Here is a 72,089-nt window from a genome sequence, read left to right as displayed (position 1 = left end):
TAGTAGCATGTTTGTTTAACCTCCATGTTATTTGTAGACTTTCCAAATTTTTACTTGTAGTTGACTTCAAGTTTCATAGCATTGTGGTCAGAAAAATACACATGGTATGAGCTCAATCTTTTTGTACCTGTTGAGGTCTGATTTGTGACCTAGCGTGTAATCTGTTCTGCAGAATGTTCCATGTGCACTTGAAAAGACTGTATATTCCATAAAAATATAAACAAAAAGAAAGCTAGGGTAGTAATACTTATATAATAAAAAATAGACTTTAAAACAAAGACTATAACAGAGACCAACAAGAGAATTACATAATAATGTAATTATGTAATTAAGGGATCAGTCCAGCAAGAAGATAAAACTTATAAATATTTATGTACCCAACACAGGAGCACCTAAATATATAAAGCAAATATTAAACAGATGCAAAGGGAGAAATTGACAATAATACAATAACAGGGGCCTCTAATACCCCATTTACATCAATGGATAAATTATCCAGGCAGGAAATGAATAAGAAAGCATTGGTCTTAATGTCACAATAGACTGATGGACTTAAAAGACATATGTAGGACATTCCATATGAAAACAGCAGAATATATATTCTTCTCCAGTTCCATGAAATATTCTCCAGGATAAATCACATGTTAAGGCACAAAATAAGTATTAATTAATTTAATTTAATAAGATTGAAATCATATCAAGCATCTTTTCTGACCATAACAGTATGAAAATAGAAATCAATTTATAAGATGAAAGCTGAAAAATAAAAAGATGAATATGCAGACTAAATGACATGTTACTAAACAACCAATGGGTCAATGAAGAAATCAAAGAAATGAAGAAAGTACCTTGAGACAAATGAAAATGAAAAGGACTTGACTGTGTAGTCCTCCAAAATCTATGGGATTCAGTAAAACTGGTTCTAAGAGGAAAGTTTATAGCTATAGAGGCCCACCTGAAAAGAGAAGAAATATCTCAAATAATCTAAACTTACACCTGAAGGAAATAGGAAAAGAAGAACAAAGCACAAAGTTAGTATAATAATAAAAATCAGAGTAGAAATAAATGAAATAGATATCAATGAAACTAAAAGCTCATTCTTTCAAAAGATAAAATTGATAAAACTTTAGCAAGACTCACCAAGGGAAAAAAAGTCTCCAAATAAACTCAGATATTGAAAAGGGGAAGTTACAAATGAAACCACAGAAATACAAAGGATCATAAAAGATTACCACAAACAATTATATGGCAATAAATTGAACAATCTTGAAGAAATGGACAAATTACCAGAAACATACAATCTTCCAAGAATGAATCTGTTGATTAATTCATTCTATCTAGAAATAGAAAAAGTAAACAGACCAACCACTAGTAATGAAATTGAATCAGTAACTAAAATACTCCCAGGAAACAAAAGTCCAGGACCAGATGGCTCCAGCACAAGATGACTTCACAGGCTAGTTCTACCAAACATTAAAAAAATAGTTAATATCTACCATTTCTAACTATTTTACAACATTGATGGAGAACGAATGCTTCTGAATTCATTCTATAAGTCCAGAATTACCCTAGACAAAATTATAATTACCTAAGTATAGAAGTATAATTACCTAAGCTAGACAAAAACACAACAGAAAAAGGAAATTAGAGTTCAGTATACTTAATTAACATAGATATAAAAATCCTCAACAATACATTTTAAAAAATCACAGACCATGATCAAGTGGAATTTATTCCAGGGATGAAAGGATGGTTTAACATGTGGAACTCAATTAATGTGATATACCACATTAACAAAACAAAGGATATAAATTATGTGATCATCTCAATAGACATAGAAAAAACATTTGACAAAGTACAACAGCCATTCGTGATAAATTCTCAACAAAGTAAGTATAGAATGTACCTCAACATAGTAAAGGACATGAGTGACAAACCTACAAATAACATACTCAACAGTGAAAAGCTGAAAGCTTTTCCTCTAAGATCAGGAATAAGACAAGGATGCCTATTCTTACCATTTTTATTGAACACAGTACTGGAAGTCCTAGATACATCGATTAGGCAAGAAATAAAAAGCATCCAAATTGGGAAAGAATGAAAGTGTCACCATTCACAGATAACATACTATATATAAGAAACCCTAAAGCCCTACCCAAAACTATTAGAATAAGGGAATTCATTGAAGTTGCAAGATATAAAATCAATATGCAGAAATATGTTGTATTTCTATACACTAATAACAAACTATCAAGAGAAATTCAGAAATTAATCTCATTTAAAATTGCATCAAAAAGAGCAAAATATCTAGAAATAAATTTAACCAAGAAAGAGAAAGACCTGTACTCTGGAAACTATGTAAGTTTGATGAGAAGACACAAACAAATAGAATACCTTGTCATATATTGGAAGAATTAATATTGTTACACTGTTTATACTACCCAAAACAATCTACAAATTCATTGCAACCCCTAACAAAATACCAATGGCATTTTTCACAATATTAGAACAAGTAATCCTAAAATGCATAAGGAACCACAAAAGACCCTGAAGAGCCAAAGCAATCTTGGTCCCAAATTGATACCCACAGGTATCATGCTCCCAAATTTCAAACTATACTACAAAGCTACTATAATAAAACTAGTATGGTACTGGCTCAAAAATAGACACATAAATCAATGGAACAAATTAGAGAACCCAGAAATAAACCCATACTTATATGGTCAATTAATCTACAACAAAAGAGGCAAGAATATACAATGGGTAAAAGACTAAGTCTTTAATACATAGTATTATATATATAGTGTATATATATATATATATAGTGTGTATATATATAGTGTGTTTGTATTTTTGTGTGTATATATATATAGTGTGTGTGTGTGTGTGTGTGTATATAGTGTGTGTGTGTGTGTGTGTGTATATATATATATACACAAAAATACACTCCAAATGGATGAAAGACTTGACTATCTGCCACCATAAAATTCCTGGAAGAAAACAGAGGCAGTAAGCTCTTTGACACTGGTCTTGGTGAATTTTTTTTTTTTTTAAGAATAAGCAAATAAAACCAAACCAAACTAAAAACTTTTTATCCAGTGAAGGAAACCATCAATAAAATCAAAGGGCAACCTGAGGCACGTGGGTGGCTCAGTCAGTTGGGTGGCCAACTCTTGATTTTGGCTCAGATCATGATCTCAGAGTCCTTGGATCAAACCCTGTATCAAGCTGCGTAATCAGCAGGGAGGCTGCTTGAGGATTCTCTCTCTCCCTCTCCTTCTGCCCCTCCCACCCAGCTCACATACACTCTCTCTCTCAAATAAATAAATAAATCTTTGAAAAAATCAAAGGGCAACCTACTCAATGAGAAAAGATATCTACAAATGATAATATCTGATGAAGGGTTAACATCCAAAATATATAAAGAACTAAAACTCAGCATTTTTTAAAAAATTAATTTTAAAAAATGGCAAAGGACCTCAACAGATATTTTTTCAAAGATGTACAGATGACTAATAGATGCATGAAAAAGTGTTCAACATCACTAATCACCAGGGAAATGCAAATCAAAACCACAACGAGTCATCATCTCATACCTGTCAGCATGGCTAGTATCAAAAAGATAATAACAAGTGTTGACAAAGACCTCGAGAATAGGAAATCCCAATGCCCTGTTGGTAGGAATGTCTACTGGTGCAGCCACTGTGAAAAACAGTGCGGAGTTTCCTCTAAAAGTGAAAAATAGAAATACCATATAATTCAGCAATTCTACTTCTAGGTATTTATCCAAAGAAAATGAAAACACTAATTCAAAATTGTATATGTAGCCCTATGTTTGTTATAATATTATTTACAATAGCAAAGATGTGGAAGCAACCTAAATGTTCACTGACAGATGAATGGATCAAGAAGATGTGATGCATACACACAATAGAATATTACTCATCCATCAAAGAGTGAGATTTGTCATTTTGACAACATGGTTGGACCTAGAGGGTATTATGCTAAGTGAATTAAGTCATACAAAGAAAGACAAATACCATACGATTTCACTTACATGTGGAGTATGAAAAACAAACAAAAACAAAACAGAAACAGACTCATAAATACAGAGAACAAAGTGATGGTTGTCAGAGTATAGTGGGGTGGGGGATGGACAAAATAAGTGAAGGGGATTAAGAGATGTAATCTTCCAGTTATGAAATAAATAAGACTTGGGGATATGATATACAGCAAGGGAATATAGTCAGCAATACAGTCAAGAATATAATAATTATTGTAACATGACAACAAATGGTAACTAGCTTTATTGTGGTGACCATTGTGTAATGCATATAAGTATCAAATCACTAGGTTGTACACCTAAAACTAATCCAATATTGTATATCAATTATTCTTAGATAAAAAATTTTTTAAAGAATTCTAGATCAAAATTCTCTAGAAAGAACTTTTTGATCTCCACAAAGTCACTTTGGCTTTATGTATTTTGGGGGTGGTCATGGCCCCAGACTTGATTCTTTTGAATGTGGTCCTGTGCAGACTGGGTGAACCTTTATTCAAACCGTATCCTTGCATTTCTTCAGCTTTTACAAAAAAGTCTTTCCCTCAACCAATTCAGTTGGCTGCAAAATTTCCATGCTTAACCAGCAGCATAGAAGAGCGCACTCCAGGTGCTGGTTAGGAAATAACCTCAAACTTGCTACCACTCAAAATTTTACAAAAGCTCAATTGAGAGAAATAATCATTATGGACAGTGGCCTGTGGAATCTACAGTCCATTCTTCCCCCTAAATAGCCTAAAATGTTTTCCTGAATTAAGCCAGACCAGCGGAGATCCACAAACCTGACCACATCTTCTGAAATCCACACCCCTACAGAATTGCTTTTTACTGAATTTGGCTTTGGTGTTAGTTATACGTTATGACACAGTGAAGGATGTTGTAAGAAACAGCCCTATGAAAATCTGACAGCCTTACTGGAGAATAGTGTCCACTTCATTACATAGTGAGTTCTTTGTGAGAATTTATAAGAGAATTTTCTTCCTGGTCTCCCAACCAGAAATAACTATGCTGTTCTTGAGCAACTAGCTTGTTTTTATCTCCTCAACACTGTGAATCATGTAACTGATCGTTTTTTCCTTCTCGATTTTGTCTGCCAAAAATCTTAGAGGTAAATCTGTGGTCAGTCTCTAGCAGGATTGCAGGATCTTACAATTTCTACTTTGTGCATTATTCTTATTTGCAGCTTCATTGTTAAATCAGTAAAGCGTTATGGAGCCAGAATGGCTGATTGAGCTGCAGAGGTATACCCCTTACAACTTATAGTCTCCATCATTTCTCAGTGTCTTGGTTACTTCGTCTATAAAATGGAGAATAATAGTTCCAATCCTGTGGGGTTGTTGTCAGGATTAAATGAGTTCACATATGCAAAGTGCTCAGAGAAGTGCCTCCCACTCAGCCCATGGTTGGTATTTAGGCATTATTGTTGTCTCACCTGTCCTATTCACTTTACCTTTATATCAATTTCCTTTCACCAATTTTTAATTTTTATTTTATGTAAGCTTTCTTAAACACTTCCTTGAACAAAGTTGGGTATAAACAAAAGCAAGGGGCACCTGGGTGGCTCAGTGGGTTAAGCCTCTGCCTTCAGCTCAGGTCATGATCTCAGGGTCTTGAGATCGAGTCCCGCATTGGGCTCTCTGCTCCGCAGGGAGCCTACTTCTTCCTCTCTCTCTGATTGCCTCTCTGCCTACTTGTGATCTCTCTCTGTCGAATAAATAAAATAAAATCTTAAAAAAAAATAAAATAAACAAAAGCAAATGGACACAAAAATTCCAAAATATAGGCAGCAATTAAGAATCAATTAGAAGTCATCAATATGAAAATATTAATTTTTATGAAAATAAACTTACACAGGAATGCCTGGGTGGCTCAGTTGATTAATCATCCAACTCTTTTTTTCCCTCAAAGATTGTATTTATTTATTTTTGGGAGAGACAAGGAGAGAAAGAGCACGAGCTGGGCGGGGAAGGGCAGAGGGAGAAGTAGACTCCCCACCGAGTGTATGCACACACACTCTAAAAATATAAATAAATAATAAACTTACACAACAACCATAATATGGATCATCATCTAAATAGACTTTAACCTGGCACTTGCACCTTTCAGAAGCTACTAGAAGTATGATCATATTCTGATTTGTTCCTAATTACAATTTGCCCTGATGAGTTTCTGTGAGAAAAGGCTCACCCTTTATGCCACCTAACTGTTCAAAGACTGGCACTAGGAAACTGCATGAAACTCTTCATCAATAGACATGCCAGTAGGAAAGGGATTTCTCTGCTTTATCCATGATTAGTGAGGGGAGAGTCTGGCCTCTAAAAGGAGCATCCTTCTGATTTCTCAGCACTACTGATATACATTATGCAAAGTCTATTTCTCATCTACTTTTTTCCTCTCACTCTGTCTCTGATGATAGCTCCTGGGAAGACTAGCCTTGGGCTTAGCTCAGAGATCATCAAAAGAATCCCTTGCTGTGCAAAAATACTTTCTTGAATCTATTAGTTGTTATGAATTAGAGCGTGTTCCTTTGGCTAACTCACAGCAAGGTTTCTCCTATTATAATGAAAGCAACCCCCAGAAGATGTCTTATATTAAGCTGTCTCAAGCACCTTGAGATAACTATTGGATTTTAACTAAAAGCAGGTTTTAATAAAAGAAGGGAGTTAATAAATATTTACTCAGCATCTCCTTTGGGCTCAGCAGGCATTGGAGATACACCAGTGTATACTCTCTCATGGAACATGCTAATAAAGGGAAACCAGGAATAAACAATGTGTCAGATGATAAGGGCAAAAAGAAATCATAAAGCTAGAGAAAGGGAGAGAGTGATGAAGCCATGAGGAGTGGAGGAATAGGGTGGTTTGGGAAGACCTCACTGAGAGAAGAGAGATCACAAGAGGCCTGTGGTGAGGGGTGAAATTACAACTAAGCAGAGGAATGAAGAACCACGAGTTAAAGGAGAGTAGGGGTCGTGGAGTTAACTTAGCTGGTTGCTGAACAGCAGCCAAGTTGAGAGTCCTAATCTTGGCTCTGTCAATTCCCTGCCCTGTTTAACCTCATCTTTCAGATGAAGGCAATAATGTTTGCCCTGTCCGTACCTTGGAGCTACTGATGTTTGAGTTAATGTTTAGAGAATATTTTGAGCCCCACAGACAAGAAACATTAGGAAAGCACAAGATACAATTATGGTTTTTTTCCTGTATTTCTCTCCTGTTTCTTTCAGTTCTGTTTTTTTTTTTTTTTTCTTTTAATTATTAAGACAAACAAACAAACAGAGCTGGTGGCCTATCCCTGCCTCTCTGTGAGTCAACCTCAAGGTCAGTTTATACATTCTTCTTATATCAAGGGCAGTCCCAAGGTTATCCTCTATACTTTAGGGTCAAGGTCAACATGAAACTAAGAAGAGAATGTTCTGTAGTTTAAGGGAAAAAAACTCTCTCAGTGAATCACTGCTGGACCCAGTGTGTAAGGGTTAGTGCTTACTAGGAGGATTCTCAGAGAATCTTTATTCTCAGAAAAGCAAAAGAGCACAGGATGTCATAGAGTCCTTGAAGTAGGCAAAAAAGCTGTATAAATAAAAGCCTTGGCAACACCTAACTTGTTTAATGTGTCAATTATTCTAGAGAGCCAGACAGAACCCCACAAGACATAATTTTTCTGAGTCTGTGCAATTTAATCAAACTATTTTCAAAGCCCTCAGACTGTGTCCTAACTTCCTTTCATTTTCTCTTATGACAATAGAATGGGGTAGAGCTGGAGGAAACAAGAGGTTAAAAGAATTATGAAAATTTGGGGACACCTGGGTGGCTCAATGGGCTAAAGCCTCTGCCTTAGGCTCAGGTCATGATCCTGGGGTCCTGGGATTGAGCCCCACATTGGGCTCTCTGCTCAGTGGGGAGCCTGCTTCTCCCTCTCTCTTTCTGCATGCCTCTCTGCCTGCTTGTGATCTCTGCCTGTCAAATAAATAAATAAATAAAATCTTAAAAAAAAAGAATTACGAAGATTTTGAGTCAATACTGAAATTGATCGGAAGCATCAAACATTCATGAAAATATTTGTAATTCAAGGCTTCAAATACTTATAATTGGATTTAAAAATAACTTTTTATGATTAAAAATGCCAAACATATACCAAAAGAGAGAGAATAGTCTAATGAGCCCTCAAATACCCATCACACAGCTTCACCAATTTTCAACTCATTGCCCATGTGTTTCATCTATGCCCTGACACAAGTTTGGGTACTTCCTGAATTATTTTAAGCAACCCCTAGTCACTTCATCACTTCATCAATAAATACAGTCACTTCTCACTTTTCTGTGTAATTTTGTTCTGTAAATTCATCACAAACTTTTCATTAGCAAATACTGAACCACTGTTCCTAGGGATTAGGTTCCTGTAAGCCTCTGGTCACATTTTTGACAACTAGTGAATATATGACCTTACTTTATGAGGGTTTTTGCTACAAGGTACATCACAGCTTCCTTGTATTTAGAAACACGAGACAGCACTTTAACACTACGTTTAGAGGCCATTTTAAAATAGCAAAATAACAAAGCACCCAATATGAAAAACATGGCATTAAATAGACCATAAGAACTCTTCTTTATGGTATGAGAACTGAAAGAAGGCAGAGAGCCACCTTGCTCAACCAAAACTGGAGAAAAGTGTGCATCAGGACACTCAAATTTTGCGCTGCTCTGCACATGTCTGGAAATGACAATGGTACCGTCATGAGTATTGATGTTGGGGTTACAAATACATTTTACTGAGTAGGCAAATTCATAAATATGAATTAAAAAATAATGAATCAACTATATTTTGCATGTATTTCATGTAAGGATCCCTTTTTTATTAACATAACCACAATACCAATTTTTTAGTTAGCAACAACAAAAAAAACCCCAGTATTTTTAAATGACATTTGTCATTCATTAGTAATATTCAGTAATGACACTAATTCAAAATGACATTCAAAAATGCCAATGACAGTTCAATATCATCACTCATTAACTCAAACATTTATTAAGCACCTACTATATGCTTTAATATCAAATAAGACTTAAATTTATTCAAGACAAAGTTTTAACAACAATTAAATATTCTATAGGTTATCTATAAGAAACTCACTGTATTATTTTTCTTCCCTCTTTGAGATAGTGATTTTTATTCCTTTGGATATATACCCATATATGGGACTGCTGGATCATAAGGTAGTTTAATTTTTAATTTTTATAGAAACGCCCATACAGTTTTTCCACAAATTATAATTGTAAATTGGCCATACCAATTTACATTCTATTTATTTATTTATTTATTTGAGAGTGAGAGTATGTTGGGGGTTGGGGAGGAGGAGCGGAGGGAGAGGGACAAGTAGATTTCACGCTGTGTGTGGAACCCAACTCAAGGCTTGATCTAATGACCCCAAGATCATGACCTGAGCCAAAATCAAGAGTCATCTGCTTAAACCAAAAAAAAAAGAGTCATCTGCTTAACCCACTGAGCCACCCAGGCACCTCAGAATTTATATTCTAATACTGTACAAGAGTTCCCTTTTCTCCATATCTTTAATGCTTGTTATCTTTGGGGGGTTTTTTTCTTTATTTTATCAGAATATAATTGATATATTGCACTGTAGAAATTTAATATGTACAGCATAATGACTTGACTATAAGTGGGTATAAGACACCCACTTCAAAGGTAATATTTTCAAGTCATCTCTATACCCAACATGGGGCTCAAACTTACAACCCTGAGATCAAGAGTCATATGCTCTACTGACAGCCAGCAAAGCACACAAGAAATGCACTGTAAAGTTCTATATAGATTAAAAGTAAAGGTATGAAGAAAAATATACCATGCTAACACCAAAAGAAAGCAGGAGTAGCTGTATTAATTTCAGACAGAGTAGACTTCAGAACAAGGAATTTACCAGAGATAAAGAGGGGCATTTTGTAATGATAAAGAGGTCAATTCTCTAAGAAAATGTAATAATTTTCACATATACATGCCTTACAACAAAGCATCAAAATACATGTGGCAAAAACTGATAGAACTGCAAGTTTATTATTATAGTTGGAGACTTTACCTCCCTATTGGAAATGGACAGATCCAGCAAGGAGAAAAATAAAAAATATTTGAACTGAACATCAATCAACTAAATATAATAAACACTTGTAGATTATTTCATCAAATAGCAGAATATGCATTCTTCAAGTTAACACTGAACATTCACCAAGACAGAACATATTGTAGGCCATAATACACACCTTAATGAATTTAAAACAATGGAAATCACACAATGTCTGCTCTCAGACAATGGAACTAAACTAGAAATCAGTAACAAAATAACTGAAAAATCCTGAAATATATGAAAATTACACAATACACTTCTAAACAACACATGGGTAGAAGAAGGAATCTCAAGAGAAATTTTAAAGTATTCTGAACTAAATGAAAATGGAAACCCAACTTAATAAAGTATGTGTGATGCAGCAAAAGCTATGCTCCTAAATTTATAGCATTGAATGTATACATTAGAAAATAAAAATCTAAAAACCAATCATCTAAGCTTCTGCCTTAGAAAACTACAAAGAAGAGAAAATTAATTCCAAAGCCAGCAGAAGAAATTATTCAAGCAAAAATAATTGGACACAGGAACTAAAGAAAATTAAAAAACCCAAAAGCCTTAAAAAAAAAAAAAAAACTACTTCTAGCCTAGCTAAGATAAAAAGAAAATACAAATTAATAATATCAGAAATTTTTTAAAAGGGACATCACTACAGATCCTATGGAGACTAAAAGGATAATAAAAGAATACTATCAGCAACTCTATGCCCACAAATTTGTTAGCCTAGAAGTGGACATTCCTTGAAAGACACAATCTACCAAGGGTGAACATTAAAAGTTGGAGAAGTAAATGTGATTCCTCACATCAACAGGCAGAAAAAAAAAAAAAGAAAGAAAGACCACACGATCTTACCTACAGATGCAGAAAAAACTTTTTTTTAAAAGATTTTTTATTTATTTGAGAGAAAAGGAGTGCACATGCATACACCAGGGCAGGGAATGGGATGCACAGGAAGAGGGAGAGAGAGACTCTCAAATAGATTCCATCCAGAGCAGAGCCAGACAGAGGGTTCAATCTCGGGACCCTGTGCTCACGACTTGAGCCAAAATCAAGAGTAGGAGGCTTAACTGACTGAACCACGCAGGCATCCCAGAAAAAACATTTGAACAATGCATCACTCATTCATGATAAAAACCCTTGGTAAGTTAGGAACAGAGGAAACCTCCTCAACTTCAGTTTTTAAAAATTAAACAAAAAACTTATGGCTAACATTATACTTAATGGTGAGGAACTCTAAGCTTTTCTACTAAGATCAGGAACAAGGCAAAGATTTCCCCTCTCACCACTGCTTTTCAGCATTGTAATGGAAGTCTTGGTGGTGCAATCAGAAAAGGAAATGAAGGCATACAAATTGGGAATGGAGAAATAAAACTGCCTTCATTTGCAGATGACATGATCATCTGCATAGAAAATCCTAAAGAATTAACAAATCAAACCTCCTTTTAGAAAATTCATAGAAGAAATTATGTCACTTTTCTATATACCAGCAATGAACAAGTGGAATTTGAAATAAAGCACAATATGATTTATATTAATATCCCTAAAGATGAAATACGTGGGTATAAATCTAACAAAATATGTAAGATCTATATGAGAAAAATGACAAAACGCTGAAAAACTACAAAACTATAAAACATTACTGTCTTTAATCTGTCCTGTCTACCTGCCCCAACTTCACTTTGACTCTTTGATCCTCTTCCACCTTCATTCTCCCCTACATACTATAAAACTCCAGCCATATTCAACTAATCCCAGCTTCTAAAAGGTCATACCATTTTCTGGCTATCTATGCTTTTGCACACACTATTCATAGTAATAAGCTTTCATTAATAGTGACTGTTATTCACTATTATAAAGGACTTAAACAGTGTTAATACAGGCATTTGTCAAACAAGTAAAGTGTATCAGGGCAATTTGAAGCCCTCACTTTCAAAGGCAGGACTATCTTTAATCCAAAACTGTTCTTGTCAAGGGCATTGACAAACTATCCTAGGATCCCTTTTCTGCCTATTTTCTTAACCTCTCAGTAGCACTGATGACTCTAGTAAAGCCAGCTCCTCTCTGGGCTTCAGTGACACTATATTCTCTTGGGCTCTGCTTGCTCACTGTAACTAGTCCACCTGCTTCTCTCCTATTTGACCTTTAAACATTAGTGTAACCCACAACTCCATCCTCAGCCCTCCGATCATCTGCTCTGCCTACATTCACTAAGATTGTTGGACAATCTTATTCATTCCCAAGATTTGTCAATGGTTCCCACACTCAGGTCTCATTTAGCCTCTGCCAGGCTCCAGATTCATTCATCCAACTGCCTACTTAACATTTCCTTTTGGAGATCTTAAAGGTATTTCAAACTTTACATAATCAAAACAAAACTTTCTCTCTGCCTCCTCCTTCCTTCTATGGAAATTCTACTTCCTCCTATCTCGGTAAAATGGCTCAACAGCTGCTCATACCAAAAACCTAGGAGTAATTCTTGATGCCTTTTTTCACTTAACCTTCTATTACCTAATTTGCCAGCAAGTCTTACTGATGCTACTTCCAAAATATATCTTGCCCTCTCCTCCTTCCAGCTCCCCTGGTACTATATCTCCAACTTTCAGCATCTCTTGTCTATGTTCCTGAACAGTGTCCTAGCTGAATACCACGTTTGTGAGTGGTATTTATTGAGTGGTAGAAGTAATTTTTATAAAGTATAATCAAATGTGATTCTACGGCTGAAGAAACCCTCAATGGCATCCCATTTTATGTAGAATAAAATTAAAACTTTTTGGTGACCTACAACAACATTGGTGTAACTTTCTGCCAATTTCCCAAGCTCATCTGGATACTAGCCTCCCTCTTTCACACTACCCTCCAGTCACACTGGTCTTTTTTCTGTCCTGTGAACCCCTCAGGGTCATTCTTTACTTCTGGGCCTTTGCCTCCTCTGCCTAGAATATGTGGTCTCCCAGGTAGTTATGTAATTGGCTCCTACTTGTCATTTAATCTCAGTCTGAATCTTACATATAAAAGTTAGTTCTTGAAAATCTTGCTGCTCTTCTTTACAACGACCTAGTTTAGGTGATTGTATGGGGATTCTCTAAAATAAGACAGGAAGCCCAGTTTTAAAAACAATGAGTTCAACTTAGAACCTGTTGAGTTTGAGATAGGATGCTACCAAGCAGTTAAATAGATGGAACTCATCCTTGGGAAAGAGATATGATTGAATATGTAGTTCCCAGTGCATTGTTTGTAACAGAATGCATGACAATAGGTTTGCCTCAGGAAATCAGAGAAGAAAATTTATAAAAGGAGTAATCATAGAGCACTATGAAATGCCACCAGTTTCACTGATGAGCATAGGAAAAGTTACCAAAAGGGTCTAGGGGACAAGAAAGAAGAAAGCCAGTGATGCAAAGCAAATGAGAAAGAAGTTTTCAGAAGAATAATGTGATAAACTCTGATAAGAAATTAAAAGTTTAAGTAGAACCAGAGGGGTTCATTGCTTTTGGAACTGAGAGGTCACTGATGGCCTGGGCTGGAGCATCAGGCCCAGCTGCAATAGATTTGAGATAAAAAGTGAAGGCAAGGCTACTCCATTAAACATTTGTCTTCTTTGCCAAATATTAGTCCCCATGAGGGCACATCCCAGTCTTTGCAGTACATTCCTGTTTCCCAGAACTCACCAAGTGTTAGACACATCGTAGGCACCTCCTACCCTCAATAGTACTTACCCAATGAATGAATGAAAGGAAGAGGTTGTAGGAGGAGAAGGGAGGAGGAGGACAGGGAAGGGGGGCGGTGCTATGGAGAAAAAGGAATGGAGACAGGAAGGGAAAAAAGAACAGAGAAAGCCAGATACAGCAGTGGATAGACAGGATCTAATTGTTTTCAGAATGGGAACATCTTGAGTACATTTATGTGTAGAGGCAAAAATAACCCATGGGGGGGCGGTCACCTGGAGGCTCAGTCACACATCAGACTCTTGATTTTGGCTCAGGTCATGATCTCATGGTCGTGAGATCGAAATCAAGCTTGGTGCTCAGTGTGGAGCCTGCTTGGGATTCTCTCTCTCTGTCTCTCCCTCTGCCACTGCCCCTCATGTTCTCACTCTCTCTCTCCCTAAAAAAATAATAACAATAATAATAATAAAATAACCCATAGGGAGATTTTTAAGAAACAGGAAGGAGAAAGCAAAACAGAATGAGAAAACTCTGCAAGAAGATGGGAGGTGGGACCAGGAACTAGTGGAAGGATAAATTTTATATTAATAATCCAAAAAAAAATTTAAGTTTCAGTAGGACTACAGAATGTCATCGATAAGTCACAAATGATCTGTAAAGGATGGTTTTTAATTATTTAATAATAATATTCTCATTTTCTTATTGGCTTAATAAAGCAATAACATGAAACAGCTAATATTACTATCAGATTTTAAATTCTTGATTAAATCCTTAATAACCCAGTTAGAGTTTGCTCTTGTTCCACTAGAATTTTAATTTTTTTAAAAAAGCTTTCTACTGTAGCTATAAGATGCATTACCTTTGAAGGTAAGGTAGAAATAGGACCAAGAATAAGGAACAGATATATTTAATTTTCATAGAAAATAAATGTCTGAATCTCAAGAAGTTTTTTGTTGTTTTGCTTTGCCAGTATCAGAACCTATAGAGGGCGACAGAAGAAACAAAGAGGGTTTGCTGTTTGTTACCAAAAAAAGATTCCAGTCTAAATCTCGTCTATTTTAGTCAATGTCCTTTGAGGAATGTAAACTCCCCTCCACCTCCAGAAAAGAAAAAGAAACTGAAGTAACTGAACTCGACTGTGGTGTTGTGCTAATGTAGCCAAATTTCTTGTTTACCCAAATTGAACTGTCATAACATTTGTCCTGTACATTCCTACCTAGAGGACAAGGCTCTACTGATTTCTTTGTGCTCTCTTAAACCTTATTTTGGCGTCACCCCCTAACCCAGGGAAACAAATCTGAGTTTTCACTAATTTGAATCTTAGTTGAAGACAGGCAAGGAGGACAAATTTAGCTCGTGCTTCAAAAACTAGGTGCCTAACTAGGACATAACATCAGAGTCTTCACTTCTGTTTCAGAGGCTACTTTCTCAGGGCTGCCCTTAGAGAACATCATTCTGTAAGAAGACTAGAAAAAAATCAACAAAATTTGGACTAGATCTCAGGTTTTCTGATTGCTAAAGCTATTGGTTTCCTACTAACCATGGAGTGCCAGAAGTTATTTGCTATTATTTGTGGATAAAAGATTAACTATGATACCAAGGTACAGTGAATTCCATCTGATTCTTCTATAATAAATTTTAAATTCCACTTCTTTCCCATCCCAATAGCACCTACTTTCACTAATTCAGAAATCAGTGAACCTATTCGTTGATAACCACAGCCCCTGGTCCCCCATTTTGCTTTTGGGCCATTTTATATTGCTTGTTCATGCTTCCTATAGTGAAAACGGGCACTCTAAACAAAGGTGAAGCTTACCTCTATTTAATTTGCAGAGTTAGTAGCTCTAGACAGAACTTTGAAACAAATGGTTAATCGGGATTGTGTGGCTGGTTGTTTCCCGTGTAGATTCCAGTCATGAGCAATTAAAAATTCTGTGGTGGATACCCTGGTCTACTCCACCAGAATCCATGCTCCATCTCCACTGAAAATCACATGCCTCTTTTGCACATCCCACCCCCCAGAATCTCTTGCCCTCATGTATCTCGTCCTAGCCCTATGTCAACTCTGACAACTCTCCAGAGACACTCACCTCCACCTGGGGTGCCCTGCCTCTGTGGAGCCCTCCTGGGCACCTCTTCATTCCACCCTACCCCCCCCACACACACACACAACTGAAGTGCAGGGGTCTGTCATACCCCAGGATTTCTTTTGACCAAAGGGTGATGGGAAACCCTAGATAAATTTTTTCACATTTCCCTCCACCCCCATCTCGGCCCGGAACACAGTTTCCCCTAGACTCGAGCAAATTTATTTTTGCTCAGGCTCCAAGAATTCAGTCTTTTGAGTCTTTGAAACCCCATTCCTTCTAAATTTTGTTTCTTAGGGAGTTGTTGATGTTAGCTTGTTGTTGTTTTCTAGAGGTGGGAATGAAGAAGGAAAAAGTGTGGGGAGTGCAATGCCTATAAACACGCCACCCAGGTGCCTCTCCTTTAAATCCTTTTACATCCCTTATAGCTTCCCCTCAGACTTCTCTGATAAAACTCCTCTGTCCAGGAAGTACTTTTCACATTTAAACCTTCCCTCGCTTCAATTTTTATAACATTCTCACCATTTTTCTTAAAGTCTTTTTCCTCCACCTTTGCTGTGTGGCACCAACTCTATCTCCTTCTCCAAAACTCCATCATGAACAACAACAGCACTTCTGGAGGTTGTCTAAGAGTGAAAATACCTTAGGATATGCAGAATGAGTCAGGATTCATATCAGAGCAGTGGTTCTCAAAGTGTGATCCCTGGAGCAGCGTCAATGAGCACTGGAACTTGATAGAAGGGAAACTCTCCCCACTCGCCCCAGACTTAGAAACTCCCGGAGGAGGGCTCATCGAGTTGGATTTCATGAGCTCTGCAGGTGTTTCTGATTGAGGTAAACTTTGAGGTTAAAATAGTAAGCAATGCCACATAATTCTCACTGAACCCTCCCCGTGTATCAGAATCACTTGGGAAACATTTACAATGTAGAGATTCACAGGACCTATTCCCAGAAAGCAGCTTCAGTTGGGCTCTGATGGGGCCCAGAGTTTCTAGCTGATCTTACTGTTTTGCCAGGACTGGTACAACATTGCAGTATCCTCAAATAAGAACTAAATGGGACAATAATTTTTCTGTTGTGGAGGGCTTGGGGGGTGGGATGGTGTGGGGAAGGAGGATATGGTTCTAGTCTCCTGGTCTAAGTACAGAATGTTTAATGTTTATAACCTTAACTCTAAAGTAGTTTTTAACATGAGCAGAGAGCAATACTGCTTGTCCAGCTTTTTAAAACTTGTTTCAATAAAATATATAAATGGTCTTTAGAATCCCTGAGCACATGTGGTAGAACTGCTTAAAGTGCAGAACTGTTCAAGCAGCATGGACACCTAGGTTGGCGACAAAGCCCTTGTGGTTCATGGAAGGCTGGCTGAGTGCCTTTCCCCTTAACAAATAGAGCAGCCCTTTAGGTCGGCACCCTGGGCAACTGGCCTTCTCACACCCTCCTCTCGGCCCCTAATACTTTGGAAAGCAGCTGCAATTCTGCTAATGTCTTCAGACAAAGGCATCATTTTATTCAGTTTTTATTAATAGTCCCAAGTGTTGGAGACTGAACCCTGTGGGGAGAAAAGTTAGACACCGGGTGTGGATTTAAGCCTTATGCCACCTCATCAGGCCATTTTCCACTTTCTTTTCATAAGGACCAAAATAGACAATGGAAAAAACACCAATTGCAGTGTTCCAAATGGAAACGAGACACTGCTTTGGGGTAAAGTTTTTGTTTAGATAAAATAACACAATCACACAAATCTCTGCATTTTCTGGTTTAATCGGCCTCTGTTACCACCAGCTGATTTGATTTAGGGGTTTTCTTTTAATTTAGGTAGTCATTTATCATGTAGTCATAAGTAGTAGATAAGTTTGATATAGGAAACTTAAAGGTTGACCAATGGATTCAAGTTTCAGTATTTTCATCTTGGTTGCATGAATGACCTTGATTAGAAAACCAAGTACAATTAGCCAAAAATCGAGCGTATTATCTGGTTGCCCCAGGAACATTTACCAACCTACAGTTGAGGAGAAACCACCAAGAGCCGTGTGGTATTTATAAGGAATTTGAGTGTCAGTTTGTCTCTGTGCCCAATGACAATAAAATATGTTAAATATTTATTCTGTGTTTACAGTAGGCCAAATGAGCATAAAGGATACATGAGAAGGGCACTGTGGTTATTTTCCAAGTGAAAACACATCTGTTCTTTTGTTCATGATATTCTAAACAGTGCTGGGAATGGATGTTCATTGTGAAAACTACCTGCTGAGAATTCCATAAAATCTTGAATCTCGTCTTTGAAGTTATCTGGAAAACAAAAGTGGAAGGAAACACCACACAGGTAATTTGAACATTTGTCCGTGTCAGATACATAATATTATGTGGCTTTAGGAGTGCACTAAGTTCTCAGTGTTTTTAGATATGTCCTAGAGTGCTTACCTTGAACCTACAGCCTCAAACTGTTGATGCGCAGAGCCTGAACGCAGTGGGGCAAGAAGTAGACAAATTTGCACACAGTGATTCCAAACCCTTCTGAGCTTGCAGGTGACTGACACTGGTCAGAGGACCTGGAAGGACTTGACCAAAGGCCCAGGGGTAGGAAATAAAACATACCCTGTGGTGGTAGAGAAACCAGATGAGGAGTATGGCCACTGCACCTAGTCCAGTCATCAAAGGCAGACCGAGCTTCTAGGCTACGGTTGTGGGTGGTTGCAGTCCTTGACCTGACCCAGAGATGTAACCTTTGTGAGGAGCCCTCTTGGCTGAGGTAGCACCAAGTTGGTGACCTCCCTTAAACAGGTAAAAGCCACCACAGCCAGCCAGTTTGTCCTAGCCACTCTTCAGAGGCATGACCAAAGGGCCTGTGAACTGTGAGGGAGATGTTCTGTTTGGTTTCTTTAAATGGACCAATGCACACAGGAAACTCAAAGACTTGGTGCTCCCTACTCCCCTTTTGAGTCTTTATTACTAATAAAATCATAACTCTAAGGAGCTACAAAATAGTCAAAATTGGAATTTAAAATATGGTGGGCTTCAGACTCATAGATACAAACAGCAGATTGGTGGTTCCCACAGGGGACAGGGGAGTTCAAGTGAAGGGATTAAGGAATGCACACTTCTAATTATAGAATAATTCTAATTATAGAATAAACTGGTCATGTAGAGTCTGGGAAATACAGTCAACAACACTGAACTCATAAAGTGAGAGACAGTCACTAGACTTCTTGTGATGATAACTTCTCAGTGAATCATTATGCAGACCACCTGAAACTCCTCTGATATTGCATGTCAATTCCACATCAATAAATAAAACATAATACGATAAAATAAAGATGATGGGATTTTAAGAGCCTTTATTCAAGTTAGATGACACTGTGACCCCCAGAAAATGAAACATAAACTTCGGCTCTAGTCCTTGGCCATTGTCTCAGTAGTCTGCTGATTAGTCAGATATATTGAGCCAAAGTTAAAACTGGATTTTTTCCTGCTCCAAAATGACATGATTGTTGAACACAAAAAATGATTTTTTAAGTTTTAAGGGCCAAAAGTAGAACACAGAGAAGGCAATGCTGGAGCAGATCCCAAAAGACACATATAAACTAGTCAGGTTAACAAAAGACAGAATTGTTTAGACCCAGAGAGGCAGCAAAAGACAATACCATGGAATCTCCATCAGAGAGGTTTTTAAAGATTTTATTTATTTATTTTAGAGAGAGAACTCTCAAGCAAGGGGAGGAGTAGAGGGAGAGGAACAAGCAGACTCCATGCTGAGCACAGAGCCCAAGGTGGGGCTTGATCCCACGACCCTGAGATGATAACCTAAGCTGAAATCAAGAGTCTACACTTAACCAACTGAGCCATCCAGGAACTCCCTTCATCAGAGAGATTTAAAAATATTTTGTGTCCCTGAAAATATTTTTTAATGCTGATTATATATTGTGTCATTAAAAAAAAGAAAAAAAAAAAAAACTCTACAGGACACCTGGGTGTCTCCGTTGGTTAAGCATCTGCCTTCAGCTCTGGTCAAATCCCCAGGTCCTGGAATCAAGTCCCGGGACAGGCTCCCTGCTCAGTGGGGAGTCTGCCTCTCCCTCTGCCCCTCCCCAGTGCTCGTGTTCTCTCTCTCGTAAATAAATAAAACCTAAAAAAAAGAAAAGAAAAACCCTATGGATTGTAATTCATTCAATGTTTTCTGTACATCACCTCACTTGGTTGTCTAGTAGTCCTGCAGGGTAGGTAACGCTATTAGTCACCGCTGTAGGTGAGAAGGCTGAAATCTGACATGATGCTGAATTTATGACTAGCTCCTGAACTCACCCTCTTTTACACCCTCAATGTATAATTACACAGCATTATATGGCCTCATCATTAATACCTCCTCCAAAGCTAATCAGCATATTAAGATTTCCAAGAATTTATCACCAAAACACACATAGTGTGGGAATTAACTTCTTGGCATGACTTGTGAAACTGTATGTCTGGGCCCTCAGATTCCTCTATTTTTCACTTTTTTATTTTGGGGGTTTTTGTTTGTTTTGGGAATTTCCCTTATTTTTTCCTCTGCATTTCCCCCAAATCATATGCAGATTGTCAATTGTACTTTTTGAAGCAATACATTTGGCTTGGTAGAAAGGGAAATGAGAAAAAACGTTGTTTTGATGTTCTATATTTTTTTAACCTCAAATTTTTTTAAAATGCAACTGTAATCATTATATATACAACTTTGAGTCTTGTTTTATTCATTCAAATTATTATAAGCATTCTTACATTATTAAACATGCAAAAACATTTAATGGTTGATCCTGTTCTCTTGGGTAAATAGACCATAGGTCTTTTACCCAATTCTCCATCATGTGACTAAAGCTAACTTTGAAGTCTAAGGGTTAACCTAACTCTCCCTGCAGCTCTAGAGATCTAGAAACTAATCAGCGGGTACTGCTCTGAGTTGGTACCTACAAGGCTATTGCAATCAGTGAACTCTACGGCATGTCACACTTGATCAATTTTTACCATATTAACAGTGATTACACGTTTCTAGAGTTTCAGAGGGAAATCAAATAATTGACCGCAGCTGGCAATATTTTATTTTACATGGAACACCCCAGCTGGAGGAATGCCAGCCTAACCCTGAACAGGGCTTGAACTGACTGCAAACATTTAGCAGCAGCATCTCAGGCTGGCTAACTTTCTCTTCTTTGCTACCTTTTCATTTGGTATCTGAATATTTTCAAAAGTACACACAGGAATTGCAAAGCCTTCGCCGAGATCCAAGGAGAACCCAGAAGCCCAACAAGCTTTATTCCAAGAATGCAAAACAACCCTGATCATGTGGGATATATCATAGGCATTTCTGAATGCCTATGGAAATTGGAAACTCATTTGATCCCCTCAGGTTTTGCAGCTGCTTCAAATCGATAAGCAAGGACAGTCCTGTCAGAGAAGATGTTTTGAATACCAGTAATTCTTGTCACAAGACTTTTATAAACAAGAATGAAATAAAAATGAGAAGAACCAAAAGAGAAATAGAAACTTTTCCTACCACTTATGTTTACAGCCTCTGCCCGAGAGTCACTCTATTTTACCTAAGTGAACTGATTAAACACAGAAGTGTTCCCTGAGTGAGTGTGTGATGCAACATTATTATATCATGTTTATCCCTTCTTCATTCTTAGTTGCAATAGTTTTGTTATTAGAAATATCGAATCCATTCTAGCCTCATGATCCACAGAATTTGAATCAACAGGTTGTATGATTTAGACTTTAATTTTTCTAAAGATGATTAGTTTCCATTGGGCAGTGTAAGGAAAAGGGGGAAAAATGATCATAGGAAATATTTTCTAAGACATATCCTTGATTTACTAAAAATAGAGACAGAAGCAAAGAACCCAGTCTTATTACAGCTGCTTTTTACTTGGCAGAACAAAGGATGCTGCTGTCTACAGTAAAGGCACTTACGGTCCACACTTGAAATAACAAAAATAATCCTTAAAAATTAAATTAGTACAGTATGTCATACCCTAACTTAAAAACCTAATTAAGGACCAATTGGAATCAGCTGATGAAAATATTTTCCCTCCCAATAAATAGCCATATACACATATGAACATACACACATACACATTCATCTATACTTCGCACAAACTTGCGCCTACTATAATGTTAACTTTAAAACTTTGTTAGATCAGCATTTTAAAATTTTGTATACAGTTCCACTATTATTATTTGCTTTCCATTTTAAAATGTAGGCTTGCCATGTCTGTTTTCACGTGGAACAATGTTGTAAGGTGAACTCTTCTAAAGAAGCAGCCTTCAAACTTTTACTTTATTTCCAAAATCTTACTTTTATGAAAATGTTGATGGATAGCTTTAAATATGCGTCCGGCGTCTATAGGCCCATCCATTTTGGGGGGTGGGAGGGCTCTCCCGGATTAAAGTGGGTGTCGCTTTTACACACACTACACAACCAGAGAATGGCTTTGAGGGTAAAGGAATCTTGTAGGTATTTTATCCCGGGGATGATTTTAATAATACTTCAAACTGAGATGTCACTTGGGGCCTAAAAAATGTATGAATCAGTTTAAGGGGGATAATATATGTCAAAATCGTAAGCTATTAGTAACAAGAGGATAATCGCACTATTTTACAAACTGGTAACTCAGGTTTATGTTACCATGGCACAACCATTTTTCTGCAAATGCAACCTTTATTTTATTTTATTTTATTTTATTTTATTTTATTTTATTTTATTTTTCGAACTCCCCTTCCAGGCCTGCAGTCCCTTTCATGGCTGTGGAATGGAGCTGCTGTGTTGGTCTAGAGTCTTCGTACCATCGCATGTGGGAACTTAGTAACCTTTGCACCGCCACAATTAGAAATAACAAAGAGGTATGTATTCATTCAGTGTAAATTCTTAGCATTAATAGTTGGCCCAGGACCGGTAAAGTTCTTAGACTGGCTCCTATCTCTGTTCATTGTGTTTCCGCCTTGGTAAAATAAGCATGCGGCTGGGTTTCTCAGGCTTAAGGCTAGACACCAGTTTATAGGGCAAAAGGCAACGGGGCAATTTAACTTTTAGTTAAGTGTTTTTCCATTAATTGGGCCACACATTCTTACAAGCACCACAGCACACAGTTTGGTTCTGAGAAGATTTGTAAGCATTTTGTGTGTCTTTTTGTTAGTCCCAGCGTACAGATTAGCCTTCATTTAGCAGACCACAGTATACAAGACTTTTCTTAATTGCTTTTCATGCATAGTTGGAAGAAACAGCAGGCAGCCTCTAAGTGAAGTTTTTGTGGAAACGGTAGCTTAAAGTGCCTCCTTTCCCGTGTTTATTGTTGACAATGCAACCAGCAGGCCAAAGCCTCTTGGGGCTGTGAAGGCAGGGTCACCCAAGCTGCACGCGCAGCTCGCTTTCTCAGTACGAGAAACAGAAGGGCCGACTTAGCTGCGATGCCTTTGTCTCTGGGACTTACTGCAGAACAGGAGGGATGGGAAAGTCTAGCCAGTTTTCCCAAATTTAATCTTGTGGAAAGTCACATATTTAAGCTATTTTTTCCCATTAGTGGCTGATGAAAAGTTACCTGTTTCCTCAACTTCTTCAAGCTTTAACAAAAGCCACATTTGATGACGATAAAATAATTAAAATCATATTCGTTCAAGGTTTTCTTCTTCTTTAAAAGTGATCTTTTTTTAACCAAAGATAGGCAAACAGAGTTACGTGTCAGAATACAGGTACTTTATGGGTGGTGCCGTTAGCACTGGCATTTGGGTGGCCTCGGCATACTGACTTCTTTAGGGGCTCGTGGTCGTTCAAATGTAACTGGGGAGAGACAATCCAGTCTGTGTGAACAGCAACACATAGGTAGGCTGATGGGACTTGGCGGGCAGAGTGTGAGGAGCTCCTGCGGAGCACTCTGGCTCCATAAGAAGGATCAAGGGGCAGTTCCCAGGCAGAGGCTCCGCATCTCAAGGGCGCAGTCTTTCCCTGGAGCTGTTTGGCACTAGTTCACCGAGCCGCCTGTTAGAGCTCAGAGGTCACTGTGACATCTCCAGGAGTTGGCGGTGAGATGAGCTACAGCAGCGTAGACGGGTCTGCACAGCAGCCCCTTGGCGTGTCCCAGCCAGAAGGAGGGAAAGGTCACTTTGCGGAGGTGACACTCAGTGCTGTGGACGTCCCACGTGGTAACACTTCTTAAAACTTAGGTTTGACTTTCGACATCGCTGTTGGCTGATGACTGCAGAAAATGGGAGTTGGAGGCGGACTTCACAAGGACACAGCTTAGGGGGCTGTTCTGCCTGCCCTATTTCATTTACCTACCAAAAAGTTGACAAGGAGCAGAATTTGCAACCGCATCCCTTTTCTTTCCAGCGCTATCAGCGAGGTCCCTTCAATTCTTCCATTATAATCCTAGCAGTCTTTTCCTCTTATCCTATTTTTCTCTAAAATGTTTTTATCTTATCATTAATCTGTACTCCTTTAGGGTTTAACACTCTAATGTCAAGCAACCGAAGAAATATGACTTTTGTCCTGAAAGCTCTCCTATCCGCTTGTCTCTTGTGCTGATTATCTTCTGCTACCTTCCTCGTGCCTACCTTTTTTTCTAGATTAGATTTTCATTCAAATACTGTTAAGGTTCTCAATAAGTATTTTGGGAATTGTATGTCTGAACAAAAACCTCTAAGTCACCAACTCTCATCAAAAACAGAGAAGAATCTCAAGAAAGGGGGCTGTAATAAGATAGAAACTCATTCATACAGAATCCGCTCGTGGAAAATTTCCCATAGGGTCAAATGCTGAGTCGACGCTGGCATTCTTCACATTTCATAGTTACAGATGTCATTCCCTACAAATCTTACTTTGTACCCTAATAATCTTCTTCCTGAATTCCAAAGTTGCCTTAATACCTGGGTATTTTTTAAAAGCTGAATGAATGAATGAATGAATGAAGTTGTTAAGAATAACACAAATTTCATTGCATTTGCAAGTACTAATTATGTATACTAAACTATATTCCATAAGGAAAAGGTAAGAATTTTTAAAGACCAGCATAATTACTTTCCCCTTCTAGCACATATCTCTGTCTCACAGCTCTTTGAAATTGTCTCTAATGCTACTGACACCATGTACAAATATGATTTTGTCAGGATCCTAAACCCTCAAGATTGTGTTTAATTATAGGTGACATTTAGAACTTTTCAGCCAGATTAGCCAATATTCCTATTCCTTGCTTATTTGCAAAAATGTGTATTTAACTCTGGGAAAACATCACCTAACTGAAACCTCCTAAATTCAAGGTCTTAATCCACAGGCAAACACAATATTGGCCACATTTCACATATGCTTTAAAAGCCTGGTCTGTTCATTGATTGGAATGATTTAGTGGTAGTCGCATAATTGTTTCTCACAGGCCACTAAGAAATGTAAACTCACTCTGATAACAAAGTTAAAGGCTGATTTATTAAGATGGTATACATATTTCACATACCTAATTCATTCCTGCACACTTAAGTGGGATTAAATAACGCCAAATCACGTCTAACTCCATAATCCTGCTTTTATATCACCTTCAAAGAGATGTCAACATTGACATATTTACACTTATAAATCCATAGCCATTGTAATAATAATAAATGCCTTTTGAGATATTCCTAATACAACTTCTTGTGAGTATACTCCAGACTCCAACGTCTTATTTTTATTTTATTTTATTTTATTCTTTTCAGTGTTCCAGCATAAATTGTTGATGCACCACACGCAGTGCTCCATGCAATACACGCTCTCCTTAATACCCACCACCCAACATCTTTTTATTAGAATCCTGTAGTTCCACATAAAGTAACTTTAACTGAGCATTTCTACTTAATCTAGTTTAGAAACTTTGTCCTGTCCCATTTAATCAAATTACAGAATGAAGAAGCACTAAAAGGAGCAGAAATAGGAATATTACATAGTGTGGAAATATGTTCTTTATCATATTTATGTTGGTGACTCCTAAATTTGTACCTGTGGCTTTCTTCTAAGTTCCAGACTACGTATCTTACCATCTATTCAATATCTTCCCATTAAGTAATAAGTATCTCAAACTTAATGCAACCAAATCAGAACTCTGATTTCCCCACAACCCATCCACCCAATGTTTCCCTCTTCCTAGGCTCTCCTCGTCCTAGTAAGTAGCACTACCATCCACCCAGTGGCTCAAGTCAGAAAAACACTTGTCAGCTTTGTCTCTTGTCTCTCTGTCACTTGTCTCTTTCCAGTTCTGTACATCCAACCCATCAGGTAGTCCTATGACTCCAAAATCTTAAGGTGCATCTTAAGCCTGTCACTTCCCTCCTTAACCACCCTAATCCAAAGCACCATCATCTTTCACCTGGACTATTGTGACAGCCTCCTTTCTCTAAGCACGCCTCCACCTCATATCAAGCATTCTTATAGAATCTGAGTCATCTTCTCTTTTTTAAGATTTTATTTACTTGTTTGTTTATTTTTTTATTTATTTTAGAGAGAGTGAGAGCATGTGTGTGAGTAGGGGAAGGAGCAGAAGGATAGCGGGGGACGAGGGGAGAGGAGGGGGAAGAATCTCAAGAAGACTCCGCGCTGTGTGCAGAGCCTCACACAGGGCTCGATCTCAGGACCCCGAGATCATGACCTGAGCCAAAAACCAAGAGTTGGATGCTTAACCAACTGAGCCACCCCAGCACCCCTAAGTCATCTTTTGAAAACATAAATCTGATCATGTTACTCTCCTGCTTCAAACATGTTAATGGTTTTATGTCAATATCACACTGACATAACCAGACTACACAATATGGCCACCGTGGCCCTCCATGTTTGCCCTGGCTAATGTCTCCAACCTTATCACTCACCTCGCTCTCCAATCCCCATTCTACTCCTTCCACAGGTCCTCCAACACAAGGCAATTTCCAGCTTCAGAATTTTTAAATGGTCCTGCAACCTACCTGGACCACTGTCCCCACACCAAGCATGACAGGCTCCTTCTTATCCTGGTGGAATCAATTAAAATGTTTCCTCCACAGAGAAACCTCCCTAACTACCAAGCCTAAATTCAGACTTTTTAAGCCCTAAAACTTACACAATTGGGGGGATTCTTTTTTATGGAAAAATAAATTTTTTACATCTTAAATTTGCATACATCACAAAAACACCTGATCATGGGATGCCTCAGGATGCTGAAGAGGCCAGGACAAGTGAAGGACACTGAAGCTTAGCCTCATCAGTTTCACAGTGACTCTAGTTCGATGATTCCCCTTGTTCAGCAGGTAGTTACCTGCTCCCTGCCACCTCCCTCTCCACCTCCACCTCCACCCCTAATATCATTGCATCTTATTTATCCTTCCTAGCACTTCTAACAATATGTCACTTGTCTTGTCTGCTTCCCGCCTCACGTTTCAAGTTACAATGGGGCAGGCACCATGAGAGAATGCCCACCACCAAACATAGCATCTGGCACAGTAGCACTCAGTAAAACTTTGCCCTTGAATGAGTAAGTGACAAAGTGTCTTTTAAGATGAACTGTGCCAGGTAAATGTAAAGAGCTATTTTACAATTTAAGTTTGCATGTTATTAAAGCGGGCTTGTTTTCCTTCCCTTTCTAAGCCCATTCTAAGAAGAAGTTTACAGTATGGCACGATTCCTGGTGCAGAGGAAACAATTGTTATGCCCTTTCTATCTGTTCCAAGCCTCAGGAATTTTTAAGACCACAGCTAATTTCCTGAGACAAAAAAAAGAAGGAAAGAAAGAAAAGCAGTTGTCCAAGAGGTTGGCTCCCTGGGTCAAAAATCACCATCCTCTGTGTTTTAGAGGAAGATCTGTGCTTCAACACAGCTTCTGACTGTTTGACACTAGACCAGGGTCAGTGTATTAGCTTGCTCAGTGGAACTCTGGACATTTTCCAGACTCAAGCCTATCTTTGGATACATTTGTGTTCCCACTGCCTCATTTATTCATGTTTTGTTGTTGTCATTGTTGTTGTTCTTTGGTCAGCGGCCTCATCACACAAGACGTTTTTCCACTCTCCAGGCTGTGGCTCTGAGAAGGGGATCAGGTCAAGAGCCTGTGGTTTGTCTCCAAGGACGCCTAACATCTGAATCCAGGCATAATTGGAGCTAACACATCCCGTCCTGAGCTTAAAGGAGAACAGGAGGACTTGAAATGTTACCAAGACTTATTAAAAGAATATCCAACCTAAGTTCAAAATACTTACTGATCTAGCTATTTAAGTGTAAGGTGTTGAACAAGCACTTTTAAAAAGTACGACGTTTACAATTATCACTACATATTTCATGTAATTTGACATTTTCTTGTGCTAAAACCTGCAGTGAAACTTGTCAATAGTAGGAATTATTAAATTCCAGAATTATCTACTAAAGGATATCATTAAATGTCCTTCAGAATACTCTTTTTGAATGAGGTAGGTGATAGAGAAGCCACTGTCATACACAGATTTTACCTGCTTTTAACTGGACTAGATAAAAATTAGTGGGTTTGCTCTCTTGCATCCAGGGCACCTGGGTGGCTCAGTCCTTAAGTGGCTGCCTTCTGCTCAGGTCATGATTCCAGGGTCTTGGGATAGAGCCCTGCATTGGGCTCCAGCAGGCAGGGAGCCTGTTTCTTCCTCCCCCACTCTCCCTGCTTGTGTTCCCTCTCTCGCTGTCTCTCTGTCAAATAAATTTTAAAAAAAGAAAGAAAATCCCTAAAAGTCCTCAAAAAAAGAATAAACTCACAAATCCAGAAAGGAACTCAAGGTTCTTTTGTATTTATACGAACAAACTGCAGTCTATTTGTTGAATGGCTCAGGATCTCTGCCATTTATTTATTTACGGCAGGTTCAACAGTGAGCTGGAGCGTATATTTGATGGTTAAATGAACCTGAGGTAGGTTAATTATTCCAGCAATTTAACCTCATTCCTATACCTTGCAGATTGAACCTTAGTATGACCATATTAGACTCTAAGCTACAGTATTTCAAACACAAACTTCTGACTGGGAGCAGTTTCAGAATCAATTTACATTCAAATAAAAAGGGACTCCAGTGAGAGGCACATTAAGATGTTTAAATTATGGGGCATGTGGGATTCATCAGGCAGGGAAAGCAGTTGTAAATCAAGCTTATGGTGAGTGGGTTAAACACACAACAGGGTTTTTAATGCATGGGCAACCCTTCCTAGTATCTTTTTTTCTTTTTCTTTCCTTCTTTCCTTCTTTCTTTCTCTCTCTCTCTTTTAGTTTAGCAACTTAAATGGAAATGTTAAGGAAATAGCAAAGAGTAAATAACGTTTTTTAAAATGACAACTACCAACCATATTTATAGTTTTTCATTACTAGAGGCATGCCAGCTTTAAAAAGAGGGGATAATTAGCAGTAGGAACACTTTTCAATACACCAAACTAGAATGAATGGGAGGGGAGGCAAGAGAGAAATGAGATCAGCAGTTTGAAGGACTTTTAAAAGAATTACCTTTTGTCTTATTTCTTTTGTAGGTTCTACCATCTTGTATTACATATGAATTTTCCCTGGTGGATCATCCTAACGATTGTGCCTTTGCAGGGAAACAACAAAATATTACTGGGTGGTCAAATGAGTCCTCTGACTAATTGCTTAAAGGGGGCAACTGACATCTCCCTTTTCCGGCTTTTTTTACTCCTCTATTCCCTAGGCCAGGTACCATGTATTCTCCTGCAACTTCTAGGGCCTTTTTTGGTCCTAATTACTTAATTGATAAAAATAAAATGGTAATTTGATATATTTCCCAAGCCCTTGCATTTTATTCCTGAAGAGAACAGTGTTCTACCCAATAGATTCACTCTCTAATGGCAAAATGCTAGGCAAAGTCCTATTTAAGCACAAACCTAACCTTTCTCAGTAATTAAGTCTCTATGCCACCAAAACTATTTCACTAAGTCCAGAAAGTGATCAAATCATTCAAACTAGTTAGTGAACATTTGATTAGATGACCCACAAAGGTAGGCAAACTATAGCCCAAAGGCCAAAAGCAACCTACCTCCTGGTTTTTGTTTTTTTTTTAAGATTTTATTTATTTATTTGACAGAGATCACAAGTAGGCAGAGAGGCAGGCAGAGAGAGAGAGAGGAGGAAGCAGGCTCCCCGCTGAGCAGAGAGCCTGATGCGGGGCTTGATCCCAGGACCCTGGCATCATGACCTGAGCCGAAGGCAGAGGCTTTAATCCACTGAGCCACCCAGGTGCCCCTACCTCCTGTTTTTGTAAATAAAATTTTATTAGAACACCATCATGTTCACTCATGTATGTATTATCAATACCTGCTTCTAAGCCTCAAGGGCAGAGCTTGCAACAGAGGCTCTACTAAACGTTAAGTATTTACTATGCAACCCTTTACAGAAAGGTGTGCCAACCCCTAGAATCAGGTTGTTCCCTTTTACAGCTGGCTGATAGGTTATCTTCTATTTTTCCAATATGTACTCATCCGAGCCCTTAGGAGTTATCCTTATCCCCAGTTTCAGTTAAAGCCGCCTCTGTTTTGAGAACCCATAGTGTGCAGCCTGGAATGCAGAGCCTGCACTTTTGAAACATAAACACTTTGTCTCGATATAATTTTAGTACTTCTGGAACTCTCTAGGAAATGAAAAACACCAAGAAGCTCCTCTGACAAAATTTAGCTCATATTGAGAACACATATCATTGCAAGAGATGTCTTCTTGCTCACCTAAACAATGAACAATAACGGTTCTTGGGGACCAAAATTTTACCAATAACATTAAAAAAATATTGGCTTACTTGTTTTGTTCTTTTATGTGAAATAATCTATTACTTACAATGAATAACAGCAAAGCATAAAAACCCACTTCCAAAGCTGGCAGGTTAAGTGAATCAATCTGGAAGTTGATATCCCCATAGCGATAGCCAACATAAAGCTGTTAAGCTTCCCATAAGTTTACCATTCTCTGTATTTAAAAGTGGTTAGAGAAGAGTCTTGGTTTTTTGATTTCCAAGATAAATCATATTTGGAAGAAAACACATTTTTATCAATTGTATAAGTTTTTGTAGAATTGAGTATTATGTGGTTTTTTTTCAGAATCTTACCTTAATGGAATGAGTATTCTTCCTGTCTCCTGACCCTGCTACTTCTAAGCACATCAGCTTAGGAAGAAGAAAAGAAAGAGGATTTCAGTCTTCAACCTGAGGATGAACGAAGGGAATTTTTTTAGTTTGGCATCTTGAAGATGGTGGAGCAAGAACAGGGCAGCGTGTAAGATCTCTTGGAAGCCACTTTTTCTTCTTGCCTGGGTAAGCACTCAGTGGGGCACTGTTTGAGAACTGTGGACCTTAGAGAGAGAACTCAAGAATAAAAGGTGGAATAATTCCGGTATTTATTAAACACCTACCATGTTCCGGGCACTGCTCAGCAGGCTCTGCCCAGCTCCACTCACCTGATCTTAGAACTTGGAGAGCAGGCTAAACAACCAGTAAGTTGCAAAGCAAGAATTTGAATCCAGGTGCCCTAACTTCAAAGCTCTTTTCAAGGTGGGTTAAGGAGACTGTTTTGAATGAGTGAATGTTTCTAAGGAAGGCGTGCAGGCCCTGTAGTTTCGGGCTATTGGTATTGGGTATGTAAGAGAAGCTGAAGACAAGACTGCCTGAACTAGGGATTTGAAAGAAATTTAGATGAGCTTCAGGGATATTGATCAAAGGGCTTAAAGAATGTCAATCTCTTCTATTTGTTTCATACTTGACTTTCTAACAATTCTGCATATACTTCTTCCAGCCCTGTATTTGATTTAATGAGCAGAACAATATGAGGAGAAGCAGAATAGGGGAGAACGAACAAGAGGGAAAGAGATGAATGTTCACAGACAGGACAATGCAGTCTTCATAGGTATAATATTTCTGAACTCCATGCTTCTTTTTAAAGCTCTGATAGATCACTTGACTTATAAGTCACAGGGAAAGAGTTCTGCAGTAGAGATTTTGTTTACATTCATCTATCCTTTTGTCTAGTTGAGTCAGAAGTATTTACCTCAAATTCTCTTCTTAATACTAGTATAGGGATCTTATCTCAGAGAAACCTTGATCCCCCCCAACCAGAATCACCAAAATAATGTAGAAACAAAATGAATGAACCAGATCAACTTTATTAGCTTTATTTGTCATCCAGTATAGACAAGAAATACTTTGTTCTCTGTTTCATAGACTATTTACCATCTCAGAACTATCCTAAACTTCATGTATAATTCAACCTACCCTTGCTGATGCCCCAAATTTTCCTAAGACCCAACCCTACAGCCCATTCAGTCCCATTTCATGATGTGTAGTGTGTGTGGAGGGTGGTCTGGCTATTTGGAAGGGCAGCCCCAGCACTACCAAGAGGGGTCATTCCCCTCCATGGCCTTGAGATTAGTGGGAAGTTCTTTTCTACATTTGCTTTCATTTCTGATTTAGCCTCCACAGTCCACGCATCCTTTCCTTTTGGACTAGACAAGCTTCCCTGAGCACACCCTATCCTTCTTCATAGCTCTTCGAGTTCTCAGCACCCACCATTCAGAATAGAACCACAAATAATGGTTGCATTTTATCCACCCCCCCCAAAAAAACAGCTTTAGTTGTCTTTCAATGTGTTGAATCCCTGTCATTAAGAAAATATTTAATGAAAGAAAAGCAGGAGGAATTAGGTCATATAGAATAGTATTCTTTCTTGCCTGTGGAAGATGCCGGTGGTGGGAGGGCTTAAGGGAAGATCTGAGAGTGAGAAACAAAGAGTTCCCAGTAGAACGTAGGCAGTCTGGTTTTATTTGTGGCAACCAGTAAACAATCAACTTTGAATTTCAACTTTCCTCCTAACATTGTTAAATACTATGAACTCCATACTTCTCTCCAAATTCAAGGGAAGATGGAAACTCAGAAGGAAAATACCATTTTTTCTACAGAGAATCCCATATCTTTAAACCATTAATGCCAAAACAAATCAAACTGTTAATACCAAAAGAATCACTTTAATTGTTTATTTACCTTCTCCTCCTCTATAAGAATCATTCCATTGAAACTTTAATTTTGTAGGCAAGGAAAACTGAAAAATAAAAACAACAGTACTTGGGATTAGAATGGAACTATATCATATACACTTTCTGGCATGCAGTCAGTAGACCTCAGTTTAAGAAAAAAATTTGAGTAGCCCACTCCATGCCTGATACTATGCTTTTTTAAAATGTCAAGATGCATTGATCTTTTTATCAGCATTTACAGGGGTGGAAAACATATAACTTGGGAAATAAAAATAAAAGCACCTGAGGCCCAGCTCTGCTACTTACAAAACTCCAAGTTTCTAAGGCCTTGATTTCTTCATCTGTAAAATAGAAATAATACCTACTTCACAGACTTTCAAGGATTACAGGAGGTAACACAAATACAGGTGTTTTTTATAAAGCTCTAGCCACTGTTAGGTATTATTACCCAAAGAGATAACTTAAAAAAGGTCTGACTCTACCATTTTTTGTTATTAATACAGCTGGGAACCATGTTCAAAAATTCTATCAGTTGGATTTCAGAAATAGTATGAGAAATCTCTGCTCTACCTCATTTTTACCATCTTTTGAATGCTTATATTATCTAAATATTAAAGCTCCCAGTCTGAATAAACACCAAGCTTGAAATACTTATTTGTCATTTTAACTTGTTGAAAAAATAATAGCAAGTAATTTCTTGCAGAAGGCAATAAGTAGTGCTATTTACTCACAGTGATTGTAATTTTTGTATTTGTCTTCTTAATACAGAACAGATGTGGAAAGCCATGCATTTGTCCCACCCCACCCCCAAATGCTCAGTGCAACATATGGCACCGAATCAGATTACACTCTATATGTGACACAGTAAAATACTCACATACCTGTGCAGAGAATCCAAATTTGCTGTTATTTTAATTTGTGCCAGTCTATTCAACATGCACCTAACATTTTGGTGTTGTTATTTGGGCTGGGGAAATTAAAACCCTGAAGGTGAACAAAATTGCTCAAAGAAATTTTAAATTAACTCTTTAGATCTCAAGGTTACCCACAAGGGTGCATATATATTAAATTTTTAGTGGCTTTGAAAATTAGTACCTGTCAGAAAAGCCCGTGGAGAGGCACGAGTAAGATGTATGTGTATTATGGCAATTGGAGAGTAGAAACGATTTTGCAGTCTGATTAGAAACATGACCATCATGATGAAAATCAAGTTATCTCCCAAGAGAGGCCTGTACATAATTTATTAATGAAGATATTGCAACTATCGTAGCGAAATACCAGGAGCACATTACCAACACCACAATTCACAGACCTCATATTATTGGAAAGTTTGCTGACAGAGCTTCACATAGAATGAGCAAAATTGAGCATTGCCAGTAGAGATCACTAAAGGGAAGGTGGCAGAGAACACAGGTGAATCCAAAAATGGAGTGTTCTTTTGTTTATAAATACAATTGTATATGTTCTGAGTATAAACTATGTCACATCTCTACACAGAAACTAATTATTACCACCACCATAGCTATCTCTCAACCCTGAAAAAAATACTGCAGGGCCTGGACACGTCTATGTCTTCCATTGTACATCAGAGTATTTCACCATTTAAAATTCCTCTTACTATGGGGGAGGTCCCTAGGTGGCTCAGTTGGTTAAGCAACCGACTCTTGATTTTGGCTCAAGTCGTGATCTCAGGGGCGTGAGATCAGTCCGCCGCCCCCGTCCAGCTCCACCCTGGGCATGGAGCCTGCTTAAGATTCTCCCTCTGCCTCAGTCCCTCCCCCATTCTCTCTCACTCTCTCTCTCTAAAAAAAAAATGTCTTCCTTACTACGCTTTGGAAGAGATGATGACATTTCGTGGATCTGAGAAACCAATTCTTTTCAACCTCCTTCGGTCCATTCTTGCCCTTCTGCCCATAGTGAACATGAAAAACACATGAGAGAAATAGAACATTGAAGAAGCATGACTTTCCATTTCTGAATCCTTGAAGCTCAAGTTGAGGCATCAACATCACAATGAGAAATCCCAAGATGCGGGTCTTCCCTTGTGCCACTTCACGACTACCCTGTGATACCCACAATCACCTTTTCTAAAAAAAAAAAATTTAAAGATTTTATTTGCTTATTTGAGAGAGAGAGAGAGCATGAGAAGGGAGAGGGTTAGAGGGAGAAGCAGACTCCCTGCTAAGTAGAGAGGACTCTATCCTGGGACTCCAGGTTCACAGCCCAAGCCGAAGGCAGTCGCTTAACCAACTGAGCCACCCAGGCGCCCCCAAACTCACCTTTTTAAGGCTATGACAGCAGCATCTAGAAAAAGATGCACCTGCCCTGGCTATTTGAGAATAAACCCCAAAGAGCAAGTGGCCAAATTACCCACTAGCAACCATTCGGCAGCTCAAAAAGCATAGTCTTCACGGGCGGCAAAAGTGGCGACTCTTCTGAGATTCCCAAACTACAGGGGCTTGAGTATCAGCCAGAATGTCAGGATGATCTCTTACTTTCAAAAGGGAGAATTTAGAGGAATTATTTACTATTTGGGGAAATGATTGTTCCAGAAAGAATTTCAATTCTGGCACGATTGCCCTGGTAGAAGGAAGCACAGCACAATTTTGCTTCATAAATGTTTTATTTTCAGCATGCCATAGCTTAGAAATTTGGTTCTGCTAATATGAAATATGTAAATTGAAGAGAAGAACCTGGCTAGATGAAGGAAAGAAGGAAAAGTATCAGTTGTTCCCCCAAGGTCCCTGGGGACACTGCAGCTTGATGAGTGAGATTGTGCATGTGGTTCAAAAGTCAGAAAAACTGCTCTCCTGACAACCAGAATTCCTTTTATTAGGCATATTTTACTGAGCATTAAACAGCACAAATCCAAGTGATAAAGTACAGGCCTGTACTTCAATCCAGCTTGGGTGTGAGTGCACACACACATACACACGCACATACACACAGGCACACCCTTGCACATTTTACCATCCTGCAAACTACAGCATTTTATAGAGCTATGTATCTTTCAAAAATAACACCCGGTGCACATGCATACATACTTTCTTTTCCTGGTCAACGCAGCAAGTCAAGATTTATTTTAGAAGGTGGGGAAGAAAAGACACACCAGTGAGTTTATTTAAAGGGAAGCAAATTTAACAGAGCTACACCGATAACAGCAGATGTCTAGTTATAATTCACTTTCCTAATGCTGATTAATATATTCATAAACAAACCAAATGTATTTTCCAAAGAAAAATGCTACTGTTTACACCCCAACAGCCACTGGTTTCAGTGGTGTTTCTCAATAAAACGAAATGTTCTTTCCCCAGCTCCCAGAACTATTTATTTTGCTTCCTGCCAATCTTGCAAATAATTTATCTTGTGTGTCGTTTCCTCATAAATGCTTCCTGGTGCTTGATTGCCTGGCCTGTGTGGCATTTGATTTCAAACTTTTTACCTTTTTACCTTTATAAACATTCAGAACTTTTAAGCGTGAGGAGAATGCCCGAAAGGCATGTGAAAATGAAGCAACTGCATTTAGATAAGCAAACTGTTTTACGGCATATCTAGCTTTCTATGGATACCAGAAAGCTCTCTTTGCATCCAATATTGCATTCCCAATCTGGGTGCAGAACAGCAAATTAACATTTACTCCAGCAAAGAGGCCCTGGTATCAACATGTTTAATTTATTATTATTGCAAAGAACAGTTTTCCCAGGATTAGTGAAACAGAATACATATATTTAAGGATCTGCACTCAGACCACAAAAAAAGAGGTGGGGGGAGGGAAAAAAAAAACAGAAAACAAGAGAAAATAGAAGTAATATCAGTTACCACATGATTTTTGTGGTAAAAAATAGAATATGGCGTGCAATAGTGCAATTTTCCTTTGCTGGTCCAGCAATGCAAGTCTTAATAGGAAGTCCACTGATGTTCTTTCTGCATTTCAGGATTTAGTTGCGTGCTTGCCGGGGGTTGGAGTTCCTGCCAGACTTCTGACTCTGAGTGGAATCACTATGGCTAGAATCACTTTTATTCAGTCCAAGATGACGGAGCTTCATATCCCAGCGCTGTGAAAATTAAAACATTAAACGGTCACAGGCACATATCGCCAGGGTTATCATTTCTATTATTCTAACAATTTAATAAGACCACAAAGTCAGATCACAAAAGCATTTTCCAAAAGTATAAAATTTTGTTTTCCTGAGATGCTATACAGACATAATTCTCTGATCATAAAAGAGTATAAAATTTTGTTATCAGATGATGCTATATGGACACAATTCTCTGACCATAAAAAGCACAAAATTGGCCACCTAGAATATGTCAGCCATGTTTTCATATCACTCCTTAAACTTAAAATTTCCATGTCAAATGGTGACACAAGTATCTATCCAAACCTGTGGGTATTTCTGGAGGTAATATACATAAGTCTGGCAATGAATGGAAGACACTCAGACTTTGAAGGGCTATTTTTCATTTTCTCTGACGATACGTCAGGACTTAGCCTTTTAAGACATACGTGATTTAAGCAGTGAAAAAAATGGAAATTTGGGGGGCAAGTGGGATCTCTTAAAAATGTATTTCCAAGGGGAACCTGGGTGGTTTAGTGGGTTAAGCCCCTGCCTTCGGCTCAGGTCATGATCCCGGGGTCCTGGGATCAAGCCCCACATCGGGCTCTCTGCTCAGCGAGGAGCCTGCTTCCTCCTCTCACTCTCTGCCTGCTTCTCTGCCTACTTGTGATCTCTGTCAAATAAGTAAATAAAATCTTTTAAAAAAATGTATTTCCCAGTAATTTCTATCAAGTGCAACAATCACAACAGATGAGGGTCTACACTCAAAGTTGTACAAAGCAGACATTCACAATGTTTCTAATACCCATAATCAAGTTCACTAATATTCCATATTAACAATGCCAAGAGGGTCTACATGTAAAATAATAAATTAAAAGGAAGTTATATTTTGGGTATTACAGGTAGTGAATAAGGACTACACTAGTACTTTTCAAATTTTGATAAATATAGAAATAACCTGGAGATACTGTTAAAATTATAGATTGTCATCTGGTAGGTCTGGGATGGGGCCCAAAATTTTCATACATAGAAAGCTTCCCCGTGATGCCAGTGTTGCTGGTGCAGAGACCACATTGAGCAGCAAGGAGCTAAGGTCAGAGGGCCCAAATTCAAATTCTACTTCCACCAGTTACTGTGGAAAGTTTCTTGAACTTATTAAACCTCATTTTTATCATTAACACATTGAAATTAATAGAGCATACTTATAAGACTGTTCTGAAGTTTAACAAATAATATATAAAGGGCTTAGTACATAATAAATTATCATTTTTCATTTACTACAAATAATTCTTCATTCTAGCCTACTTTATTACACAATCTTACTGTTTTTCATATTAAAAAATAGTCTGATTCTCAGCTCCCCAAGGCAGACCAAATATTTTGATTTGAACATCCTGCTACACCAGAAACTTAGGTAACCAACAATTTGTATGGCAAAACCATAAGAAGGTCTTTATTAAATTCTTATTCTAGTCACTGAGCAAAAAAGAAAAAGAAATCAGCTGAAAAGGGCAACTCTTATTTGGAAAAAAAAAAAAAATGGTATCCTCCCTAAAACTCTTTTTCACATTCTCATATTGACAGAAAAACTAAAGTAAGAATCTCAATAATTCTAGACAAAAGAGACTTTCTACCCAAGATATTTAGCCATGAGTATCTGCATATGAATTAAAAATTGTTCACATTTTGGTTTAATTCTTCCCTTTAGAATGTTTAAATCCAGACTGAAAATATAAGGATTTCACAGTAACTCTGTGAGTCCCCTGTAGAAAGCAATGGAAAATATGTTTGCGTAAGAAATAGGATAAACCAGCCATGTGTCCTGGGTCTTTACATGATGGTCGCTGTTTGGGTATACCAAAAGAGAAGCAGAAAGCCTCGTTACATGCTTTTGCAGCAGGGATGTTGAAAGCTCTTCCAACTGGTACAGGAATTTAGGACAAATTCCTGTTCTGCATTAGCAAGCAGAAAACCAAATTAAAAGGACAGTAAGAGATTCCAACTTCCTGAAAAAGAGCCATTTTTTTAATAAACACCAAAGTAGCTGAAAAGAGATACAAATGGAGAATTCCCACAAGTCTGAACTTTAAATACATCTCACTTTTGACAAATATACTGGGCGAAAAAAAGAACTTACCAAAGGGTAGTTTCTCCCTGAAAAATAATGCCCTTTACATTTTTGTAGGTCACTTAAACTCAAATGTGTCTGCTGTGTCAAGTGCCAGATGTATAAGATAAACTGCCCAGGGGTGTTTAACTTACCCTGTAAATGTTTCCCAAGCCTTCAGACTCACAGAAGGAAGGGGATGTATTATGTTTGGTACAATTCCCACTCTTTCTTTCTCCCTCCCTGCCTACTACACACACACACACACACACACACTTTTCAATTCTTTGCCATTCTATGCATACATTCCTTTCTTTGAGACAGATTTGCTTAGTATAGTAAGAAGAAATGAAACCTTCTAACTTTCTTTAATAATTTACTGCGATTTCTCAAAACACATCATTTCCAGAATCTAAGAATCATTGGCTTAAAAATACACCTCCATTACTGCTATAAAGACTGATTTGGTCAGATCTCTTACATACAGATGAATGTGGCTACAGCTTGTACAGAGGAATTGGTGTCTATGAATTGAGACAACATTGGTAGCTTCCTGCCCATCATTTATTATCCCCTTGTTCTTTGACTCACAGAACTGCAATTTGTTCAAGGAAGCAATATGTCCAGCTAAAAAATGACACTTGCCATCTTCTCTTATAGGTAGGGATGGAAGGGAGACTAAAACCTAAGTATAAATTGCCAGATGGGACACTTGGAAAGCCCTTTCTACCTCCCCTTTTTTCTCTCTGAAATATAGGTGTGATGCTGGCAGTGGGCAGCCATCTTGTGACCTCCAGGTGAATATGAGCATGGAAGCAGTTCCCTTAAAAATGGCAGAACAGGAAGCAAGGAGGATCCTGGAGCCCTAAGGATAATGTGGAGCCACCCAACCAGGACTAGACTAACCATAGTCAGATTTCTCATTGTGAGAAGATTTATTATAGCTAAATCTCTGATACGTTACAAAGAATTCACTCCTTAAATTAAATTGACATTAAAAAACAAACTCCATCCTCAGAATTTGAGACCCAGACTCAGACAGAGAGACAGACACACACAGACACATACGTCTCAACTTTAAGTATTTCTCATGCTCTTAAGGGCAACTCTTTCATGTAAATGACAAATAACTATTTTTCTACTTTTATTTTTATGTATCACTTTGAACATAAAATACAGGCTTACCTTAACTTTTTTACCAAGTCGATCCTTCCATTTCTCAGCAATAGAACCCTCCACCAACAGTAATCTGTATTTTTTAAAGAAGCAACCATTTTTGAAAATTAAAATGTATTCTTGAAAAACACAAGGAATCATTGTCAAGAAAGATTTACTATTTATTCTAGAGTAGGACAGCCAAGTTTTAGAGCAGTAATTCTTAACAATCTGGGAGTCATGGACTCCCTTAAGAAGAAATGATGTTATGACCACTCTCCCCAGAGAAATGCACACCCACAAATTGCACACATACACTTTTCTATCCGAAACATTATATTGAGGGACCCAACTAAAGCCTATCTACCTAGAAGGTAGACAGAGCCCCAGGTAAGAATCCCAGAGTAAGAGGTCTAGAGAAATGCATAGGATAAAAGAAAGGAGAAGCACAGCAATTATTCTGAATCCTTAGGGAGTGAATTACCTGGAGCGTTCTTCATCTTCATAGCCCATGATGATATACTCCTCGTTAACATTAAGTGGAGGACATAGGCAGCCAGAGCTGGTATAAAGGTTAATGGTGTCCCTTGGAATGTTTACCAGAGAAGCCTTTAGAATCTCCTTCACCTCAACTACAACAGTCACGTCATGGCACTTGGTCTTTACTTCTTTAACTTTAGCCCGAATGACTGGATAAAAGAAAATAAAGCTGATGTGGTAATATGATACACAATAATCCCTAATCAAAAAAGACAGGTAGGCTCCTTTCTAGTTAATTCATAAATGTTGACCAGATTTTTTTGCCTTAGATGGTAGTGAATGACACACTACATAACACACCTGCCCCTTTACTCTTCAGCCCTGATCCCTTTCCAATTCATGTACACATATGTATTTGTGTGTGTGTGTGTGTGTGTGTGTGTATGTGTGTGTAGGCATAGGTGTGTGCATGTATTTCATTGTGAGAAATCCACTTAGATAATCAAAGGTTGAGTGACTCTGATGTGATTTTCCTCCAAAATTTTATTTTGAATGTGTACATACGTGCTTTGAGTTGCTGCCAACAGGAATTTATATTAATTTCACTCTATGTAAAGAACTGGTATTTGATATGTTTTGTTTCTTTCTATCAGATGTATTAATGGATTTTCTAAAGAGTTGGGGCCTCTTCAGTGTTTTAATGTCCTGTTCTACAGTGTTCCCCAGCTGCTTCTGCGACCTCTCCGCCTTGCTCATCTTAGGGACTGTTCAGACACCAGCTCCTTTCTCCTTCGTTTCAGTACAGATTATCTTTTATGTTCTCCTGTAGGTATACTACATTTTCTTCTTGAATAAAAACTTGCTACCATGAGATCCTGTTTCCTCCATGTATTTTGAAGTCAGACCCCCCGATATTCCCTCCCTTCATGAGCTATGGAACATGGTCTACTAAGTTCATCGCATGATGTACCTCACTCAACGGAAATCCTGACACCCAGTGTAGCTCACAAAAGCCACCTGCACTTCTCAGTATAAAGATGAACCCCCTTAAAGTAACCAGCTCAGCTGCAAAGTCAAAGTATTTGACTCAGAATCTACAAAGTACGTTTCTGCTTCTAATCTGTATATTCTGTCCTCTGGAAAAGCCAAATGTTTTAGATTCCTTCTTCTGATAAATGAGCTTGTCTTCCCCACCCCACCCCCCTCTTTTAAGGAGGGCTTTGAAAAGGCCTGCAAAGAAGTAAAAATGTCAATTAGCAAGAAGCCAGCGGCTTTTGGCCCAGCTATCTAGTCCAATATTCAGGGATGTTACAGAGAGGAAGACAAAATGTATCTAAATGAATCCACTTTCTGAAAGCCTCTCAGGCATATCTCTGCAAACCACTTTCCTCTAAGTTCCTTCCCACAGATTTTAAGGTCTTTTGGACTACAGGGAATGGAAAAAAGTAATCCACGAAAACATAAAGCCAGCAATAAGCCATTCCTCCTATCAATGCCCCGACTTCACACAGAAATGTTCAACGTTCCACTGGTAGGGCATATGGATGAGAGAAATTAAGTTGCTGATTCTAAAATCTTTAGGACAAAACCTCATTTTTGCTCCACAGGTATTTCAATTTCTGGAGAAAGTATGAGGACTACCGTGAACGAAATAGAACTACCCAGCTGTCCCTGCTTGGTGTTAACTTGAAAGGAAAGGAATCCTTTCTTCGTGTTCTCGCGTCTATATTTTAACAAAAAAATAAGATTGCCCTTTTGAAATGGCGTTTGGGAGATTCAGATGATAAATTGACAAGCCTGGCTCGCAGACATTTTTTTGTGTCCTGGTTTATGTAAATGTGCTTCAGAGCCTCCATCAACTCTTAGAGATTAGCAAACTGTGCAAATGTTCTCTAACTAATGATTTATTTACCCAGTGTGTCTACTATTTTCATTAGAAATTTTTAGCACATGTACCCACTCCAAAATAAATACCTCTCTACAAGACTTACTTTATTATTCAAGTATTTGGTTAAAGCTCAAGAGCTTTTACTGAATTAATCTGAATGAAGCAGAGGTTGTCTGAATTATCATTTACTCCCACCCCCACTTTGTTTTCTCATTAGACACAGGCAAACACTGGTGATAAAAGTCAACATATTTTAAAATTTAAATTGCATTTTCCTTTCAGAATTCTTCCTTCTACTTAATCATTTGAGTGCTTGCCTTCCCCCCCAAAAGAAGCTTTAAGTAGCGGCTACAGACCCATGGAAACCTTTCAACTATGGGCAACCTGGTTATTGTTTGGCTATGAGGAAGAAATGATCTCCTTCCCACTGATTGTGACTTGTATTCGATTTTACATTATAATGTTCACTCAGACTTGTAACCACTCATATTTTAACTTTTAACCAAAATAGCAGGACCAACTGCCACAGCTCTAAGAAAATGAGATAAAGTAAAAATTGATAATAAGAGAAGTAAAATAAATACAAAGTCAACTAAATTTCCTTGAAATAACATTTTTTATTATGCTTTTGTTTTTGGTATAACTATACTTAAAAGTTCACGTAACATTTTTCAGTCTTGAAAAACTATCTCCTAAAACTCGAGACCTCCATTCCCTGTGATTTTTCACATCGGTTTTTAGAGGAATGGGTTCTCAGATGAGCAGCCAGGCATTTAACTTCTCAGAAAAACATGACCTTCCAACCTTGGAAAGCACATCTACCACTGACTAAAAGAAATTAGATTCCTCTTAAGATGAGCAGTAAGCAAAAAATAAAAATTGATTTCATTGAAGAAAAACTTGGGAAACTAGTACATTTATTTCAAAGGGATTTATTTACACCGAGAATTTTCTACTTTATACCTTCTAAGACACAGTATTTTCATAGATATCAAAAATTACTCTTACAGAGTCTTAACCAACTTCTCTCCTTCCGATTCCCAACAGTATAAAAATAAAAATAAATCTGTGCTGTATGTCCTCTATCCTCTAAAATAAGGCACATAAATTCAATAAAAATTCTCATTTTAATAATGTTTCCTTTAAAAATCTATTAAATTGTCATATTTTTATTCATTGGCTCAGCATCGGCAATCTTCTTCAGGGATAGTCACATGACCTTTATTAATCTCATAGATGCTAGGGGAAAAAAGTCACAATAAAATGCCTATCCATTACGGCAAATGTTGATTTGTCCCTTATTTTATCAGCTGGAAAACTCTGAGCCTTTCAAATATAATAGAAATTGATATCTGTGACTCTGAAGCATGCCAGTTCCCAAAAGTACATTCTAAATAAGAAAGGACAATCTGGGTTCAATAATCACGATAAAATTAGCATAATAATACACCTCCTGGGGCAGTTGAAAAAAACTATGAAGGAGAGCATATAGGAACCGCCCAGCACAGTACCTGCTACAGAGACAGGAGGTTTTTCCTCCTTCAGTTAAGTCTGGCAGCTACATTTGGAGTGGTGGTTCTCCAGTTAATATTTTAACAGAATGTCACTTTTCCTGGTCAAGCTGGACCAAAAAACATTTCCTTTAATTGAATACTAACAACTTTTCCCAGTGTTACCTTCCAGTTCTGTCAGTGTGTTCCATAAGCTAGACTGACTGGAGAAACCAAGCTGTCCTCTATTACCCATCAGTCCCTTATGCATCAAAGCGCTCCGGGGAAGCGGACTTCGAAGCAGGACTGAAAACCCAGGCAGCTCCAGACACTCAGGCTCCAACCCTCCCTAGCCTGTCAGGGAAAGAAGTGTCCCTCCCATCTCGTCTGAAATGCAGCTCTGGGTACTTACTTACTTACATGGTTCTAAGATGGCAGCAATGCAGCCTGAGCTGCTGTAAAATCAAGCATTTGTTAAGAGTTCTGCCCATGAGAAAAAAGAAAAAAAAGAATTTTGCCCGTGAGACATTCTAATTGCTTGGGAGGAACAGTAAACTTGTGCTTGAAAGTTGTCCTTGTTTGGTTCTAAGCCTTAATTTTAAACTACTCTTTGAGCTCATGCACAAGCATGTGTGCGTGCGCGTGCACACACACACACACACACACACACACACACCCCTTTCTCAGCACAGCATTTTATAGGTCAACCATGAAGTTATCCTTACCATAGTTGTAATTGTTTCGGAAATAGGTCTTCTGTGTAGCTCTAATAGGCTTACATTTGCAGCGTTCTGAAAAATACAACATTTTAGCTATAAGCAAAAATTCACCATGAGCTCTCTTTTTAGTTGTTCACATTTCTTGGTAAGATTCAATCCAAATTTGGTGGTGAGGAGGCTCTTCACCATTCTATGTGTCTGATCTCTTTCTCCTGGGACTACATTCAAGCTTCTTCTATTTACCTAGCCTCTTATTTAATGTCAATATGTTCATAAGCTTCTCCTCTTCAACAAATCACCCAAATCCTGAGGAACTCCTATTCACTGCCATGCACGAAGAGGGCATGAACCCCGAATCCTGAAAGAGGTATGTTCAATGCCTATGGAAGTAGAATCAATGCCTACTGAAAGGCAACTTCCTGCTCATGCTCAGGTAACTGGTTTGCCTCTGCGGGGTCCCACCTGCTTTCATATATACTTTACAGATTACAGGTCATTTTTCTAAATACTAGTTCCTGATCTAAAAGCAACTCAATGAGATAAGTAGGTTTGATTACAACCCAGTGAACTTAGTAAAGTTCTTAAGAGCAGCCAAGAGTCCCATCTAGAGGCCGAATAACTGCTATTTAACTCAATGGTATTTTTATACTTATTGGAAGAAATTACTATATACATGATTTAAAATGAGAAGTTCCATGCTTTTTAAATCTGGTGAGTAGTGACAAGAGTACATTTTATATATAAGACAGGTTTATGTAAGTAAAGTTTGAATTGTCTCAAAATGTTTTATATATAGGATAAATCACTTAAAATCTTGGAAAGTGGATTACTTTACTGTTTATATATTAGTTGACAAATATATGTCATATATGCATCATAACCATGGTAAGTTGTTAGTCATTAAAGTCAATATAAAAGTAGAAAATAATACACAATTATTTCAGGAAGCATTTTAGTTTGTGTAAAGATTTCTTTAAAGTACTCTGCCTGAGAAAGCTTCATTAAACATAAATGGCATCTGTCTATGCTGTGACACAGAAAAAGGAAAAAAGAGCACATGAATCACAGAAAGTCAATAAAAGTATTTTGTTTAAGAAATGTTTTATGTTAGCATAGACCAATAAAAGGCAGAAGCTTTTGATGACCAGCTGATGTTTTCTAATCAAAATAAATTTTACTTGCAGTTGAACTTATAGATAACATGTTTTAAAGTAGCAGTCCCAAGGAGAGTATCAAGCACCATACTAGCAGTGTTTAAGTTCTAGAAATCACCACTGATGGGGATAAGTGCTATTCTACAAAGCAATAGTAGCAATGTCATTCTCATCCATGAGAGAGGTGAGGATTTTCTCACACTACACACAGCACTTCCCTTGTTCTGCAGATAATTTTTAACACACAATTTCTCTAGAATAAAGACCTCAAATAAATAAATTATGGGTAATTTCAATGTTGGTTGCTATTCTGAAGAAGTCTACTCCAATAATTACTTTCTTATTCGCAAAATATTTATATTCCCATTTGTCAAAAAAGGAAAGATATCTAGGTCTATTGTATAGTTGCTTTATTTTTAATGGAAATGTTACAGTTTTTTTAAGGAGATATTCTTTCCTTGCTGAAATATAGTTGGCACAGAATGTGACATTAGTTGCAGGTATACAACACAGTAATTGGACAAGTCTATACATTATGCCATGCTCACCGAAAGTATGGCTACCATCTGTCGCCACACGTAACTGTTAGAATACCATTGACCATATCCTATGTGTGCCTCTTATCACTGTGACATATTCATCCCATAATTGGAAGCCTATACCTCTCACTCCCCTTCATCCCTTTTGCCCATCCTCCCCACCTCATCCCCTCTGGCAATAACCAGCTTGTTATCTTTATTTATGGATCCATTTCTGCTCTGTTTTTTTTTCATTTGTTTTGTTTTTTAGATTCCACATGTAAGTGAACTCATATTTGTCTTTCTCAGTGTGACTTATTTCACTTAACATAATACCTTCTAGGTCCATCTATCTGGTCACAAATGACAAGATCTCATTCTTTTTTTGATCAAGTAATATTCCAGTGTGTGTGTGCGTACCGCATATTTATCCATTCATCTATCAGTGGACACTTAGGTTGCCTCCTTATTTAGCTGTTATGAATAATGCTGCAATAAACAAAGGGGCTCATATATCTTTTCAAATTAGTGTATTTGTTTTTTGGGGGTAAATACCCAGTAATGAAATTACTGGATCACGTGGTGTTTCTAATTTTTTTTTTAAGTAAGCGCTATACCCAATGTGAGGCTTGAACTCACAACCCTGAGATCAGGGTTTGCATGTTATATCAACTGAGCCAGCCAGGAGCCCCCCTATTTTTAATTTTTTTAGGAACCTCCATACTATTTTCCACAGTGGCTGCACCAATTTACATTCCCATGAACAGTTCACGAGGGTTCCTTTTTAAGGAGAGCTATTCTTGAGATGAGACCATTTCTGAAGCAATAACTGCTATGGTCTTTGATTTATTATTCTCACCCATATACACACGGGGATTTGTGCTTTTCTAGCATTTAAAAACAGATATTTCTTAAACATGATGCATATAGATAAACTATCTACATATTTATAATTCTTCAGAAATTTGCTCATACTCTAATAATAATTCTTGGCAAAACTACACCAACCATCACTGGATTGAGTCTAATATGATGTTGTTACCATACAACTTTACTTGAAGCATAAACAAACAGATTCCATAACCTTCCCAAGGAGATATTTTTCAAAAATCAAATCATAAAGTAATTTAGAAGATTTCAAGTAGGTATTTACATAACTATATATATACAACTACATATACAGAGCTAGGCCATTTCCTAATAGCTAAGGAGCAGAGCAATTATATTTTTGGAGTTAGATTTGATTCATTTACAGCGCACTTACCTCTGCTAGCCTCAGAGGTGGCAAAGCCTTATCATAAAAGTGACCCTTGCCATGCTTGGGTCCTTAGCTCTTGTTACAAACAAACATCTGCCTAGCTGAAGTAACTAGTAGCTCAACAAAATAACGGAATAAAAGGAGAAGTGGAAATTTATATCTACAAGGCTCAAATATGGAAAGACTTCCTTTCACTTATTTATGCTAACTCAAACCAAACATATTCATATGAGAACGTATTCATGAAAAATATATCTTAAATCAATTCTTCATCCTCTAACGTGCTTTCACTCACATCTACATATATATCCCCAAAAGCCCAAGAACTGGGAAAATGCAAAGAATCATGGAGGGATGTAGTACATGCATTATTCATTATGTTTTTGTCCCTGACACCTTAAATCAGATTGCAACAGCCTCCTTTTTTCCCCCTTCTTTTAGTATAAATAGTTAATTTCTCAGACTTTTTATGGAGCCAGAAATATTATCATCATTTCTACTTTAATTTGCTAATAATTTTGCTAGCAGTCTTCCTCTCCCAGCTTCCCAACTGCACAAGGTTTTTAAATTTTGCTTTCCACAGTGGCAAAATAAAATCTATTATTTACTGAGCTTTGCACAGAAACCATTAGATATTGATTTGCTTGCATTCCACTCTTGGGAAGAAAAGGTTGTAAAGGAACCGCCTTGGCATTTTTCTCTAAGGAAAAAAATACATGAATAAGTTAAAGGAGCAGGCTGCAACAAAATTAAGTGACAAAGAATTCTTTAAATGTGGGGAAGGTTTTATATGAACAATTCATTCTCCTCAACATCTAGGATGGAATGTAACATCCTGACTTGCGGAATAACATGGCGTTCTACATCCCACGAGCATCCATGGGTCTCCACCACAGGCAGGTCTCCCTCATGTTTTTGCTTGGTTCTCTCAGGCACTCTCCTAGAATCAATGATTTCCTACTTCTTTGCTAATGCAATTGAAGACTGTTCATCATCCTCAAACAAATAGGAGTTTATCACCCTCATACAAACATTAGTTTGCAAAATTAACATGGCTGAGCTCCACAGAATCTGGTCTGCAACTCAGAGGAGTGCCCCCCAGTGCACTGTCTCAACAATGAGGTTTCTTTTAAACATAATTCAGAGAGGAAAGCAATCCTTCTTTATTTGAATTTTTATTCATAAAAATTGGTTCATTTATTGATAATAGTATTTTTAAAGAGTCATATGGTTTCATAAGATCTAAAGAATTATAAGTATCTGATAAAACTGAAATCTGATTCTCAGTGGACCTTCACTACTTAGTACAATCTGCTTAAGTTCATACCTAAGGATGATACAACTTTCTAACCTTGACCTTTGCTTGAAATCGACTAATGCTGGGTCCAATCCAGAGCTAAAAGACTATAACTGACTTCCTTTGCCAGTTCTAAAGCCCCTATAGTTTTTCAGGTACCATGACTTTGGAATACTACTGTCTATAAGTTAGTATTTTTCTGCTTTTTCTAGGATACAACATCTTAGAGCTGTGTGCAGAATCTATTGTCAAAAAGTACATGGGGGGATGCCTGGGTGGCTCAGTTGGTTAAGCAGCTGCCTTCGGCTCAGGTCATGATCCCAGGGTCTTGGGATGGAGTCCCACATCGGGCTCCTTGCTCGGCAGGGAGCCTGCTTCTCCCTCTGCCTCTGCCTGCCTCTCTGTCTGCCTGTGTTCACACTCTCTGACAAATGAATAAATAAAAATCTTTAAATTAAAAAAAAAAAGTACATGGGGATTAAAGAAAATATAACTCTATTTGTTTTACAATTTCCACTGTAATTCTTTCAAGATTGACTCATTCTTATCAGATTAGAATTTAAGCAATTTTAATTTGTACCAAATGTATTATATGTTTTATATCTTGACATTTGGCCTTAGAAGCCCACTTGACTTCCTCCCTCCATTTTAAGAAAGAGGAGCAAACCACAACTTTTAAAACAGACAGAAAAAATAAATTTTTACAATTTGAATATCTATATTCTTAACTACGACTTCTTCACTGAGATCCAGGTCTATATTTGTAACCAACTATAAGAGGTGTCAGTAAATATGCCCTTAGGTAATTTCAGACATACTTTTCATAGAATTATTGGGAGAATTAAATGAGAGAATACACATAAAATACTTATCATGGTACCTGGTATACCTGCCCCATAAATGTCAGATTTAATCAAGATTCACTGGGATTTTTAATCCATTCTATATAAAGACCATCTAATGATAAGAGAAGCACCATTTATCTTATGTTCCTTGCCACCTACAGAACTGTGGTGTCCAAAATGAAGCAATCAGGCATTTCAACAGTACCAGATTCTGCTATTTTGACTCAGGTGGACCAAGGTAATTTCTGTCCTGATATAAGAAGTCCATTTGAATTGTCACGTACATATTCAAAATGGGAAGGATCAAACTTAGCAAGCCAAAATGATCACACATGTGGCCATTCTAATAAGTATTACAATGCAAGAGAATATGACAAAATGATTAAGGGCATGTGGGTTTGAATCCCAACTCTATTCCTTCCCAGTTGTGTGACCTTGGGCCAGTTACCTTTGGCAAAACTTATTTCTAAATGAATACTGTCTACCTCATAGGGTTATTGTTAAGAATTTAAAGAGTAATTCACTTAAGGAATTTGGCACAAAGCCTATTACTTAGTAAATCACTCACTGAATGTTAGCTCTTAGCAGTAGTGGTAATATATAAACAAACCAAAAAGATCCGAAGATATTTTATGCAAATTTAAAAGCAGTTGGTAAAACAGAAGAGACAATTTTCTTAAGAAAAATCATTTGCAAGTTGATTTTAAAATTAAAGTCAAAAGCTTATACTTAAAAGTTTTAAGTTTAAAGATAAAAATTTACTAAGTTTTTCCCTAGAGGTAGAAACTTTTATATGTATTATATTTAGTTGGGGGCAGGTAACTAGATTAAAAAAATAGAATTGAGAAATCATATTGGTATTGTGCTCCACAAAGGTACACTACTCCATAAAAAAGAATGAAATGAAACACAGAAATGGATAAATCTCAAAAGCATTACACAAAAACAAAAGTAGCCAATCACAAAAGAATATTGTACTATACAATTCCATTCACATGAACCTGAAAAACAGACATTAATCTATGGTGATAAAAATAACACTTACGCTTTGCCTCACAGTGGGGTGGGTGACTGGGCCCAAGGAAATTCTGAGGGGTGATGGAAATGTTCTTTATTTTGATCTGGGTGATAGCTACATAGGTGTATACATTTGCCAAAATTCATTGTGCCATACACTCAATTATGCATTTTACTGTAGGTGAATTACACATTGATAAAGTACCAATAACATAAAAATTCATGAGACATTCCTTTCATTTTTCCATAAACTGAAGTGTGCCATGACTTAGCAGCTGTTCATTACATGTTAAAATAATATTTATTTCCCAATCATAAGCATAAGGCAAAGAATCTGTTGGATTTTATTTTGGATAAGAGCAGTATGTGGAAAATGCAATGCAGCTGATGGTGAATGGAGGTAATATAATAAGGCTTTAAAAAGCAAAAATAACATTTGCTCAGTTTAGCTTAAAAAACAAACCTCAAATATTGTAATAAAGGTCTCTATTCATAGTAATTTGTACTTTGTAAAAGGGAACTGTTTAAGATTGAGAGGACTAACACTGTATTAATAAGAAAAGGAAATTTAGTTTATTCCTTTAGGATTTAAGGTCTTTGGAAATTTTTAAATAAACTGTCCTTCACAACATTTCTGGATCCAAGGGTCATTCAGGTCATACAAAATATAGATAGTCAATGAGATTTGCCCATTTTCTCTTGTGAGATCTGAAGTGTTATGTTCAACAATATATTCTAAAGTAGTCAATTAACAAAAATTGTTAATTAACATAAAGTGGGCTTCACAGTCTTTTAGAACATCATGTATCAGGGCTCCTGGGTGATTCAGTTAAATGTCTATCTTCAGCTCAAGTCATGATCTCAGGGTCCTGGGAGGGAACCTTGTGTCCGGGTTCCCTGCTCAGTGTGGAGCCTGACTCTCCTTCACACCTCTACCTGCCCACTCCCCAACGTGTGCTCTCTCACACGTTCACTCTCTCTTTCAAATAAATAAATAAAATCTTTTTTAAAAAATCAGGTATCTCTCTAGCCCTCTCAAGCATACACAAAAGAGGACAGAAAATGGAGGTGCAGTCACTGCTTACTTCCTCGCCCCATGCCCCAGGCATACAGAATGCCTGGCACGAGGAGGTGGCCGTTACATTTCTAATGAACAGTAGGGTGGATGGGCCAATAAGCTGAATATGAAGTTTCCATACTGGGGACCTGCGAAAACAATGGTGCTACATACCAAAAAAGAAAGTTGCAAAGAAGAAATCTATAATACAAAGATAGCTTTAATTATTAACCAGGTTGTATTTGAAGTACAATAGGTGACTGGGTAGAAGTGTTTACTGAAGGAGAAATGTGGTGCTCTACCCTTGACAGTGATAAGACCTGGAGTCATGAGAGTGATAACTAAGCCCATGTAGCTGGATGCAATCCAATGGGAAGAAACAATTGTAAGGAGAGAGGAGCAGAGGCCAAGCACAGAGCCTTGGAGGACGCCCACAGCTGGGGGACAGGAGAAGTGCAAGCATGATTTGGGTAACAGCTCGAGAAGAATGCTTAGGAATAAAAAAATGAGTCAAAATTGTCAAATACTGCAAAGTAATTTAAAAAAAAAAGAATGCATATACTTGTAAGCTATAGTAAAATTTTAAGTATACTACTTTTTACCTATCCTAATTTTTTTCCAATAAAGGGCAGAAGTTGCCCCCAAGTTAATTCAGCTGCTATAGTCAATAAACATTGGCACCAAAGAAAAAAATTAAATTCCTTCCCCAAATTAGGAGGAAGTCAAGGGGAGGAAAGAAGTTTGGAGAAGGCGAAAGAGAATGAATCTATACTACCCAAGCCAGGCCTAGGCCATCTCCCAAAGGGGGATGCTCCTCAGCCCCCGGAAGAGTTTCTCTGAAGCACCTCTAAAATAGAGGCAGGAAGATGTTAGTGAAATGTTTTAGAGCACCCAACTTACGCTGGGGATTCTGCTAATGTTGCCCTGATTTGAAAATATACCTGATGAAACCTCAGAGGTCAATACAGTGTGATTTTATATTTGGAAACAAAGCAGAAAAGTAATTTGATTATGCTTCTATGATTATTTAGTGTCAGAATTTACCAGCTATATCTCCTCCCTGGAAAAAATTGTGTTTTTAAAATACAAAAATTCATAAATTGGTCACCATCCCAAAGTAGAAAACTGAGAGAGTTCTTTTAATAAAAAATAGATCTTTTCGTTACACCATTCGAATACCTGCCTTCATTTTCTGTGTTGACTTGACAGACCAAATGATTCAGTGGAATAAAACTAAAATTGTTTTTCCCCAAACTCCACATTATGGAAACTAGAGGTGATGTACTCTTTATTAGGGCAGTGGGTTTACAATAATAAAACACACACACAAATTGGAAGCTGTTCAGACTAAGTCATTATCTCAAAAAGAAAGAAAGAAGGAAAGGAATGAAGGAAGGGAGAAAATTGTTAAACTTTCAGGCAAAGGATAAATTAACTGGAGTGAAAGAATTTCTTTTCCAAATTCCAGGCCAAACAGCTTGACACTTTTGAAAATGGGGTTATGTGGATTACAATGTTTTTGTACCTTCCTCATTCCCTATTTTATCAACCCAGCTGCTCCATTTTTCCAAAGCATAAAATTTTGAGTGTGAATAGTTTCTATCTATTTTCTTTACAGAATATGTGAATATGTCAGTGCACAAGCTGAATGAGCTTGGTTTTGCCTGTTTATTGGTTGGTTTTCATCGTTCCTATTATACCAGAGAACAAGAAAACATTTGTAAAAGGGGAACAGTAAACACTAAACCCAGGAAAGGACATTCATTCCAGGTAGTTTTACACATTGAACTGTTTGTGTAAATTATTTATAGTATTGTTGATGCCATCTTCTTTCATTGACACACTGAAGTACTATATTATTCTAACCATAACTTCTGGACAGTTTGATAGCCCATGCCTGCGCTTGACCAAAATGTTGACTTATCAATTGTACTACATAATTGTGGTTTGTTTTGATCAAATATAAAGTCGGAGTGGTCATTAAAATAGAACCATGGCTGGAGACCCATAATTTCCAGCTGATTTTATGATACTGCATGAACATTCTCAATTGCATCAAGAAGGTAATGAAATAATTCTAAACAAGTCATTTTCATTCACTTGTGTTTTTCACAATATAAATGTTTGTTGCGCACCTTTGGTAGACATTGCCTCTGGTCAAACTCTTGTCACTCTGACAAGATTCAGTGGAAATCAACAGTGAAAACTGTTTCAGTCTAATGAAAATTGATGTCTCAAACTTATTTACAATTCAATAAAATAAATATTCTACTTCCACATACAAGACACTTTACAAGACAGAGGCACCTGTGTGGTTCAGTCAGTTAAGCATCTGACTCTTGATTTTGGCTCAGGACATGATCTCAGGTTGTTTCGAAGGAATGATTCTTACAGAGAATGAGCAGGTAAGTGAACAATTAAAGTGATTCTTTTGGTATTAATATCCTGGTTTGTTTAAGCATTCATAGTTTAAAGATACAGGATTCTTAGTAGGAAAAAAATGATATTTTCCCTCTAAGTTTCCGTTTTCCCTTGAATTTGGAGAGAAGTTTGGAGTTAATGGTATTTAACAGAGTCAGGAGGAAAGTTGAAATTCAAAGTTGATTGTTGATTGGTCACTACAAATAAAACCAGACTGATTACTTTCTACTGGGAACTCTTGTTTCTCACTCTCAGATCTTCCCTTAAGCCCTCCCACCACCAGCATCTTCCACAGCCGAGAAAGAACCCTATTCTATATGACCTAATTCCTCCTGCTTTTCCTTCATTAAATATTTTTATCATGAGAGGGATTCAACACATTGGAAGACCATTAAATCTGGGGAGTTTGTGTGTGTGTGTGTGTGTCGGGGGGTGGGGGTAAAAGTATAATCATTATTTGTTTCTACTTTGAATGGCAGGTGTTGAGAACTCGAGGAGCTGTAAAGAAGGATAGAATGTGCTCAAGGAAGCTTGTCTAGTCCAAAAGGAAAGGATGCGTGGACTGGGGAGGCTAAATCAGAAGTGAAAGCAAATGTAGAAAAGAACTTCCCACTAATCTCAAGGCCATGGAGGGGAATGACCCCTCTCTCTCCCGTTCTCTCCCTCTCATATAAATAAATCTGAAAAAAAAAAAAAAAAAAGAAAGAAACCTGAAAGGCAGGACACGCAGACCCAAATCAGTGCAAATTCCTAGAGGAAAGTGAAATATAAAAGATATATAGTAACTAACTGTAGTTATAACCTTCTTGTAAAAGCAAATACAGCACTAATCATAGAAATAAAAACTAGAAACAACCCAAATATCCAAGAACATTAAAATAATGTGTGGTATATTCATATGATAAAATACTATACAACAATGAAAATCCAGAAGTACTACCATATACAGCATAATAAAGAGCAAAGGAAGCCACATACGCACATGTGCACATGTATGTATATATGTATATATATACATATATATATGTTATTCATAAAAGATCAAAATTAGGCAAAATTAATATATGCTATTAGAATTTCTGCTAGTAGTTACCTTTGGAAAGCAGAGTGGAAGGAGCAATTTGGAAAAGGCACAAGGAGGTTTCCGAGGTGCTAGTAATGGTATATAGCTTGATCTGTGTGGTCGTTACACAAGAGTGTTTACTTTGTGACAAGTCACTGAACTGCATGCTTATGATTTGTGGGAGTTTTTTGTACATACATCATACTTCATTTGAAAGCTTGTTTTATGGTAAGATGGAGTAACTAGCCTCCACCCTGTCTCCCCTGAACACAGTTACAGAATCCATGAAGCAACTACTTAAGGACTCCAAAAAGTAAATAGTAGCAGGAAGATTGGGGAAGAAGACCAATACTATCAAACTGGTAGTAGGCTCATCAGTTTTTCCCCTTTGGTATCCTCCAGCCTAGTTTCAACATAGCCCCATTGCTTGTAAGTGGCATGATACAAACAGAGTCCTTCAGGAAAAGCCCTCTAGTTCTGACTCAAAAAATAGAAAAAGGGTCTTCTAACACTCCATTCTCTTATACCCCATCCATCAAGCAATCCTGGGGCAGTGCTGACAATAGCTGCACCAAGGTAGGCCCTCAGGAGTCTAAACTGCTGATGCTGGAGAATCTTCCTTTCTGATTAGACATGTAGTGTCAAGAAACTGGGGCAAAATCTCATCACTTTGTGGGAGCACACCATCTGGCCTCAGATGCAGAGTCAGTCACACGAAATACATCAGAGAGTGAGATAAATAAATCTCCAGCTTTCTGGCCAAAAGACCAAAAAGAAGAGCCCCCAATGAACTGAAAAGTACTGAGAAGACCACAGAGAGGGAGGAGATGTGGAAAAAATTCCATAAAATTGTTTATTTACTGGTAGGTTCACCCCTGGGTATATATAAATCTGACACTAAACAGTATACTACAGACTTTGAAAACTAAACTATGGGATAGATCATTGCCTTGATCTCACACTGGCCACTGGGTAGGATACATATGCAGTGGACCTGAAAGGCATTGCAAAGATTGACAATGGAACTGATACTGAAAGCACAACCTAGAGAAGACAAGTCAGAATTTGCTGCTTTAATGCAGCAAGACTGATTCCTCCTAAAATAAAAATATCAACATTCTTCATAGAACTTTAAATAAGACCCCAATTCCTAGAACATGATAATCAAAATGACCAGGATGCAATAAATTACTCTGCATATGAAGAACCAGAAAAATCTCAATACGTACAGGGAAAAAATCAGATGACACAAATGTTAAAGTTATCCAACAATAATTTCAAGGCCGTTTCTATAAAAATTCCCCAAAAAGTAATAGTGAACACCCTTAAAATGAATGGAAAGATAGAAAGTCTCAAGAAAAAAATCCAAGATACAATGAAGAACCAGTTGGAAATTTTGAATGTTGAAAATTGCAATAACTGAAATAAAAAATTTACTGGATGGACTCCATAGCAGAACAGACATGATCAGGAAAAAGTCAACGAACTTGAAGACAGATCAAAAGAAATTATCTAATCTGAAGAAACAGAAAAGTTCGGGAGGGGAATGAACAGAACCTCTGAGACCTGTGGGGCAATAGCAAAAGCTCTAACGTTCACATCATCATAGACTTGGAAGTAGAAGAGAATGTGCTGTAAAAATAAATATTTGAAGAAATGGTTGCTGAAAGCCTCCTAAATTTGACAAATGCAAAAACTTATAGACTCAAGAAAATCAATTAACCCTAAAACAGGATAAATCTAAAGAAATCAAATGTCCAGACATAGCATAATCCAGCTACTAAAAACTAAAGACTGAAGAATTCTTGAAAGCAACCAGAGAAAATTGATGCATTACATATAGGGGAACAATGATTTGAATGACTACCAATTTTCCATGAGAAACACAGAGGACAGAAGTAAGTGGAATAACTTTTTTAAACACTGAATGAACTACCAACCCAGAATTCTATACAGTGAAAATGTCCTTCAGGAAAAGGTGAGAGGTAGATATTTTCAGATAAAGGAAAACTAAGAGAATTTATTGCCACCAGAACTGCTCTAGAAGAAGTGTTGAAGGACGCTCTTCAGGCAGAAGGAATACTAGAATTTGGGAAAAAAAAATAGAAATTAAAAATATCTGTGTAAACACAGTAAGCTATTCTCCTATTGAGTTGTTTAAAACATTTTTAATGTCAGGGTCCCTGGGTGGCTCAATTGATTAAGCATCTCCAACTCTTGGTTTCAGGTCAGGTCATGATCTCAGGGTCATAAGATCAAGCCCCCCATCAGGCTCCATGCTCAGCACAGAGCCTGCTTGAGATTCTGTCTCTCACTCTCCCTCTGGCCCTCCCCTTCCAAAAATAAATAAATATTTAAAAGAAGCATTTTTAATATCTGAAAGAAAAACATACAAGTATATATATTCTCAATGTGATATATCCGTATGTTGTATACATGTATTTGAGAGAGAGAGAGAGAGACTTTCACGTAATCCAAAATAAATTAGGAAATAGAAAACAGGAATGAAAAAGAGAAGGAACAAACAGAAAACAAATAATAAAATGGTATATCTAAATACAAACATATCAGTAATGACATTAGATGTAAATGGTCTCAACACATCAATCAAACGACAAAGACTGGTAAAATGGACAAAAGAAACCAATACCAACCAAAAAATGACCCAATTATACCAGGTCTACAAAAAATTTACTTAAAAATTAGTAATATAAGTATATTAAAAGTAAAAGGATAAAGATTACCTTGCAAATACTGATCAAAAGAAAACTGAAGTTAATTAATATAACTATTAATTACAATATAGCATAAAATTATTATAAACTAATTATTATTAATATTAATAAAGAAAATAGACTTCAGAGCAGAAAAAATTACCAGACATAAAGAGGGACATCACATGATGAAGGGGCAATTCCCCAATTAGACATAAAAATACTAATTGTGGAGGCACCAAATAACAGAGTTTTAGAATACATGAAACAAACCAGACAGTCTTGAAAAGAGAAATAGTAAAGATTACAATATTTGAACACTTAAATATTAATCTCAAAGTAATCAACAGATCTAGTACACAGAAAATGGGCAAGAATATAAAAGTACTAAACAACAGTATTAACTAAACTAATTGACATTTAAAGAACATTCCACCTGGGATGCCTGGGTGGCTCAGTCAGTTAAGCATCTGCCTTTGGCTCAGGTCATGATCCCAGGGTCCAGTGATCAAGCCCCACATTGGGCTCCTTGCTCAGCAGTGAGCCTGTTTCTCTCTCTCCTCCCTGTTTGTGCTCTCTCACTACCTCTGTATCGCTCTCTCTCCCCAAATAAATAAATAAATAAATAAAAGAACATTCTACCCAACAACTGCAGAATATATATATATATATTTTTTCCCAAGTGCAAATAAAACATTCACCAAGATAAATCATATCCTGGGCCATAGAATAAACCTTAACAAATTTAAAAGAATCAAGACTATACAAAGTATGTTCTCTAGTCATAGGGGAATTAGAATAAAATATAACAACTTAAAGTAAACAGAAAAATCTCCAAATAGCAAATTTAACAGCATAATCTTAAGTAATTCATGAGTCAAAGCGGTTGTCTCAAGGGAAATTATAAAATATTTTACACTGAAGAAAAATTAAAATAAAACCTATCAAACTCTGTAAAAAGCAAATAAAGCCATCCTTAGATGGATACTTATAGCATCAAATTACTATACTAGAAAAGAAGAAAAGTCTCAAATCATAATCTAATCTTCCACCTTAAGGGGGAAAAAAAGACAGCAAAATAAATCCTACACAAGCAGAGGAAAGAAATACTGAGTGGAAATCAATAAAATTGAAAAGAGAAACAACGGAGAAAATCAAAGGAACCAAAAGATCATTCTTTATATCCAGAATACAGCAGTACTTTAATAGGTGTGAGCTACCACTCCACACCTATTAAAATAGCTAGGATTAAGAAAATAATAACCTGAAAATACTACAGGCCAGAAAGGATGCACAGCAACTGGAACTCTTACATATCACTACTGTAAAATTGAACAACCATTTTGGAAAGAATTTGGCTGTTTTTTACAAAGTTAAACACACCTTTACCATATAATCCCAGTAATTCTATTCCTAGATATCTGCCCTAGAGATATGAAGACTTGTGTTTATACAAAAACCTTTACACAAATGTTTACAGTAGGTCTACCCATGTCTGACAAAAACTAGAACCAGCCCAACAATCCTTTAAGACATGTTGGCTAAACAAATAGTAATGGACCCAAGGCATAAAATACTTGGCAATTAAAACAAATCAATATTGCTACATGAACCAACAACTTGGATAAAGCTCAAAGGCGTTGTGATAAGTAAAATAAACCAAACTCAAAAGGTTACATACTCTACCATTCATTTATAAGATCATCTCAAAAACACAAAGCTAGAGAAGGGAATAGATCAGCGATGACCAGTGGTTAAGGGTGAGAGGAGCTTGCCATTATGAAGAGATAGCATGAGGAAGTTTCTTTTGAGGAGATATAACTGTTCTGTATCTTTATCACGGTAGTGGTTACACAAGTCTATCCATGCATTAAAATCCACAGAACTGATAAAATCCACACAATTTTTAATGACCAAGAGAAAATGCCAATTTTATTATATGCTAAATTTTAAAATAAAATAAAAATGTTTAACTTTACTTTTAAAACACAGGACACAAATGTACCCATATAAGAGTTAAGTATCTAGGTTACAAAGACTAACTTGAGCACAAATGAAAACTGGGAAGATAGTGATATACTCACCACTGCTGGCTCCTCTACAGTTTCCATTACTAGAATCCATAGGAAAATCTGAAAGGTGATAGAATAAAGAAAGAATTATAATTTATTCATTATTATTTCAAAATTTCCCATACAAAAATCTAATTCAGTCATAAATTTAATTTGAGTAAGAGCCCAGTAATCTCAAGGAAGTGGATTCTTATTAGTGCCATGACCTTCGCACTCTATTACTTATAGATCAAATAAAGACAAGATCTATCCTTTTGTGTGACTGAGAGATGATACACTTTCTTGAATCCTCAACAACTGTGCCTAAAATTTCAGGATTTAATAAGTTTTTGAGTCTCATGAAATTTCTGACCCAATAAAATCCACATACATATTAAACATTTACGTAACACTTGCGTCTTAACTAAAAAAGCCAATACATCTCTTCAATAAATAGACATATCACACATGACTAGCATATATTTAAATTCTTAGTGCATCAGGAAAACATTCAGAACACATTCTCATGCCCTTTTTTACCTATAAACTAAACAGTTCTTCAGCAGAAAGCAAGCTTACCATGCAAGGACCACTCAAGCCAGTGCGGTTAATAGACATGGGTGGAAATGGCCAATGACTCCACCTTAATCCCAGAAAATGGTAATGATACACAGTAAACAGTACTTATAAAAAGTTCTGTGTTCTAGTTAAGAATACAGCCCCTAGTGAATAAGAGTGCCTCAGCAAAACACCATGGTGAATTTGCTGCACACCACTATATACTCTTATTGATATTTCAACTCCATACTTTTATGTTTTAATTTTGTACTAACATTTTACGTTTAATGAGTTTAGTATCCATTTATCCTAACAGAAAGTAACGTTCTTCCTCTGTCCTTTTTCCTTATAGGCTGTATCATGAATAAATTAAAAAGGAGTAGCTAAATATCATTTTAGGACAATAGCACTCAAATTATAATTAATGAATTACTTTCTCAGGCTTAGTAATCATCATCTGGGATTTGATCCTTTTTTTTTTTTAATCTCTTTTTAACTTTTATTCATCTGGTATTTAAAAAGCTATATACAAGGAAAGATAGTAACCACCAAAAAAACAACCAGGCAACAAATACTTGATTCTAAAACATTAGGTTCTACTCAGTCATATACTATTAATTTTATGACTTTTATTCTATTCAAAGACTTTATTCATGACAAATGTAACCGAGTGTTAAAGTAACATGCCAGTGGTTTTATTCCTGAGTCCAATAATCATGATAACACACATTTGATCTATACAAAAATGATCTCTCCGGGGCGCCAGGGTGGTTCAGTCCGTTAAGCAGCCAACTCTTGATTTTGGCTCAGGTCATCATCTCAGGGTCACGAGATCCAGCCCTGCCTGGGGCTCCATGCTCATCAGGGAGCCTGCTTGAGAATCCCTCTCCCTCTGCCTCTGTTCCTTCCCTGCTCATGCACACACACACTCTCTCTCTCTCTCTTTCAAATAAATCTTTTTTAAAAAATGAGCTTTCTATAAATGAAGAAATATTAATCCGCATGTAAAGTAACTGTTAAGTGTTGAAGAGTTTAAATAAAAATGAAAAATTAATCTCTTCTCCTGGGTCGGGGGGAACCCTTGATACAGCTGAACCTAGGAAAGTAGTTTTCTTCTTTCATTATTATTCACAGGAAAATGTTTCTGTTTTTAAAAGTGCTTAGAAATCAGTTGTTAGAATTCAAAGAAGAAAAAAAAATGTTGTCTGGTCATAAATAATCCAAGAAAAATTGTTTTCAGAAAATTCAACTTAGGAATTCCAACAAAATCATCCTACATTAAAATCCTACATTCTACATTAAAAGGCATTAGTAGGTTTTATGCCCCAAGTTTTTTTTTTTTTTAAATATTTTATTTATTTGACAGACAGAGATCACAAGTAGGCAGGGAGGCAGACAGAGAGAGAGAAAGAGAGGAGGAAGCAGGCTCCCTGCCGAGCAGAGAACCCGATGCAGGACTTGATCCCAGGACCCTGAGATCATGACCTGAGCCAAAGGCAGAGGCTTAACCCACTGAGCCACCCAGGTGCCGCCCCAAGGATTTCTAGTAGGAGTCATAGAAGTTTCCTAAAGGAGCTGGGGAAGGCTGGTTCCACATAGAAAATAACATGTGTAAGAAGTATGGAAAGAAACTACAGTACTCACCAAGGGACCTGCAAGTCTTCCAGAGTGGCTAAAATAGAAGTGTGAGCAGGAAGAAATGAAGCTAGAGGGGTAGGAGGGGACGAGGTCATGAAGGATTTTAAGCAACAGATCTGCAGTTCAGAAAGATCATCCTGTTGGAATATGGAGGGGCAGTACTGAGGGTAAGCAAGCCAGTTATTCTCCTGTGGCCGTAATACGCGTGAGACATGTTGAGATCCGAACTAAGAGAGTAACATCAGAGAAGGAGGGGAGAAAATTGGATTCAGAGTAGATCCAGTAACATTTGATATCTACTGAATGCAGGGCAGGGACGGGTAAAGAATAAGGTAGAATCAGGGTGCCTGGGGGGTTCAGTCAGTTAAGCGTCTGCCTTCGGATCAGGTCATGATCTTGGGGTCCTGGGATCGAGCTGCGTATTGGGCTCCATGTTCCGCACGGAGTCTGCTTCTCCTTCTTCCTCTGCTCCTCCCCCTGCTCATGTTCTCTCTCCCTCAAATAAATAAATAAAATCATAAAAAAAAAAAAAATAGGGTAAAATCAAGGCTGACTCCCAGGCCTGGAGCATGCGTATGGGGCCTCATAACCATATAAAAAATACTAGAAAAGAATAGGCAGATGAGGTAAGGAAATGAGGAGTTCACTTTGTGGCATGATGAGATTGAGGGGCTCTGGGTTAGCTGTGAGAGTCTGGAATGCACTGTTATCTCAAAAGGGCAGTGAAGTATTTATCTCTTATCTCTTGGAATCCCTGTCCAGGGCTGTCTTTTATTCTCTTAAACTACACATAAGTGGGCTTTCAAAAGACAATGGACAAAATGTGATCCTTTAACTGAAATCTGATAGTCAAAGGACACAGATTCTTCCTTAAGTTATGAATCACCTCTTTCTTCATGAGACGGGAAGTGTAGTGGAGAACGGATTCTGGCTTGAACCTTTCCTCTTTTCTTTTTTTTTTTTTAATTTTATTTATTTATTTGAGAGAGATGACAAGTAGGCAGAGAGGCAGGCAGAGAGAGAGGGGGAAGCAGGCTCCCCGCTGAGCAGAGACCCCGATGTGGGGCTCGATCCCAGGACCCTGAGATCATGACCTGGGCCAAAGGCAGAGGCTTAACACACTGAGCCACCCAGGCGCCCCTGAACCTTTCCTCTTAATAAGCTTCATGAACTTGCACAAGTCACTTACATGCCTCAGCTTCCTTTTCTTCAAAATGGAAATAATAGTACCTTCCATGGAATTACAATAAGTTGATACGCATAACACACTTAGAACAGCAGACCAAATATGTTTGCTTATTCTGTTGCTGCCAAAGACCCCTCTCCTGAGAGGACACGTCCTCTCCCCTGTTTTTGCTAAGCACTTACCCTCTGCTTTGCCATTTCTTAGTCACTTCACATGAATAGTTCTTTTGTTCTTCTGTTCCCAGGGTCAATCTCCAATGACTCGCTCAAGGCCTAACCTTAATGGCAAAGCTGGAATTCCAACTAAGGGCCTCTACCTCTAAAACTGGGAAGCTGCAGAAACAGACCCAGTTCTTAATTATTCAAAACGGTCTCTTCTTTCTATACGCCTCATGGAAAGACAAAGGCCAAACAGAAGGGAGTCAATAATGCTATTTATAGCAACAACTATTTGGAAGTTTGATAGGAATGAAATAGAAAATGAATTATTAAAATCAGATTTGGGGACTACGCAAGATTCTGTTACCACTAATTCCGTTAGCTATAATGAAATACCAGAGCTCTCGGAGATACTCTTGTCCCTACCCCAGCCAGAGAATCTTTCAATATTTTATGGAATGACCGGTCCTCAGAAATGTGTTCTCTCCAGCCTTAATCTAAAATTTCCATTTCTCCTTTCCATTCCATTTTCCTCCTATCACACTAAATAATTCTTCCTTCTTGGTATTTGGCCCCTCAAATATTTGTAGACCAGGCCTAAAGAAAAGGCTGCCTGTTCCTCAGAGCACAGAGAAGTGACTCCACGGCAGCGCCTGCATGGGAAAGCTGGCGTGGGGCAGGCGGGCAAGAGACCGCCGGGAGACGTGTTGAGCAAGAGCCGGGGTGACAAGCTACCACTGCCACGGAAACCAACAACGACTGAGCATTGATTATGAAGCCCTTGGCATGACGAGCCATGGGCGTTGAATAAATAGCTGGTGAATATCATACCATAAGTTTTCTTAAATTCTTGATCTCTCCGTTTCCAAGATAAACTATTTGTCACTAACAGACATCCCTCAGACTCCTTCTTTCTTCCTGGTGCTCCCAAAGGAATTTATTCTTGAGCCTGAGGTCCAAGTCCATTTGCAGAAAGTGCAATATTAAGCTTATGTGTTCAGAAGGAAAATCTGCTTTTCCACTTGGTTCCTGGTGTGCAGCTTGGTTTCCGGAGCTGAAGTGATCAAAGTTCTAAGCTGTATCTGCACTGACCAGCATCCCATTTCAAAAAAAGGAAAGCTCATTTTGATAGAACGACGATTATCATGGCGGAAGAGCAGCACAGTCTGTTAGGGACTATGTCCCAGGTACTATGCTGCTTCATTTCATCCTCAGCATGCCCCGGGGATGTAGAGGCAGGCTGTCTCCACAGTACAGCCCAGAAAACTTTCAATCAGAGCTTACAGAATTTCCCCATAACAACACTTGAGAGGAGGCAGAGTCCAGATTCAATGCCTGGTCTGCTGGGCTCCCAGCCCACACTCCTGACTTGCCACACGATACTGAATACTGGACCAGAGGTCTTCATTCAGATAAAGCAGTTGTGCGTGAAGCCACAGCTCTACAGTAAATAAACAATGTGGGAAAAGGAACAAATGTAATGTGAATTTGTTGGTAATGGTCAGGATTGGAGACTTTTTTTTTTAACGTATGTTGGCCTTAGTATTTTGAAAGCAAAAAGTAGTTTGAAGCACTACTCCATTCCAATAGACTCTGCTTTGTAAATGGGCCTAAACTTGTTTGTGGCATCATACTGAGCTAGGAGGGAACAGACCCATGTGAATGGTAGGATTTCAAAATCCTCTTGGCATCAAAGGAATGTGAAGCGTGGCCCCTTTTATTCAGGGAGACCTCATTTTTGTATTCAGCTGGGTTCTAATCATAAAACATAAGTGATTCTGTTTATACCTAAAGGGAGAAAAAAAGGGCTTCATGAACTATCATATCCCACTGAACCAAAGAGTATATTGCATCGTAAATTAAACTGGCCACATATGGTACTTACTAAGTAATTCCAGGTGCCTGACAGTTTGACCCAGGATAGGGAATGCAATTTTCAGCAAGCTGGCCTCGGAAGCCAGGAGACCCTTGGGGTTAGAATCCACCTCTCCGTTCCCCATCCCCACCTCCCCTGCGGCTCCCTCCTGCCACCAGTGTCTCTGACTCACACTGAAGCTTTGTGGTAAAGGGAGATGGTCACAAAAATACGGTTCCCACTGCCACCTAACCCTCCATATTTTTCTAGCAAGGATGCTGTCAACAAAGCAGATATTATGGCATTTTAAAGCAGCTCAGAAACCAGGTCCCACAGACTGACAAATTGTTTCCATGCATGGCCTATTTGAGTGTTTCAATGAGGCAATTGTTCTGCATTTGGTCCCCAGTGATAGGTAATTCAGGGACACTTAAGAAAACTGCTTCCCATCCATACTGACCATGGGTTTTGAAAGCTGTTACCCTTGCCAAACCTCTTTCACTTGAGGTCCATTTCTGAGAGAGGTTTCAGAGCAAGTCTTTTCCTTTAAGGGGAGGAAAGCATTTCAGAGTGAGCCATAGTCACCTCATTCCTAGTCCTTGGCCTGAGCGAAGCCCCAGCATTTAACTGATTCTAAGTGTCTGGCAAACCAGGGCAACAACTGACCAGGCTCTTCCAGATTCTGCACAGCCTGTGACGTTAGTGAGTAAAAAGGCTCAAGAGCACGCTCTTAGCCCAAAGATTAATAAGAAATACATTCCTTTCTGCATATAGTATACAGCCAGTTCTTAGTTCTTGATTAAAATCAAGAAGACAATAGGTCTATATAAGACCTAGAGGATGATCGAAAAGCTGCTGGAATCTTTCTGTTCAGTGTCGGTTTTGCAGCTATTTGTACTTTTTGCCTCTTCACTCACTTTCCATTAAGAGGGTCAAGGTGCACAGAAAGCAATGTTTCCAAGTCAATTCTCTTGACAACCAAGAACTATTACCTAGAAATGGACTAAGGGTGCGAGCATAGGCTGGACAAGCTGAGAGGCAGAAGGAAAAAACTGCTGCCCAGGAAACGAACAGAGAAGGCAATCAAGTCATCGCATCTAGTAACAGAGTTCCTCTGGGGAGGGGATGAAAAAGGACCAACCACAAAAAATATGAAATTATATGAAGGGTGAAATTTGAGTTCAGGGGTAATTGGTAAGAGTGATATTGAGTGAGAATTAAATGAACTATAGTGAACAGTGAACTAGGTGTAGCTGAGGTCTTCAGAGTTATGAGTGTCATAATTAGACCAAACACTAGTGAGAAAACAACTTGTGACTGATTCTATTAAATGTAGAACTGCAATCAAGCTTTCCGGTACGGAAAGATTAAGATAGATGTGTGCTTGATGCACGCACAGAACAAAGGGCATGATTTAAGGTATTAAAGGCATATTTGCAGAGCATAACAATGGGATAAGGAGTGAGATTAAAAATAACATTACATGAGTGAATGATGATAGCACGCCTTAAATATAACTCCTTTCATCCATATGTCACTTACAAAAGGACTTGAAGGCATGTGGGAATGTGAAAAGAGCCCAGCAATTTCCCTTCGCCAGCTCTGTGGCTGGGAGCAAGTCACAGAAGCTAATTAGCAGTGCATAGCAATGTTTCACAGCTGTTTCAGTCTGGAATAGAAGAACAATTTATCTCATTGAAAGGAGAGGGAAATTTAAGGTGAAGGTAATTGCTCCAATTGGACTTTGAGCAAACACATACCACTAACATCTGTGGGTTAGAGTAAGGTTACTTAAATTATCTAGGCATTTCTAATGATTAGAAGAAAATGGTGCTTCAGTTTTCTGTTTTCGCCACAATCTTGACAAGCAGCTAAAACAGTAAAGCTATGGAAAAGGGAGAATTGAGAATGCAAGAGAATCCGGGAAGAAAGTGCAGTGCCTGTAAACAAACTAAGACAGTAAGGAAGGAGCATCACTCATCCAAGATGTGGCAACGAGGACACGTAAAGGATGGAAAGTGCAGGGTCAGTGTTGACAAGTGTGACCAGAGTGGAATGAAAGATTACCTACTGGCATGGAGCTGGAAGAGAGAAGAAAGAAGTGGTGCCCCACAGAGGAGTCATTAAGAGAAGGGACCCCAAGAAAACAGGCAGAGTTAGAAAGCCAAAGGCAAGTAACAAAAACTCAAGAGAAGAGAGGAGCCGGGTGGCTGGAGGTCAGGAGAGAGGCTGGGCCAGGTCAGGACTCACCCGCTCCGTCCGCGGTGACGATAGCCTCGGGAGAGATGCACACGCCACGGTCATAAACAGGCAGCTCCTCGCAGGCCAGACTCTCGGGCCACGAGTGACGGTACTTGATAAGGATAGGCTCGCAGCCCTGCCGGGCCCGCTCGCACACGGACTTGCAGGGCTTGATGGGCTCGTGCTGGAAGTCAATGGTGCAGATGGGCGCGTACATGGCACAGAGGAAGAAGAGCAGATCCGGACTGCAGTGGGTGCCCAGCAGACCTTCGAACTGCTCGATGGCCAGAATGGCGTTCGCTTGGGTGCTGTGGTGCAGGTGGTTGGGCATCTTGGTCATGTTCCAGGGCAGGGACTTGCACAGGGGGATGCGGACGGGCTCACAGGCTGCAGCCCGAGCTCCGGGCACCCAGAGCAGGCAAAGCGCGGCCAGGGCGAGCAGCCCGGCCCGCAGCAGCAGCATCCCTCCAGGACTGCCACAGACCATGATCCCGGCAGGACGGGGCAGGGTGGAGCAGTGCCGAGCACGCCGAGAGGCCCGCTCCGCCGTCCCCTCTTACCCCCTGCAAGTGGACACAATGGTCTGGGAGCTTCTCCTCCCCCGACGATCTCAGTTTCCTTGGATCAAATTCCCCCAATGGGGTCCCACGAGCTCCGCCGACCTCCTGCCGCCGCCGCCCCTGCAGCTCTGGCTGTTCTTTCCCGACGTCTAAGCCTTCTGGGGCAGCAGCATCTATTTATTCCCTGCTCCCTCTGGCAGAAGCGCCAGACTTCGCAGATGAATCCGATTAGAGGAAAACAAGAGGAAGCGAGGGAGAAATAAAAACAAAAGTAGAATTCAGCGGAGGCCCTTGGAGCTCTGGACCGTCACGTCCCCTGGATTACGAAAAGGTGCTAACAGAAGCATGAAATTCTCCTACGGGGGGGGGGGGGGGCGGGGGATGGAGAGGAAAACAGAGGGAAAGACTCTTAATGCGGGAGGAGGGGGCAGTTGAGAGTTCTCAAGTCTTGTAGGCTGAGCAAAAAGATCCAGCGCTTGGCGCGGGCTGCCGCGGCTGCTGGAAGGACCCGCCGGCCGCAGGAGCCCCGACGCGAGGTCGGTGCCTCCGACCCGCGGCTCTTCACCTTCCCACCTCCCGGCCGGAGAGGCAGCTCCGCCCCCCGGTGCAGTCCCAGCCCTCCGACGCCGGCTCCCGGGAAGGGAGCGGGGACGGAGGAGAGAAGGTCTGCCGGTTGGAGGCAGAGGGGAGGGAAGCCTCGAGAAGCAGCCAGGATGCTACAGTCCAACACGGCGCTGACTTGAGACATGTACCCCTTCCCCGTCCCCACACTGGCTCCAAAGAAGAGCCCCCAGCCCCTCGCTGAAAGCCCACCCCAATCCTCCACGGAGAAGTACCCCAAGCCCCCACTGTTTCTTGGGGAGCCCGCCCAGGCTCCCTCCCTCCCTGGAGGTGGCTCTTTCAGCAAACTACAGCTTGACCTCTGCGGATCACCAGCTCTGCAGAAGGTCCGACCTGAGGAGGGTGGACTGCAGCAATGTCACTTTAAATGTCCAGGTCAGAGAAAACACAGCCCCTTGCCAGCAGCGGTGGAGGCTTAGGAGCCCAGAGGTTAGGTCTACAGAGTCTGCATTATGAATAACAAAGTGGGGGGAAACTGCCTTTCGGAAAAAAAAGAAAGAAAGAAAGAAAGAGAAGAAATGCTGCACATAATTACAAGTAGGCCACCAGAAGAAACGGGTTTAAAAAAAATTTTTTTTGCCCTGCAAAATTAGAACTTTTGAGTTTTGTTTCTTAAGGTTAAGAATGAAAAACTACCTGCTTTGAAGTATTTGGATATCTTTTTCCTCTGATTTTACCCATTAAAATAAAATGGCTCTAATTATTTATCTCTCATCACCAACGATTTCACCTAACACTTGAGAGAACTGTGTAGGAAAACGACACCACACAGGTAATAGTATTCATGATGGTGCTGACAACAATAAAACCCTTCCCATCCAAATTAGCTCAATCTAGAGAAGAAAATAGAAAACAGATCCCCTCCTGGTCTGCCCCTTCCACTAATGAGCGGTCCCTCCTCCTTCCTCTCCCCCTCTCCCTTCTCGGGGTGTATTGTAAATGGAATGACCTACAGGGGCCCTGCACCCTGCCCTTTCACCCAGCAAAAGGATTGCAGAATGTCAGAAAACACAGCCTTCATTGAGAAGAGAAGGAAACAAACCCTAAAACAAAACAGGAAGTCACCTTTGCTCTGCATCATTGAAATATTTTGCTGCTTTCATCCAGCCATTTCTCACAGTCAGTAAGAAGCAGAAAAGATGCCCCCACTTCAGAGCACACGGGGAGATGCTGGTTTCCATTCCCCAGCATTGACCTGACAGCACTTACAAAACGGCAGTGCTCACTTGGGTTTATGGAATTTTATCTCTGAAATGACCAGAAACAGCAGTTAGTGACTAAAGTAAATTTTTGCAGAAGAAAGTTTGTTCCACTTAGGAGCAGGGGAAAAAACCACAACAGGTGATAGATAGGGAGTCATTTAGTTAGGATACAAACTTTGTCTGGGCTACAATTATTTAATGCCATGCTTACATGGCATTAAATTTTTTTATATTTATTTATTATTTTATTTATTTATTTTTATTTATTTTATTCATTTTATTATTTCATTTATTTATTTTTGTTCTTTTAAGAACAAAGCCAAAAATACAGAAATGAATTAGATGAAAAATGGTATAACAAGTACCTTTTGGGGAAACAAAATTGAAAACAGTCAGTATTAGAGAATTTGCGGGCTAATCTGCATCTAAAAATGTAGCTGGGGTTTTCAATAAATAAGAAGGAAGAAGTGAAGAGTAAACGTAATAGATTGTTTGCTATATATGTTCCACTGTTCAGCCTAAGTCTTACAATAGAAGAAACAAGCTAATTGTTTTTATGGTTCCACAACTATCAGAAATAAAAGCTGCTTTCCTTCCCCTTCACAGACGTTAATTACCACTTTGTCTAACATGTCCCCTCACAAGGTTTCTCTAATCCAAATGTGTCTTTACCAAAACCCAAAATAAATTTCACTGCCTCCCAGAAGTCTTTTTGAGTATACTGCCTGGTTCTGTTCTTTTTTCTAGTTAGTTCCTCTTGAACTTTGTTCATTTTTGTGAATTATTCTTTAACACCTGTCAATTTACTGCTTTAAAATTTTTCCTTTTATTATTTCATCTGGGTGTGCTCTGCCTTCCTAAATGACATGTATTTTTTTTTTCAAGAAGAGCATTCATCTTTTGATGAATCTTTTTCTTTTGAAAAGGGCATTTGAGAAATGTGAACAGATATAATTTAGCCTGCAATATTTTAAATATTAAAATATAAATGTCTAAAAAGTAAAAAAATAATAAACATCTTAAAAAGAAATAACATACAATTTGAACAAATAGTGATAGCGAAGTTTGAAAAATAAGCTATATGATCATGTAGGAAACACCAATTAGATAGGATAGTGTCCATTAGTGGGTGAGCCATATCCATAAGAATGAGTGCCTTCCAACAGCCCCACATTCAGAGAAAATGAAGGGAAGGTTGAAACCTGGTTCCTCAGAGGATATGGGTCATAAGTAATTTGTTTCTCTGATGTTATTTTGCACGGTTTTATTTAACCAGTGTTGAACAGACAGAATCCTTCTGTAACAGAGCACCTAGGCTGCATGAAGTCAGCTGACTACTTCAGACATCTCTCCGGATCTGCTGAAGATATGTAAAAACTTTGCAGGCAACACATAAGTGGCTGGAGAATTGAAGCTTTTAAATGATGTTTTGATTGGCACAGCAACAGAGATTTTTTAAAACTCACTTTTTTAGAACTAAGGATAAAATCAAAGATTTTTGCAGTAGATTTTGTATTGGAGAAAGTTGTCAAGGTGACAAATGCAAATTTACTAATGTTCTAAGACCCTACTGAAAAACATTAATGAAGACCAGATTCCAAGACCCTAAAAGGCTCCCTAAAAGGCTCCCCAAAGCACATCCAGTGCCCTTTGTGGGTGCCAGCACTGGGAGTAACCATGCGGCCCCTGACTCTCTGAGAACTGCAGCATAGCACCCGCCCCCCAGCACCTACTGGGGGCTGTGAGTCAGTTCTGGGCTCTCAGCTGCTTAGGAAGTGCCCCCAGACCTACACATGGCCAATCAGTCTTCTCAGAATGCATCATAGCACTGGGGTCATGGGCATTTCATCTAATTTCC

At 38.4% G+C, this 72,089-nt stretch overlaps 1 protein-coding gene across 1 annotated transcript; it reads right to left on the bottom strand.

Annotated features, from left to right (window-relative positions):
* Positions 1-35,731: 35,731 nt before the first annotated feature.
* Positions 35,732-68,560, bottom strand: FRZB (frizzled related protein). The gene is made up of 6 exons (XM_080799115.1): positions 67,858-68,560; positions 60,246-60,293; positions 44,824-44,889; positions 40,725-40,929; positions 40,271-40,334; positions 35,732-36,975 (listed from the first exon to the last, which is right to left on the bottom strand). The coding sequence occupies exons 1-6, from the start codon at positions 68,333-68,335 to the stop codon at positions 36,859-36,861; spliced, it is 978 nt and encodes a 325-aa protein (XP_080655241.1). The 5' UTR covers positions 68,336-68,560; the 3' UTR covers positions 35,732-36,858.
* Positions 68,561-72,089: the final 3,529 nt, after the last annotated feature.

The sequence above is a fragment of the Martes martes genome (genome assembly GCF_963455335.1).
Source record: "Martes martes genome assembly, chromosome: 3".
In the NCBI taxonomy this organism is placed as follows: domain Eukaryota; kingdom Metazoa; phylum Chordata; class Mammalia; order Carnivora; family Mustelidae; genus Martes; species Martes martes.
This window is presented reverse-complemented; position numbering and strand designations above follow the sequence as displayed.

Excerpts from the sequence above, each read along its gene's own strand:
- FRZB (XM_080799115.1), bottom strand. The coding sequence starts at position 68,335 with ATGGTCTGTGGCAGTCCTGGAGGGATGCTGCTGCTGCGGGCCGGGCTG. Across the intron at positions 44,890-60,245 it reads CTGTAGAGGAGCCAGCAGTG|AACGCTGCAAATGTAAGCCT; the intron begins GTGAGTATATCA and ends TGTATTTTTCAG. Across the intron at positions 40,930-44,823 it reads CCGAAACAATTACAACTATG|TCATTCGGGCTAAAGTTAAA; the intron begins GTAAGGATAACT and ends TCTTTTATCCAG.